The sequence below is a fragment of the Fukomys damarensis genome, unplaced genomic scaffold (genome assembly GCF_012274545.1).
Source record: "Fukomys damarensis isolate Sample0158 unplaced genomic scaffold, DMR_v1.0_HiC HiC_scaffold_29, whole genome shotgun sequence".
NCBI lineage: Eukaryota > Metazoa > Chordata > Mammalia > Rodentia > Bathyergidae > Fukomys > Fukomys damarensis.
The window spans coordinates 5,921,862-5,993,950 of record NW_022900941.1 but is presented as its reverse complement, the minus strand read 5'-3'; positions in this window follow the sequence as shown (position 1 = coordinate 5,993,950).

Sequence of the window (72,089 nt, the reverse complement as noted above, 5' to 3'; positions counted from 1 at the left end):
CCAGGTCATCCATTCTAGTTTCTCTCTCACTTGTTCAAGGGTGGCTTTGAATGTGCTGTCTATTTAGGAGACGTCCCCCATGCACCCTCCCTAAAGTTTCTGCTATTTCCGCTTTCCAACCTCAGTGTCACACTCATTTGTAAATTTTACAGCTTTAGATTTTCTCTTAGAATTTATTGTTATCCCTGAATCCTGCAAACACTCTACTTACCTTGGCTATTTTCTTTCCTCTGCATTTGTTATCTGTTCTCCAAGACAGCAAAGGTTTATACTGTCTCATTCATTTCTACTTCCCCATGGATAAGAATAGAGCTGGCACATAGGATGAACACAAAAATCATCTGTTGAATAAATGTAAATAGAGCACATGAAAGCTATATGCTTTTGAGTGAGGTTATGCAAAATAGTGCAAGTGACATTTACAGCTAAGGAAATTAGGTTTGTCTCCAAGTGTCAATGATCCTACATTCCTAAAGTAATATACAACAGTTATATATAATTATTTGAATAAATCCAGTTTTCCACATCTGTTTTAATTTACAAAATTTTAAAATGCAATGTGATATATCCTTTATGTCATGTGAAATGCATATCAAATAGCATTAACCATTTTAAAAAGTAATTTAGTGACCAGGTCAGTCATTTTAGTTTTAGTGTGTACACTTCAGTGGCATTTAGGACATTCATAATGCTTTAAAACTAATGCAGTGCTCTAATTCCAAAATATTTTCACCAGTCCTAATAAAGCCCCTTATCCATTAGTCTAGTTCAGTCCACTCTACCGACCCCAACCCTTTAAGCTCTTGAATACTTGAGTCTACTTTTTATTTCTTTAGATTTGTTTATTCTTAATATTTTATCTAAACAGAATTATAGGTTAAGTGATCTGGTGCATCTGACTTTTTTTTTTTTGTACTGGGGATCAAACTTGGGACCTTGCCTTAGCAAGGCACATGGTGGAACCACTGAGCTAAATCCCTGGCCCCTGACTATTTGTTTTTAATGTTTTAAAAGTACATCCATACTGGAGCACTAATCAGAATGCCAATTCATTCAGCAATAACATTGTAGTTTGTATATATATCATTATTTGTTTGTCCATTCATTCATAAATGGATGCTTTACTTTTATTTGTCTACCTTGTGACTATAACGGGTAGTGCTCCTCTGAATAAATGTATACATTTACTTTTTGATTACATGCCTTTAATTTTGATGGTTGTTTTCTAGGGGTGCAACTGTGGAGTCATGGGGATAATGTTAGGTTTAACTTTCTAGGGCTGCCAAATTCTTCCCCACAACAGCTGTAAATACTTTCTTCTTCATATTAATAATTTATGGTGGTTCCGATTTCTTCACATCTGTACTAAAACATGCTATTTTCTAATTTTTTAAAAAAATTGATTATATCCTCAGAGTAAAATCATATCTTATTATTTTTATTTGCTTTTCCCTAATGATAAATGCTACTGAGCATCATTTTTGGTTTGTTTGTTTGTTTGTTTGTTTTTTGGCTTCTGTATGTATATTTTGAAAAAAAAATCAATCTTTTAAGATTTTTCAACAGAGATGTCTTTTCCTGTTAAGTTGCCAAAAGTAAGATTTGCAAGGTATTTCAAAATACTACAGAATGTCTTTTTATTTTCTTCATAACTTCCAGTGATGGATAGAAGTCTTAACTTTGATGTTCACTGTATCTAAACATTTTATTTGATTGTCCATTCTTTTGGTGTTGAATGTAAGAATTCACTGCCAAATCAAAGCTCATGAAATTTACCTAAGAGCCAGAGGGCCACCCAGAGACCATCATTAAGTGACACAGACCCCCGCCAGGAGCCCATCTGGACAACAACAGTGGTAGACCACAGTGCCCAGGGCCCTGCCCAGATACCAGCATCTCTGGTGTGCAGGCTCCAACCCTAGAAAATAGCTGTGCAGATGTGCAGGCCCCAACCAGGTGCCTACCCAGAAACCATTGGTAAATATAGGAGCAGTTTGTCAGAAGCCAGCCAGAAGCTAGCCCAGACAGCAGTGGCAAAGGTGCACAGGCCTGAGCCAGAGCCCTGCCCAGACACCAGAGGCTTGGGCATGCATGTCCAAAGGCGAACAGCTGTGTAGGTGTGCAGGCCCCAGCCAGATTCTTGCCCAATACAAGCAGTAAGTGTGTGCAGACAACAGCCAGAATGCCACCACACAGCAGCCCAGCTCAGGGACCTAGAAGGCCATGATTCTGAACCCATGTATCGACGCAGTGGTGAGGAGCAGAGAAAAGCCTCTGTGATGTTTCTTGAGAATTGAAGCAAGAATTGAAACAGTCACCCCAGTAAACATGTAGCACACTGCATTGGTTGAAATAAGAAGACACCTAAAAAAGACTGAAAAGCAGACTTCCAGAACAGCAAAGGCAACTTCAAGGGGCAACGAGATGAAACAATCTGAAACTCAACCACCTGGACCCTCTCAATTGGCAATTAAGGAGGATCTGAAAAAATGAAATCAGAAATAATTTATCAGATATCAACAGATTGTGTCAATAATGAAACAAGATTAATGAGTCAAGAGCAGACACAGATAAAACAATAGAGGAGCTGAGGAACATGATAGAGTCCCAGAATAGGAAATGAATGAAACCTGTAAAAGAGATGCAAACAAATATCCAGGAGATTTAAAAAAAAAAATTCACTGAAAGTTTATGCAGCAGAATGAGCCTATGTGAGGAGAGAATATCAGATATAGACTACAAAGATTGCAATTAGTGACCAGGAAAGGATAGATTTCTTAAAAATAACAAGGGACCAGAAGAAATCAATCCAGAAGCAGGATTCAAAGAAGAGTAACATAAAACTGATGAGTAATGTATAAACAGGAAATAGTGCAAATAACATAGAGAAACTGAACATAAAAACCAACACCAATTAAGAGAGACAAAGAAGAATACTACATCCTTGTGAAGAAGAAAATCGAAGACTAAGAGATGACAATTATAAGTAAATATATAACAAATACTAATGGATATGAAAAATCAAATAAGCATTAATACAATAGTACTGAAGGACCTCAATACCACACTGTCACAAAAAGATAGATCAACTAGACAAAAAATAAACAATGAAATAGTAGAAATCAAACTCTTGAACAAATGGAATAAACAGATTTTACAGAGTGTTCCACCCCACAAAATCAGAATACACAGTCTTGTCAGATGCACATAGGTCATTCTCCAAAATAGACCACATACTTGCTCACTGAACATGTTTAAGTAAATACAAATAAACTGAAGTTATCCCCTGTATATTATTATAAGACCATAGTGTGATGAAATTAGAGATCAATAGCAAAAGAAACTGCAAGAATTTCTTAAGTACATGGAAATTGAACAAAACACTTCTAAATAACCAATGGGTCACAGAGGAAATTAAAGAAATCAGTCTCTACTCTTAAATGAAAATGAGAATTTATGAGATACAATGAAAGTAGTCTTATGAGGGAAATTCATAGCAGTGAATTCTGATGCTGAACCTCAAGCTACAAGAAAAAGAAGAGTACAACAAGCCTAAAGCTAACACAAGGAAAGAAATTATAAAGATCTGAGGGGAAATGAATTCAATGGAGACTAAGAGAATAATACAAAAAAAAATCATTGAAGCAAAGAGTTGGTTCTCCAAAACAATAAACAAAACTGTCAAACCTTTAGATAAAAAAATTGTGAAACCTCTATCAAAAAAAGGAAAGAAGAGGCCCAAATTCATTCAAGTAGCAATGAAAAATGTGAAATCATGAGAGACCCAGTAGACATCTAGAGGATCATCAATACCTATTTCAAGAGCCTAAATGCCAGTAAAATAGAAAACACAGAAAAAATGGACAGATTTCTAGACACATACGAATTACCAAAGTTGAATAAAGAAGACTTAAAAATTCTAAACAACACAATATCAAACAACACAATTGAAAACATAATTAAAACCCTGCCAACAAAGAGAAGCCCAGGTCCTGATGGCTTCATTGTTGAATTCTACAAGACATTTGGAGAAAAACTATTTAAATTATTCAATGAAATGTAAAGGAAGCAATACTCCCAAATTCATTCCTGGAAGTAAGCATCACATTGATTCTAAAAGCAGAGAAATGCCCAACCAAAAAACAGAACTATAGACCAATCTCCCTCATAAGCATAGATGCAAAATTCCTCAATAAGGTACTGGCAAACAGAGGATAGAAAATCATTAAGAAGATCATACACACTGAGCAAGTGTGATTCATTCCAGGGATGCAGGGATGGTTCAACATACACAAATTAATAAATGTAATACACTATATTAACAGAGCCAAGGACAAAATCCATATGATCATCTATAGATACAGAAAAGTGTTTGACAAAAATCCAACTCACATTCATGATAAAAATCCTACAGAAAATTAGAATAGACAGTCTATCTCAACCTGGTAAAAAACCATCTATGAAAAACAAATAGCCAATATTATACTAAATGGTCAACAAGTAAAATCCTTCATGCTAAAATCAAAAACAAGCAAAGATGTACACTATCACCACTCCTGTTCAATATAGTTCTGGAAACATTATCCACAGAAATTACAGAAGAGAAAATAAAAGGAATAAAGATAGGAAAGAAATAATTTAAATTGTCATTATTTGAAAATGACATATTATTCTATATAGAAGACTCCAATAACCTCACCAAAAATCCTCTAGACTTAATAACCAAATTCAGTAGAGTAGCTAGATACAAGACCAATGCACAAAAATCAAGAGTTTTCCTATACACGATCAACAGACTCACTGAAACATACTCTTAAGTGAAATTAAAACTGGACAAACAAGCCTCTTAAAAATTTTCCTGATTGATATTCTTTTTGAGTTTTGAATAATTCTTCATGATTTCCTAATCATGAAGCACATTTGTGTATCTGACATGCATCCACTTGGTTCCAGTGTGTAATTCTTTCATTATTTCATTTTCTTCTATTTTTTAGAGGATTTTTGAAAAAGTCTGATTTTATTTTTTGGTGATTTGTTAGAATTTACCCATGAAAGCATTTGGCCCTGGTGCTTTTTTATTTTTAGAGTTTTGAAAATTTTACTACTATTATCACTATTATTTGTTCTACCTTTTTGCTTTTTACATATATATTGAGATTTTCTGTTTTTTATTTTTTGGTTACTTTTGTTAATAACCATGTGTCTTGGAATTTATATTCCAAAAAGTTTATCTGATATATTATCATGAAATTTTCCAATGTAATCTATTTTTATTTTTGAAATTTCGATATCCTTCTTTCTTCCTTTGATTCTATTTATTTGTATGTTTTCTATTTTTGTCATTTCCAGCTAAGGATTTCTCAATTTTGTTGATATTAATGAAATAATTTTGATTTGTATTGTTTTTACTTGTTGTTTTAATACTATTTCATGAGTTTCTGCCTTAGTCTTTATTATTCTCTTTGTTTTGCTAGCTTTGGATGTATTTTGCAATTTTAACTCGTTATTTAATGCTTTCAGAAAGCCACCAATTTATAATTTTCATTTTCCAAAGTTTATACTAGGCATTTGCTTCTATAAATTTCCCTCTGAATACTGCTTTTACTGCATCCCATGAATTTTAATAAGTGGTGGGTATTTTTATTGATGGCATGTACTGTTTTTCTCTAATTTCCCTGATATTCTTTTTGAGTTTTGAGTGATTCTGCATTGTTCAAATTCCAAATATTTGTGTATTTTCTACTTTTCTTTCAATTATTCATTTTAGTTTTTTCCATTATGACTGGAAAATACATAGTGAATGTTTTTTAAGAATTGGTTTATGCAAACTTGGTGTTTAGCCCAATACCTGTTCTAACATGGAGTATATATTCCTTATTCACTTGATGAGAATGTGAAATCTTTCTGCGATTGTTAGGTGGAATGTTCTATTTATTTCTGTTATGCCAAACTACTTTATGTTACTCTCCAATTACATTGCAGTTCATCTCTAGGTTATATATTGTATTCATTATTACGATCAGAGAGTGGCATAGCAAGGGAAAATAAAAGTGGCACAAAACTTTTTCAATGTTTTAAAATTGACTTTTCTTGTTTCAGTGTTTTATTGCTGTGAACTTTGTGGTCTCTTTCTAGTTGAGTTTTTTTTCTATTTATTTTGCTAAGTTTTTATGCTTCTGTGAAAGAATAGGCATTTGGAGCTGAATACAGCATAATTTTGGTGATTAATCTTTCTAATGTATTTTTAAAGTATTTCTGCTGTTTAAAGCACTTCAGAAGAAAATACTTTTCCCAATGTGGGTAGAAAGTTTTTCTTTTTTTCCTGTCTTTGCTTTTACCATTTTATAAATGCAGATGTACCAGTAAAAATAAATATGAATATTTTAATATATTTTATATCTAAAGCATAAGCCACTAAATTCTAATCAACCAAAGTCATCTTGATGATTTTTAACACTCACTGCATCTGTTTATTTTCTTAGCAGAAGTGTTTGCTTCATGTGAGAACAGATGTATTTGTGATTATTTTCACTGAAAAACTCAAACACTGGGGCACAAACACAATTTACAACTGCTGCCCGAGAATTCTCTCAAGTACACAATTAGTGAACAACGAAGAGCTCATTACCTCTTATATTTGTGGAGTTAAGGAAACAATTAAAATTGGTGGTGTGAAAACACACAGATAAAATCACAGAAACATAAGCACTATTTTTAATTTTCTCAAATGGAAAAACATCTGCTATCTTATTAGACATGCTCCTGTGGATGAAAGTTTTGCACAGAAATTGGCATTGTCTTGATAGCCTTTCAATTTTCAATATTTACTTTAATTATTATTAGTAGTATTAATATTATTTTAAATGAAAGAGGGAAAAATCAATGAAAAGGGTACAGACCATGTGGATAAAACTAGTTTTATTTATGATCTAGTGAATTGCTGTCCTATTAAACTCTACTTAGTTTCCCTCCCCTTAATGATAATGGCCATTATTCATGGGAAATTTCTGCAAATCTTGAGTTGACCGTTCAATGGCTTCATTCATTTCTTGAAAATGGAAGATGCAGATGGTGATGGCGCTCATCTGTGTCATTTGTGTTCCACTTTTAATATAGGAAGTAGAAGCATAAGTCAGCCCGTTATTGATTTCCTGAGAATCGATTGCACCACCTCTGTTCATCAATGACATATTATTTTAGGAAAATTTTGATACCACAAAGTTAAAATATTTTGATAATAGAGTTTGCCTTGTGTCAAACTTTACATACACGGAGTAATGCAGTGTACACTCTTTTGGCTGCTATGTCTTTTGTCCTTTGTCATTTTGGGGATGCATTTATAGTGTTGCAAACAGTTAACTGCTGTATAATGTTCTGTTGCATGAATAGACCATAATTTATTACTCATGCTATTCAGTCTTCCTCTGGGTTCTGGGCATTATAAGTAGTAATGCTGGAAGATGTGCTGTAAATATCTTCTGGTAGAATTTGTATACAGCTATTTTGATCTTCTGAGTAGAATTCTTACTTAAGTATATGTTTTATATTAGTATATGTATATACATTAGTATGTATTTTATGGTAGAAGCTAAAGCTAGGCAGCTTTTCAATGTGGCAACAATTTATACACTTGTCACATTTTTTTCACTAACTTTATTGGTACATTTCAGGTACACAATACAATTAACATTCTCATTGGGATCTTGTACCTTTATACGATGTGTCTTGGTTCTTCTTTTTTTTTTTCCCATACCCCTGCCTTCCTTTCAAACCCTCCACACCTCCTTATGTACAAAATCTTTGTTTCCATTTTCTCATAACATTTCCTTTCCTTTCCTTTACTGTACCTCTCCCAGTACCCCTACCTCATTTATGGGCCACTCTCAAATGTAATATATCTAAAACCAAACTTCTTTTGTGTCTCAAAATCCCATTGCTTTGAATCATCTGCCATTTAAGTAGGTGAAAATTTTGTCTTTATGTTTACCATAACTGCAATCTTTATAATCTTTCACAATTCATTTTTCTCACTCTAATTCCAATCAATAAGCAATATTTTAAATATATTTTCTTAAAAAATAATAAAACAAAGAAACAAGAATAAATAGTATATAAATAAAGGCCAAAATATCAATCTATATATTTATATACATATATAGGTTGACATATTGTATGATATCCATAAAACAGTCATTTCTATCTGGTCTAATTTTCAGACATTTTAGCTACCTGAGGTAATGTATGGCCTAAAAATGTTAGTATTTATCTTAACTCAAGAGAGAAATGTCACATTGACATAATTTTATTACCATATATTCTCATGATAGCTTATTACTTGTTAATATCTTACTGTATCAAATTTGTAAATAAACTTTGCCTTAAATATGTAGTCATGGATTTCTGTTTATGAAATCCATAAATTCAAACAACTATGGATCAAAGATACTGAAAAAAATTTATAGTTGTTCTAAACATTTACAGACTTTTTTCTTCAGGTTATTTCCTAAACTATAGAGTATAACAACTATTTACATAGCATTTGCATTGGATTAGTTATTAAAAGTAACCTAGACGTGATTTAAAGTATATGGCAGGATCTGTGTAGGATATATGCAAATTCCACACCATTTTACAGAGGAGAGTTGAGTATTTCTGCATTGGGGCATCGACAGGGATATCATGAAATGCATGCCTTGAAGATGCCAAAGGATGACTCCATGTATAGGAAAATGCACACACAACCCCTCCCTAACAAGCACAGAGTTGGTCGGCACTATTCACACTTCACACTGCTGTGGAGGAATGGAAAAATATATATATATATATACACACACACAGGTAGGGCCTCTACATCCAAGCCACAGTGACCTTACCTGGATTTTAATTACCTCTGTGCTTCCATTCCGCCCTTCACAGTGGACTCTGTACTGATCAGTCAGTGTAATTTCTGCAAAGGGGAAGGCAGGAGATGTCTTCATTGGTCTTGAGCACATTCAGCGCAAACAGCTCCTGCAGTGATCAATAGGTTCACCGTGTCTGACTCCTTATACTCTCATCTTTCCACATTTCCTTAGTCAGCGCTGCCCATGCGTACAGATTCATTGCTACTTCTCACATATCCCACGCATGCTCTCACTTACTTCTGATTCTCTTCTTAAGGCATCATTTCCACTGGATGTGCTATCCCGAGTGATCACAATGACCTTGCAAATGTTTCATTAAACAGTGACTGTGACAACTCCTTGGTGTTCTTCTTTTACCTTTATTTTTCCGGGTAGCCTTTATTTAAATGGTTATTATCTATCAAAATCCTGGAAGTACAAAATATATAGGGCCAGAATATGATTTTGTTTCATATCACCTATTTCCCTGACACCAGTACGTAGTAAAAATCAGGTGCTACAATGTAGTAGGTCTGTTGAGTTAACAAATGAATTTTTTCATTAAAAAGTTAATTTCAAAAGATAGGAATAACTGAAAATATCTCTAAGAATTGGTAAATACTTAAGTGATTCTTAGTGGAAATTCTCTACTTCAAACTAAAATTCATAGGCTAGATATTAAAAATTATTAAGCATTATAGATGCATTTATTTGTGTAGACTAGCTAAAAGATTTTAGAGAGACCTAAAACATTTGTGTGTCTAAAAGAGTAATTATTTGCACAAATTAGCTAAAACATTGACAATATTAATTTCTTGATCAACTACAATTAGCACAATTTAATATGTCGGAATATTCTTTGATTATCCAGTATTTGCCTCATACATAAGAATGATTGTTCCAAACGATTATGATGCTGTGAATTCTAAGAGTTTTTACTTATGTATGGATTAGTGCCAAATTATAGTGACCAGGGATTTTTTTAAAGTATGAATATGGCAGTTTATAATCTTACAAATTCCTCATTATGACCCATACTTGCACAATTCAGTTGTGAAATATTCTGTTTAACTGTGGAATCATTAGGCAAAAATAATTAGATATTAAAATATAATTTCTAAAGTTTTATTATTAATACCTATCCATGTCAAGGGCTCATCCACTAAAAGTTGGAATTAAATGATTTCAAGTAAGCAATAAAATATTTCCCCAAAAATTCCTCCTTCACCAATTTTCTAGTCTAGGGAATTGCTTATTAGAAATGAAAGGAAATCAGGGAAAAGAAAAAAATGTGAGAAACAAAAAAATGGAAACAAAGTCTTTATAAATAGGGGAGGGGAGGGGTTGAAGGGAGGGCAGGAGTAAGGGAAAAAATGAGATCCAAGACCTGTCATGTAGATGTGCAAGATCCCAATGATGAATGTAACTGTACTGTATACCTAAAATGGACCAATAAACTCAATGAGAAAAAAATAAATGAATTTTGCTCCTTCTCAGATAGATACACAATTAAGTTGTGATGATGATAACATAAATTTCTATTCTGAGCTCAAGTTTCAATCAGAGAAGTAGGGCAGGGTCCTGGGCTTTTATTGTAAGAATAAGATACTGAGGGAAAGGATAGGATGTCATGGAGAAAAGAATATTTCAAAGAAAACAGACACAAAAGTCAAGCTTTCATATCTTGTTTGCAGGTATTGCAATGACAGGAGGAGTGTGATATAATTCACGGTGGCCATTCGGTGCACGGAAATGACTCATACTTAACCTCCTTCTGGCATTTCCCAACACTCTGACTTTGAGCAAGTTACATCATCTCCATAGCCTCAGATTCTCCATCTTTAGACCAAGAATAGTGATTCATGTTTTTGCTAACAATAACTAGGCAATGGACTCAAGCTTATCTACATGGTTTTAGTTAAAGAGGTGCTTATAAATGCCTTAACAATAGATGTTTTGGGCAACAAGGCCCATGGTGTGCTTCATGCTTGGATTTTTTTTTATATTTTTGGTACTAAACTCAGGCTGTTCTATATGAAGGAGACAGAGCTGTCATGTGTCATTCATTATCACCCTGACATTTCATGGACTAGTGAAGGACATGGGAGTGACACTTAATGAATTTGCACATGAAAGTTACTCTGGACTCTGAAGATGAAAGATTTGGTTGAGATTCCAGGTGCGGCTCACCAGTGGGGTAGAAATGGACAGATCTGAATGCATTAGCCAACTCCAGCTGAATTTCAAAACAGAGGACATCATTGAACTGCAAGTACTTTTGCAAATGCATTTTCACTTAACTTTTTTGGAGTCATAGGTAAAGAAAAAATTTAGCTAAGTAGTTTAAGTTCATTTACACTTATGTCATCAAAATGCTATTTTCTAAGCACTTTAAGCCATTTCAACTTCTTCCAATGTGTTTAAAAGTATCGTGAAAAAGGTATGCTGTATATTTATACGAAAGAGGCCACCACATATTTAAAAAGATAACTACCAAAAGACATTCCATTGTTACAATACCTTTTCTATGATGAATTCTCAAAGCCATTGCAGGTGAAATCTGCCTCTGCTCTAAAATTAAATGCACCTTTCTTCTTTCTGGCTACAAAACAGAAAGGATCCCCTCTTCTTTTATTCAACCTTAAGTAGGAAAGAAATTTGATCAGGAAACAAGGTTCTTTAAGAGAAGAATGCTAGCAAAGGTAAAATTTTGTAAGTTAAAAAGAATGACGGGAAGACTTGGAAATTGTTCTTTGTATTCTGTTCATATTTATAAACTTCTCTATACTTCTCAGGGACACAGCCCTCGTGCCCGGGCTACAGAATTCCACCCAGTTGTAAAATGGGTCTGTGGCCCAAGCTCCTTTTCTCCTTCCTTTATTACCTGCTTTTCGCTGTGAGAGATTTTTCTTTCTTTCATAAACAGGAGGAGATGAGATAAAGAAATAAATGGCCCCCAGAAATTTTGCCCTTATTGGATTCATCCAACATGGAGCCTCTCTCTTTGGTCATTATGGTGACCTTGGAAAAGAGACTCAGTGGTGGTAGGCTCAAAGGTACAAATGTGCTGAATCTGTGTAACATGTGATATGTCACAAGGTGAGGGCTTTGTTGCTAATGGCTTTGGGAAAGTGATCAGATCATGAAGGTTCTAACTTGGTAATTTGTTAGTTTACCAGGAGGTGACAGAGACAGAGGCAATAAATTGGCCTAGTTGAAAGGAGCGGGTCATGGGAGCCTGGTCTGGGAAACTCTGGTTCTGGCCTTTCTCTTTAGGATTCTCTCTCTCTCTCCCTCCCCCCACCCCCACTTCTTCCTGACTGCCATGAGGTGAGCAGTTTACCTCTTCCTTCCATGCCCTGCATAATGCTCTTCCTCATACCATGCCAGAAGAAATGGTTCCAGGTGACCATGGACTGAAAGCCCTAAAACGGAGAGCAAAAACGGGCCTTTCCTGCTCTCAGCTGTTTTCCTCTGGTATTGATTACAATGAGGACCAGCTGACTAAAACTTACCTCACTACCCAGTCCACAGTATCCTTGAAACCTTTGAAGTAGAAAGAACACGTTTATAATAAAATAAAATTTCCAGGCATGTCTGTCAACAAGACTGTTGCCCCTTAGCTATTCTGAAACAAAATCTGTGCTGGCAGGGCTAGAAGCCCTAGTACATGGACAGAAAAAGACTAATTGTAACCCAAGGAGAAGTTAAATGGGTTAGAGGAGCTCTAAAGGGCTGTGGCATCTCTGTCCACCTGAGTGAATATGGCCTTCCAGAGGTCAGTTCTCACCCAGCCGTGTTCTAGTGGTTATCTTTCCAAAGCAACTGTAATATAGAAGTTTTGATAGCAAGGCATGTTGATTACACTCTTTATATCAATTTAATTCTGACTCCTGATTCTGGTTGTGGCTATGTGCTGAGTAAAGAAAGGAATCCATCCAACAGATAGAGATGCTGTCGTGAATACAGCATCTCAGTAAGGAAACCCTTCTACCTGCTCTGTGAGAATCTGGGCTTGGAACTCTTAGGTTAACTCTGAACCAATATTTACTTAGATAGAAGTTTCTTCATAATGCTAAATTTGAGTATCTTCTGATATAATTAAATGTGGATTCCCTCTGCACTTTCTGTCTTTAGGTAGAGTATATTTATTTGCCTTTTGCAAAGGTATATTTTCTATGTTTGTGCATGTGTACATGAATATAGACTATATGTGTATATATTTATATCTATATAATATGACCATATAGTCAGAGGTAAAATTTATTACAGATGGAGTGATGCCCCTCCAAAAACGTCTGCATTCCTATTCTTATAACTTGGGAATGTATTATGTTACATGGGAAAGGGATAAAAAATACCAATGAAATTAAAATTGTTAATCTGTTGACTCCAACATACAAAACGTACCTAGGATTATTCAGCTAGGTCCAATGGAATCATGAAGACTTTTAAATGTGGAAAAAGCAGAAAGAAACGATCACTGTCAAGGTGATGCTGAGAGGAGAAGAGAGACAGCAGCTACTCCTGGTTTTGTGGCAATGGACGGAGACCTTGAGCCCCGGGACGTGAGCAGCCAAAGGAGCAGGCAAAGCCAAGGAATGCATTTTTCTTCAGAGGAACACAGCTATGTTGAAAAATTGATTTTAGCCCGGTATAGCTCATTTTGGACTGCACTGTATATTTATAAGAAAATATGTGTCATTCTTTTAAGCCCGTGAATTTGTGATAATTTGTTGCAGCAGCAATAAAAATGAACCTAAGAGCTAGGTAATGAAATATGCTCATAGTTGACTGTGGATAAAACTAAATGCACTAGGGAAAGAATGCTACCACAGCTCTCCTTCGGGGAAGGAGGTGTAATCAGAATTATCGAGCACGGTCTGAAGGACACGTGGAAGGAAGTACACAAATTGCTCCCTAAGTCAAATTAGGGTGCAGGCCCCCAGAAAGAAGGGATATAAATAATATACCACATCCCGGAGCTCTTCTCACAGACGGCGTGGGGAACTACCACTCATCTGCATTTCAAGTGTCCTTGAATTTTATTCTAGATGGTCTCAGTCTTGTTTTTATATTTTCCTTGATTATTATTAGTCTTCACCTTTGTGAATGTTAGGCCAAGGCTTTTGTTTCAGCTTCTGAAATTTTCGTAAGCCTTTATTTCAGAAATAGACCCCGGAGGTTCTGTGTCTGCTCTATTTTAACATGGTTGTCATTGTGTGGATGAGGTTGGCCTGAGCCACTGCATGTGACACTCTTAATCCTAACAGAAAACGTCTGTACTGTCAACCACACACCTCGAATTGTGTGTCTTTTCACACCTTCAGTGTCTAGTGCACTACAGGTGACATCGCAATGTCCAAAGGCCTTTGCCTTTGATCTCTGGCTCTTCCTTGTCTGGATCTTGTTCTCTGCTTGCCCACTATCTCCCACAATGCTCTGAACTCACCAATGGGCCTGCTTTTCAATCTTTTCACCCCTGCCTGTTGCTAGTCTCTTGTCACTATATCATTAACTTTTTCCTCATCTCCCATTCTGAGAGAGGTATTATTTTTAACCTATTTTCTTCTGATTACTCAACACAAACTAGTAAACTTGGACAGCTTTCCAACAGAAACTTGACCTACTTAAAAAAAAAAAAAAGAAAGAAAGAAGGGCAGTACAAACCACAAAAACTTTTCCTACCAACAATTCCTAAAACTGATTTCCTCAGATTTGCTTCATTAATAGGAAATCTATTGCAAGCCTTTTCTTTTGAAGATTAACATCCGGGCTGGATCGGGTGGCAAACACAGGCAAAATAATGAAATAACATACTTGGACATCAGAAAATAGATACAAGTATTTATGAGATGGATTTGTAGTAGGTTTATTTTGACAAGAAGAGAGTAGATAACAGCCTGGAGAAATTTCTGTCTAACATGCAAAATAACCTCAGCAGAGAGTGATGCGTGAGCTCTCTGTTACTATAACAAATACCTGAGACAACTTTTAAAGAGAAAAGGTTTGTTGTAGTTCACACTTCGGGATACTCCAGTCAATGACCTGTCTATTACCCTCTTACTTGATAGATACATAGACATAATCCATCGCAATGGGACATGCACGTCTGAGCAAAGCCATTCGCTTCATGACCAGAGAGTGGAAACAAAAATAATTGAGGTCCACCATTCCCCTCAAGGGCATCCAACGACCTGGAGACCTCCTGCTAGGCCAGGTCCTTAAATGTTCCATCCCCTCCCCTGGGGACATCCTAGATCAGGTCTTTATCACTGGTGTCCTCCAGGGTATTAGTATACAAACTATAGCAGGTAGCAGAGGTAATGATGCACTAATTGCCCGAGGCTGGAAGACATGTTAACCAGTGGGATAAGAAGAAATAACAAAAAACAAATACGGGGATAAAAAGAGGTGAAAAACACTTGGGATCATCAGGAAATTTTTTGCCACAGGTTTATCTGTGACTCATGTGTAGGGAAGTAGGTGAAGCTGATAAATAACAAAAACATGTTAATAGTTTCCACTCAACAAGAGGAAGCTTATTTCTTCTGTATCTCTGGGTTAGACACTTGCTATGAATAAATAAATAATTGTGACTCAGGTGATATATATTATGTTGTGATTCTGTCTGATGTCGTCAGACACACAGGACTGCTTTTTTTATTCTCTTACTTTTATTTTCTTTATTGTAGTTTAAACCATTTCATTTTAAAGCATTTTCTTCAAAGGTGAGTTTTTCAGCTAGTGTCTCTACTCAGATCACTGTGTTCTGTGAAGAAGATTTAAGATTTTTAAATCAGACATGGTTACACATGGCTGTAATCTCAGCATTTGAGAGTGTGAGGCAGAAGGATCACAATGAGTTTGGGGTCAGGCTGGGCTACATAGTGAGTTCAAGGCCAACCTAAACTACATAGTGATGCCCTGTATCAAAAAACCAAAAACCAAATATTTTAACTAGCCAAAATCTTAAGTCTGGTAATTATTTTGCATCTGAACAAATGCACACACACAAAAAACTGACTTTTTTTCTCAAAATAGAATTATTTAATATTTGCAAATTCCAAGATGTTTGAAATAATTTTATATCGTATGACTACCTCATAATCAAATGTTGAGCACCCCAATTACACTGGACATTGTCTTGAGCCTTTTCACTTTCATAGGTAAACTTTCCCTAATTTCCTGTCTTCCACTATCTCATGAGCTTCAATTGTATTTCATTATTATAGTTTCTAACACTGTACTCAGTTTCTGAATCTAGTGGCATTTTGGTTCTTACACTGCCTTCTGAATAAGGGAGAGGCAAAGAGTCAACCTATTAATGGAAAACAATCAAATCACAGTAAAATTGCTAAATGGAAAAACATACCAAAACATAAAGGGCTCATTGCTATGCAAATTTATATAATTCATAATGTAGCTGAATATTTAATCTATCTAAAATATACTTCCATGTCTATGAAGCACGATTCCCCTGTATGTTCTCCTTCCCTTTTGAACACTCTCAAAACATCACTATTATAATGCATCTACTGGATGAGAGAGAAGCCGCCACTCAGAGATTAGATGTTTGACTCTGCAATTTTAAGTCAATTTTATTTGTATATTAATATATTTAGTGCCATTTATGATGACCCTGGAAAATTCATAGAACACTGGAATAAGCATGCCTACAGTTTCAGGGCTTACCTCTAAAAGGCTGAGTCCTCATTTTCAGTTTCTATTCTAATTTTTTTTTTTTTTTTTTTTTGTACTGGGAATTGAACTAGGGTTCTTGCACTTGCGAGGCAGGCACCTGCTCTAAATTCTTATATGAGCTTTTATGTGAAGTCTGGGTCTAGTCCCCACTGCAATTCAAGCATTTATAGTCCCTAAGTACGAGACTGCAGAATATCACCAGTAGGTCACTAAGGCTCTGTTTTGAGGTCTGATGAGTGAGCTCATGCAGTTGTGTCAGAAAAGCTTCATAGGTGCAACCAATACTGTGTTGAAATGATCAGGGAAGGTGGCATTGCTACCTTCTATATGTGGAGCCATGCTATCAGTAGTAGATTAAAAGCTGTTTCTAGGACCCTATACAAATATTTCATTTTCCTCTCCTTGATGTGAAGACCCTCGAACACCTTGCCTCTCTTTCATTTTTTTTTCTTTCTTATGTCTGGATTTTTTAGAGCTAAAACTCCTATCAAAACAAAGACATATTTCTCTATTTCTGGGAAATTATATTTTCTTTTTTATATGTGTCCTCTTGTACCTCTACCAAAAACTAATTTCTTTATAAGTTCAGCATAAAGCATGGGCCATTGACATCCTGAGTCAGAGTAGCAAGAGCCCAAATGAAAGCAAACAGTTGTTGAAAATACGACTATTCACAAGTGTCCAGTGCTACTCAAATTCACTAGAACTTGTAACAGTTGATGTGCAAACCATCAAATTTCAAGTAGTTTTCTCTAACCACACAGAGCATCAATTTTCACAGGGTATCTCAGTAGTTAAGTTGTTAAAATGAGGTGCTTTTATATAACAGGATTTGCTCTAATATGGAAAACTGCTGACCAGCTTGCCTGCTGCTGCAATTCTCACAGGGTAAGAGGCTTCATAGAGGGTGGACGCTTCTTCTCCCTCTTTGGGTTTTTTTTGCTAGGGCACATGATGTACGTATGAGCTGGAGACTCTATCATGGGAAGACAGAATAATGGAAGATGACTAATGAGATAAATATTTTATTGCTTTCATCTACTTTTACTTTGTCTTTTAAAAATTTGACTTAAATAAATAAAAAGCTATCTTATGTTATACATTTGAACTCTTAAAATGTTGATCTTATAAACTTTCACTTTATTGTGCTTTTCTCTGCCTTCCTCTTCCTCATAGACGGATTGGATTAGACAGATAACTTCATAAGTACATGTAAATACATTTATAGGTGATAGAAATACTTGGATCAATATTATCTGTGTTGTATTCAAGTTTTGAAAGGGTAAGTTGCAAATACAATGCTGATTTATTCTTCATTTTTTTCTCTAAACCAGGGTATTCATTCTCTTACATAAAATTAGAACATTAAGAAAATCCAGAAATTAGCATTGTCAGCTCATTATCTAATTTCTAGCCTTTATGTGGATTGCACAAAGTATCCCATTATTGTATGCTATAATCAAAGGCCATCACAATTAGTGAGTTGTATTTAGTTAATTTTTGAGTACCTTCCCCATTTCTTAATCTGGATGGTTCCTCACTCTGTCTTTGGATATATTGACGTGGATATTTTTGAAAAATACAGGTCATTTTTATTTGTTTTAAATAGTCACTGCAGTTGTTTATTTTTCTTATAGTTCCTTGCTATTACATTTTGAATTTAGGCAGGGATAATAGTAAACTTCTCATGGGCTCTTCTCATGGCATCCCACACACACAGTGTCGAAGGGAACCGGTCAGCAGTGGTGATGTTTGTTTCTTCCTCCAAATTTAACTTCTGTATCTCTTTTTACAAGTAAAAAGTTATTTGTATGGATATTTTATGGGATGAACCAAGACTTTTTATTCATAAAATTTTACTTCCTATTTTTGATTTTTAAAAAGTTTGTATTCATCTACATTTAAAAAATATTTATGAGACACTGTGAAAATTATGAGTTTAGGTACTATGTAAATCAGGCGATGCAGCTCTGTAATGGGAGGGTTAGACGTTGTTGTTTAGAACTGAAATATTCCTGAGTCTTGCAGTTTCAGTGACAGGGGTTTGGGAAGGTGATTGGATTGGGTCTGCTATATTCATCAGTGGATTACTCTACTGATGAGTCTAGATGAATGTCCTAGCAGGAGCTGGGTCCTCAGTGAAGGAGGTGTACCACTGGCTGTCCCTTAGGAGGTATATCGCTTTGCCTGTGTCTTCCCCTCTCTCTTCTTCCTGGACGCCATGGATTGAGCAATCTTGTCTGCTATGCCCTTCAAAGTCCCATGCCATTTCCCTCCTGGAGCCAGATGTCTGTAAGTGAAACCCTCTGGAATCATGAGCCTAGCACTTTTTGGCCTTTTGACTAAGGTCAAGTGTGGAACCACGAGCCAAACTAAACTTCCTCAAGTTGTGGGTGTCAGGCATTTTGGTTCAGTGATGGGCAAGTGAGTAAAAAAGTTGCTTCTTTTCTTTCTCTCTTTTAATGGCCAAACCTTCTGGACTACATCTGGCAGTATCCTCTGTTTGAAGTTGCAGATATGTTCTCTTTTTTTGAATGCTACTCTGCCTCATGTAAGTACACATTCACAAAATTTCATTCACTCATTCTATTCTGTCATGTGACAGATTTCAAAATAATTGTAAAGTAGAACACAGGGTTCTGACGTAGTCTCCAGTAAAATGGAAGTTAGGCAATACATGAACTCATATTTCTACCTACTAAGCAGTATTTTTTTTTAATTTTTCAGAACAACCAATCATTTCATGTATTGCATGTATATCCTTTATAAACAGTATAGTAGGTACACAGAACTTAATAAACATTGCCATTCTGCCCATTTTTAAGTGTATAGTTCGGTGGAGTTAAATACGTTCATAATGTTGACCTCTCGCATACATCTCCAAAATTCTTTTCAGATTATAAAGTTAAATATCTGCATAATTAAACAGTGACATCTCATTTCCTTTCCCTTCAGCTGGTGATTCACCTGGTAGTCACCATTCTCTTTTCTATGTTTGTGAATTTTAGCTCTCCAGGTACCCTTACAGTTTTGTCTTTGCGTGGCTGGTTTATTTCACTAAGCACAGTACCCTCAAATTACAACCATGTTGTACCATGTGTCAGAATGCTGTTCCTAATTTGTAGGGCTGCATAATATTCGTACCATATTTTTAAAAATATTCATTTACTTTGGCTAGCTTCATGTAAAAAAGATACTTAAAGCTATCCTGGAAACCTGGGTATACAAAGAGCCTGCATTAGGCCGATTTCAATGTTTTGAATATATGCCCAGCAGTGAAATTTCTGCATCATATAATAATTCTAATTTTTTCATTTTTGAAGTAATTTAAAAATTATTCTCTGTCAATCTTCATTTTGTAGATTATAGAAATAGCTATAAAATATTTTATTTATTCATTCAATACCATGAAAACTGTTTATAGTAGGTCCTAGGGAAGCATATATAAATTATCTTCACACTTTTGAGATCAATTAAATAGTACCTACTTAAGTCACACTAAATATGTACAACAGTGATACCTCAGCTCACAAATATGATTCTTCTCATACTTATGTTCACAAACTCAGTTGAAGCAAAGTAAATAAAATTCAGTGGTTAGGTTTAATGTTGACTATGTGGGGAAATTTGATTTGGTTTTCATCCTGTTCAGTTCACAACCAGAACCATTGTGAGAATTGAGTTTATGAACTGAGGCACCACTGATACCTTTTGACATGAGAATTCAACTTACAGAATTTATCCAGTCTTTCAAGGTAATGGTGGAAAGTTGCCAACACAGTATTACTTAAAATAGAAATACATGAAGTAAAAGTAGCTTAGTGTTGCTTCATCTATGATCCAATATTCTATAGCTTTAAAATGAGTTATACTTCATTGAAGAACAACAAAAAAGTATATATTATTTTCTTATAACAAAATATGTGTAAATATCTGTTTACTATGAGTGCCTTCTTTTATCCAAAGGTCTTATGAGACTACTAATAATTCTGAAAATTAGATACATGGTCCAAATAGGAAAAGGAAATTTTATTTATTTACCATAAGATTTTTTGTTAATTTTTTTTTTTTTTTTTGAGACAGGGTCTCATTATGTAGTTGAGACTGACCTGGAACTCACTATGCAGCCGATGCTGGTCTAGAACTCCCAGCAATCCTCCTGCCTCAGCCTCCCAAGTGCTGGGATTACAGGTGTGTGCCACCACACCTGGCTTTTGCTATACTTTTAAACATCTGAATGTGCTAGTATTATTTTTGTGAAAGTAAGTGAACTGCAAAATGAAATCTATTGTTCTGTACGGCAACCTTAGGTAAGTAATAGTCTGCTGTATTCTTGAAAATTATTATGATAATATATTTTAAGTACAAAATTATAACAATGTGAGAAAGTATACCTATAAATTAGCTTGATTTAGTCATACATATATATATATAGCCTATAAATATATGTATCTATATATGTCTTGTAAAAATCAAATTTAATAATTTTATGAGGGTATTTGTAAACTTCTTAAAAGATTACCGAATCAAACTCAGCATGTCATGATCAATTACAATGTCATAAAGGAATGTAGTTTCTTTCTAAAAACACAAAATTTATTAATGTAGCCAATAATACCAACACATTAAAGAATAAAAATCCAAATGGTCTGAGGAGCTTTTATAATATCAAAGACCCTCTCAATTATTTGTTTTTCTTTTTCATTTTAAAATATTAATATACCGGGTAGAGTTAAGTTTGTCTGTCTAAAAATATCAACAAATGTTATTGTTGGAAATAAAAGGGTGAAATCCACTGCATAAAGTCAGAGAGAAAAACAAAGAGCCACATTTCAACCCTCTTAGTCACCATCGTTGGAGGATCATTGCAGCTCAGCATGAATACTGGGAAAAGAGACACAGGCAGAAGGATAGGTGGCAGCAGATATGACATGCAAACAATAAGAATAATTTCAAGTGGGCAAGCATGTGTGTGATCGAAGACAAGGTATTCAATAAAATACAAATTATAAAAGTTGTCTAGACATCAATAGTAAATAAAATGGAGGCTGAAGCAGGAGGATCGCTGGGAGTTTGAGGCAAGCTTGGACTACACAGTGAGTTCAAGATCTGAATAACAGAAAGAGATCCTGTCTCAAAAAACCACAATAAGTAAATTGAATAAATAAATAGAATGCAAGAACAAGGAAAATATCAATTGTAATAGCAAATTACTTTTAATATAGGTAAGGAAATAATAATTCTTAAAACTGTAAAGTAAATATCACACTTGATTCATGGAATTAGAAACAAGGAAATAAATTGAACATTATAGAGTTTTAGATTCCCTACTTATTCAACAATTTTAGGCGAAACTACTCTGGATAAGGACTCAGCATATGGGAAAAATAACATTTAATTTCAATAATGATAGCATATATGTCACGTCAAACATTCTATGGAATTTATGTGTTTATACTTTGGAAAATACAATTCTTAATTTTATCAGGAATTACAAATTTTGAAATGTAAATAAAGTGATTTTAGAAGAAGAAAAGGCTGTTTATGTGCTTAAATATGCTCCTATATGCGATAGAAAATGTATTGTTGCAGCATGCAACTGATAGAGAGGAAAAGATAGATTATAATTTCAAAAATAGATATAATTAAAATATATTTAAATATGAGTAATATGCCATGAGAGATTAGTAGCAAAAGAATATGTTGTTCTAAAATAGACTTAGGTTAATATGTTGAAGGAAACAGAAGTAGCTATAGTATAATTTTAACAAAAATAAATTGTAGGGATCGGGATTTAGCTCAGTGGTTTCACTGCCTGCCTCGCAAGTGCAAGGACCCGAGTTTGATTCCCGGTACCGAAATAAATAAATAAATAATTGTAACACATACTTAAATAATTAAATAACATTCTAAACCTACTGGAGTAAACTGAATGTACAAACACAAATACACACGCATCTATATATTTATAACATTACAGAAGTGTTTTTTAAGAGGACCATAAATCAGAAAGGAAAAGGCTGATAGATGTAGCTACTTAAAAATATAGTGTTTCTTCATAGTAAATATAGAGAACAAATCAAAGGACAAGATGAAATGACCAAAACAATAGAAAATCAATACATATATAACTGCAAAAATCAATATATGTAATCTTAGAGCATTTAAATATCAATAAATGTAGAAAATAACACTATTAAAATGGATGAAGGGTGTGAATGACCTAATCACAGAAGGCAAATACTTTTTCAATTAATTAATTTTCTTGCTACATTTAAGGTATACAGTGTAGTGGCATTCAGCACTGGAAATCTGCACCTTTACCTAATCCATCTTGGTTCTTATTTCTCCCCATTCCCCTGCCCTCCCTCCAACCCCTCCACCCTCCCTATCTACAAAGACTTTGCTTCCATTTTTTCTTTTTCTTGTGTTAATTGCATTCCAATCTTTCTTTTCCCCTACCTCTACCATTTCCCCTTCTGCTTTTCACCTTTTCTTCCTATTTCAAATTAGGCAAATATGTTTTGAAAAAAAATTTTTTTTCAGCTTTAATTGAGTTTATTGGTACATTTTAGGGATACAGTGCAGTTACATTCATTGTTGGGATCTTGTACCTTGAAAATATTTTTGAAAAGAAATTCATTGCGACGAGTAAAGAAATGCAAGTAAAGAAAGAAATGCCACAGCCACTCTTTCTGAAGTGAGGTGGAATCTCATCTTCTTTTTCATTTGCATCTCAAATGACCAGTGATGTTGAACTTTTTTTTTTCATGTTTATTTGCTGTTTCTACTTCTTTGTCTGACAAAAGCCTGTTTATTTCAGATGGCCATTCATGTATTGGGCCTTTACATTTGGGAGGTCTAATTCTTTTAAGTTCTCTATATATTCTAAATAATAGACTTTTGGGGGAAAAATAAGAACCAAAGTATATCATATAAATGTACAAATTGCCAAAGACGAGTGTCATCATATTACATACCTCAAATGTACCAATAAATTTAATGAATTAAAAAAAATCACAGCACTTCTATGTGCTTATCAGAGTGGACAAAAATATGTGCTTACAAATATATTTTCTAGTATTGTTGGTATGGACGAAACTACTGAAAACAAACTTTTATATGCCCCATTCTTTTTATTGCAGTGCTAAATAATTTATTTGTGTCCACTTGTCCACAATGTAATGTATATAATGTAATGTAATGTAATGTTAGATAGTCCAGTGGACTATCTAAGGAACTACTGAGAGTAATCCAGAAGGTGTAAATATATAGGTACTTCCTACAGCACTGTCTAAAACAGAAAAGAAAAAGATAATGAGAAAAGCAATTGTGCATTTTTGTCACAATTTTTCTCTGTACAAACACACAATATCCTATCAAAAAGCTATGCCATCATAAAAATAATAGCTAGATATCTTTATATATTGATATTATAAAATTTGCACAACATACTGTTACAAGCAAGAACTTACTGGAAATAAAACTGCACCCGATTTTTATACCTATGGGAAATTTTTGGAAACACGGCATAGAGCTCATATTATCTCTGGTTTTTATTATGGATTTTTGAAATTTTCTTTTCAATAGTAATCTGTATTTTTAATCTTTGAAATAGTAATGAAAATGCATTGTTTTATGATTATTAAATAGTAAATTATCAATAATTATAACTATTTTAAATTAAGAAAAAAATAATAAAACCCTTTCCCTGTACCTCTAAAATATGTAATGTGCTAATCTTACATTTTTTCATGCTCTTTTCATTTATACGAGTTACATTTTCATTTTGTGTTCAAGGTGACAAACTCAGATCTTTGCCATTTTTCAACTAAATGAATGTTTTAAACTTCATGCTTTACTTTCTTGTCTTTATTTGATCATTTTTGATTTTTGTTTGTGATCTTATAATGCATACTATTCTTATCACTTTCTTTTTATAGCTCTTATTGTAAGATACTTCAAGTTGTCCTTGAAATGAATTAGAATGGATTAGGAAATTATTTGCAAATTACATTGTTCTGCAAATATTGTTTCACAATGGAGTTTCACTATCTTTGTATGTTCCTCAAAATGAGGGCAATACAGTCATTTTAGCCAGAAAGCTAAAAGACAAAAATTCATTGTTGACCACCAAGTTTACCTGATTGTGAGCAATGTACAGTTAACTTTTCAGGAATGAAGTGTCCCAAAAGTGATATGATATGAGAAAAACCAAAGGTAAAATACTGTACCTTTGATGCTCAAGTTTTTCAAGTTGTATAAAGATGGTACTCTTTACATCCTTATATTTCTCTTAACATTTTCTAATAGTGCCTTTTGTGTTCATAGTCAATCTGTGTATTGTACAGTGTCATGATGTTTAAGTTGTTTTCACTCAGGTTCTATTTTAATCTTCAATTGTCTGTAAGGTAGGCATTGTTACTTTTCTTTCCTGTCTGAGGGACAAGAGACTCTGTCAAGAGAGTTCCTCAAGATCAAACACTAAAGTTAACACAACTCTGATTTGATCTCATTTGTCTTAAACATTTTAGCTATAGTCTTCTTGTCATTTATCAAGATGAAGCAGTATCGTTGTTCCTGAGAAAGATTTAAGAATTTAAAGTACTCCTTACACTGCATGTTTCCTACTCTATTTTAAGCTCCTAAAATAACAGAGGTGGCCGTACTGTTAGCTCTTCTTCGGTAGCTAATTTGACTTACAACTGCAGAAGCCTTGAGGTAGAGATACTTTTAAAAGAAGAAAAACTTTGTCTTTTAGAAAAAAAAAGTTTTTCCTGTTAGAATTTTATTTTTTCTTTAATACTGAATAATTTTAAAATCAGTTAATTCTCACCAATGTTCTTATTTGCATTTGCAATATGTCAAAAGTCATTTAAAGATCTTATTTTAAATACGTGGAGCAAAGTTCTTCCCCAAAATATATTTACAAGGTATGTGGGCTCTGTGGATATAAATGTCTAGGCTCAAATTCTCTTTTCAGTAATTTCTGACTTTATTACTATGGGCAAATTCTGTATTCCCTTCAAATCTCAGTTAGCATGAATTAAATGGAGAAAATTCCAACTTTATATAGCTGTTGTCTGGATGTAATTAAACAATGTAGCGAGAGAATTTAATTCATGATCTACCACATGATAGTTACTTGCAAAAAAAAAATAGAGTAAAAGTCATGAGCATGATGGTGATATGTTTACCTCCATCCAGTTCCTCATTGTGTACATCATAAGTTGGCCCTCCTACGGAATGTGATGAGAAAAAGTCATGATCCTATAGGTAGGGTCCATGCTAGAAACTGATGACTCATTAAAAGGTGCCCTCAATGAAAGTTTAATGAAGGGACAATATATAAAGTTCACAAGAAAAACCACACGGAAATGTAAAATATCTCCTGACTGCACAAATTTCTATTACCTTAGGTGAGAAATGACAAGACGTAGCTAGAGGGGAGGACTGTTCAAGAGAGCACCACAAGACCCTCTCTCAACTTGGAGACAAAAATCACCATGTCCCTCTCTTCTTCAATACGGATGAACCCCATAAGAAGTGAGATGGTAGACATCTAGGTTGTTTGGACAATTGGAGGTGAAGCCCTTGGACACTGAAAAAGGAATAGGCTGAACCGTAAGAGTCAAATAAAAAGTATATGACATGCTGGACTTGGGAACACTTAACCGAAAGCACAGAGCATATTAGAGTTAGGGGGAAGAATGCTGATAATGTGACCTTCTCCATGCGCAATTAGGCAGAAGCTTTGAGAAAATAAGCAGATGCTTTCAATTACAGCAAACTGAAAAAAATTAAAAATGAAACCATGCAGTATTAAAATATGAGAGTAAGTTCTACCAGTAAGGATGAAGAACCAGTTAAAAGAATCATTCAAGAATGGACTATATAGAAGGATGCAAAAGAAGGGAAAAATTATGACTGTGACCTCTGGGTAAAATGAAATAAAATATACATTTGAGGGGTTTTCAGTCTTGTAGAAGGATTCACTGCAAACATAATTCTGGGTCTGTGTTCCTGTAGCATATCCATTATCTTCCGGTACTATATCCAGTTCACACCTTTAGAAACCTTGAAGAACATTTTGATGATTTTCAACCTAATGAACCCACCTGTCTCTTCTGTTTAAAATTGCACTTCTGTTCTCCATGCTCCACTGTAGTTTTTCATAATCTCCTAGCATACCATATAATTCACATCTTTATGATATATATTATCGAATCTGTCAAGTTATCCGAAAGTGGACCCTAAAGGGCCATAGATTTTATTTTGTTCATTCATACAACTTAAGGGCTAAAACAGTGCCTAGTGCATGTTAGATGCTTGCTAAGTGTTTTAAGTAAATAAAAGAATGTTGCAGAGTATTTGCAAAGCAGCATATGAACTTGGATTCTCCTGATGCTCAGACACGAACACCCTGGGGTAAGTCACATGGTATATCTGAATACTTAGAAAAGGAAAGAGTTAATTTTTTACTTATGAGGTTGAGAAAGACAAGTAAAAATAAAGACAAGTTAAATAAGTACTGAATAAGTCACTATGATTAACTTTTATTTGCTTTCCACTTACCTCTGTGCTCTTGCTTCAAAATGGAAAACAGCTCCAAAGAACAACAAAATCCCTCTTGCTTTAAATGAGCCAAACATCAAAAACATCCCAGGAGATAACCTGTAACTGAAAAATTTTCCTTTCAGCTTTGCAACCGTGGAACATGAGAGCTTTAGCAAAAGATCAGACATACAGCCATGGCTTTAGGTACTTATCCAAAATTACCTCCTGAACATTCCGAAATTCTCTAATTGCTAATTGCCAATCAAGGGCTGTCTTGTAAGGATTGATTTTGCCTGGCTCCGTCAAATGTTAGTAGACTTTTAATTTAAGGCCAGAAATGCAAAACAGTCACATTTGGTCTCAGATCAGTCTTAACCAGTTTTCATTTTATGTTTTTAGAAAATATATTTTGGAAGCAAGGAAAATCTGGCCAAGGGTTATAGCACTCTTTCATTAATATTCATTCTGTTATAGATGCCAACCTTCGAAATTCATGTTCATTTTACACTCTTTTTTATGTAAAACAACGAAGCAAAAAAATTGAAGTTTTAGGTCAGAAGAAATTCAAATTTATAAGCTCAAGCAAAATTATGAACAACTACATTATGTATTAATCTGATGAAATAAGGATGTATCAACTTTAAATATATAACCCAAATGATAAGCTTCCTCAGTGTTAAGAAAGATATAGCTTCTTGTTTATATTCTGGACTTAAATTTTTAAGCTCCTCTCTTACAAGTGACTGTATCCAAGAAAAAGACAGTTCAACCAAAACTTTACTGAAAAATATATTTTTATGATGTCAAAGGCATATTAGCATGGATAATTGCTTTTTCTGTATCACGGCCTCCAATTCTGTTTTTTAGCACTTAGACATTATATGTATTTTGTTTCTTCTCCACAGGATTCGCTTTGAGCAACATAAAATAAAACAAAACTACTGATTTGAGTGCTTTTACTGCCAAGCACTATTTCAGATAGTACAGCACGTGAGGAAGTGGGACCAAAAGAAAGTGTCAAACTTTTAAATATTTAGTCTGCAATGATTAATTTTGTTTACATCATATAAAGGATGTGGCAGGTAAGCAAATGAAGTTGTTTAAGCGCGAATGATCTGAACACATAAGAGGTACATACTTGTTTTAGTGCTCCTTCTTCCCCCAAATCAGCACCCTACTCCCAAGCAGCAAGAGCAATGCTTAGAATACTCAAATGCCAGGATTTGTCTAAGATGTATGAATGGGTGAAGATAAAACATGACTATCGCAGACCCCACCTCCATCTGATTCCTACTCATCTCTTATGACCATTAGCTGATGGAAAAAATATTTAGGCCCTGGATCTATTTATCTAAGCTTTCAGTTTGGAGGGCTAGAGATCAGCTCTGATTATTAAAGACAGTGTCACATAGGGAAGCGTTCATGTCAAGTTTCTTTTCCTGAAGAATCATTCAGATAATCAGCTGGAGATTCAATGATGTCCCACATGCGTTTTGGTGGCACTTGTATTATAAATACACTTTCATATCGAATGCTAAGAAATGTTAGGAAATTTCAGTTCATATTGTGTGAAGGCACTATTACATGATAGTTTGTTGGGAAGAGTCATCCTTCAGATAAATGTAAGAAACAGGGTTCTTCTAATCTCTTCCAGTAATATTGTTATGTGTTATTTCAGCTTATGTAGTACAAAGAGAGCTGTAGTCTGATTGAGATTCCTGTTTTCAAGGCACAAAATTTATCAAATTTTGCCAACCTTAAATATTGGCATTTATTAGAGTAATACAGCCAAAATGCATTTTATTGAATGTTACAGATATTGTACCTTTTTATAAATTGAAGACTTGTGGCAACCTTGAACCTAGCATGTTTCTAGCTACCATTTTTTACATATCAACAGTATATGCTCATATGATATCTCAGTGTTATATTCTGGTAATATCCAAAATATTTCAAAGTTTTTCATGATTAGTAATGTCCATTATGGCACTCTATGATTGGTGATATTTTACGTCACGGTTGTAATTATCTTCAATGCCATGTGTTTTGTTTATATAAGACTATGAACTTAATTGATAATTTTTTGTATGTTCTGACCGCACTACTGCTCAGTCATTCCTGTATCTCCTCTTCTCTTTCTTCCTAAGCTTTTCTATTCCCTGAAACATATTTATATTTGGGGAATTATTAAGGTTACAATCGTTTCTAGGTAGTTAAGTGACACAAAGTTGGAAGTCTCTCACTTTGTCAAAGTTAGAAATGATTAACTTTTGTGATGAAGGCATGAAAGAGCTGAGACTGAAAGCTGGACCTCTTACACCAGTTAGCCAGACTGTGAATGTAAAGGGGGTGCTTCTGAAGAAAGTTACAATTTCTGTATCTCTGAACACATAAATGATAAGAAAGCAAGGCAGCCTTAACCTTTAGTGATCTGTATAGAAGACCAAGCAAGCCAAGGTCCTGTCCAGTGCAAGTCCCTCAATCTCTTTGCTTCTATGAAAGCTGCTAGAGGTAAGTGTTGGAAGAGAAATTTGAAGCTTCAAGATATGATAAAAAATATGGCTCGCAGTTATATTTTTGAAATGTATTACAATAACAGACACATTGCCATTGATCCCTCTCAGAAGAAAGCCTCTTCTTTCCAACACACTTATCAAATTATTCTTGTCGCTTTCTGAAGCAGTTTTGTGGGCTTTTTAAAATGTGTTTTCAGGGGTGCATTCATGGCCGCCTAAGTATCTTGAATCAACTCCAAATGTTTACCGTTCAAGGTCATTTTGGCTTTGGGGAAGAGCCAAAAGTAGGATACAGCCAGATCTGGGGAATTAGGAGGACGAGCACACTGAGGTTTCGTGAGCCTGCCTTTCTGGTGGATGACACTTAAAAGCAGCATCTGTGGTACTATCATTCACACCTGCTAAAAGCAGGAACCAGGGTTGCAGAATTGCTTAAAATAATGACAAAAAGGTTAGGCTAAGTGTGTTTGAAGCAAGGGGATAATATTTCAAAGGAGGTTAAAAGCAGTATACATATAATGATTTTGAAAAATTGCTGGGCATTCACCATATTTTTAATAATACCTTTTAGAAGAGGTTGGCTCATGAAGCTTAAATAGTGAAACTGCTTCATAACAGCAAAGTGAAGCAACAAGTGTTTATGTGGAAGCTGCACAAAATTATCCAGATCTGAGTAAGGTAACTGGAGAAGGGGACCACATTGCGCAACAGCTATCCAGTGTGCGTGAAGTAGTGTTAAATTGGAAGACACCATGTAGGCCTTTCATATGGAGAGGGAACAAGTCATTGCCTGATTTCAAAGGACAGGCTGCACTCTGGAAGGGGTTGATTTAGATGGTGACTTTTACATTAAAGCCAGTATCTACTTACCACTTCGAATACCTTAGAACCCTTAAGAATGATAATAAATTTACTCTGATAATCCTTTATGCCTAAACAAGGCAGACTTCATGACCACCATCTGTTTACAACATGGTTAAATGGATATTTCCAACCCACTGTTGATAGTTACTTCTCAGATAAAAGGCTGCCTTTCAAAATAGTATTCCTCAATGGCAATTTACCTGGTCACTTAAGAGCTCTGATGTAGATGTGCAATAATTTTAAAGCCGCTTTCACACCTACTAACACAATATCCATTTCCAGCTCATAGATCAAACAGTAGTTTTGACTTTCAAGTGTCATTATTCAAGAAATCCATTTTATAAGACTCTAGCTGCTTAGGGCCAGGGATTAGCTCAGTGGTTCTGCCATCTGCCTCTCAAGCACAAGGACCCGAGTTCGATCCCTGGTACAAAAAAAAAAAAAATAAATAAATAAAAACTTAAAAAAATACCTGGCTGCACATTTGGGGCTGGGGATTTAGCTCAGCAGTTCGGTGGCCTGCCTTACAAGCGCAAGGACCCGAGTTCAATCCCGGGTACCAAAAGATGGTGATTCCTATGATAGATCAGGATAAAGCAAATAGAAAACCTCTGGGAAGGATTCATCATCGGACACAACATAATAACTTTGATATAAAAAGTTATGATTCCTGGACAGTAAAACCTACAATCAGGAGTTTGGAAGCATTGATTCCAGCTGTGCTGGACGACACTATAGAGTGCAGGGTTGCAGTGGAGAAAGTAAGTGCTGAAGTGTTAGAAAGAACAAAAGAACTACCATTCATGACAAAGCCTCGAGAGGCGACTGAACTGCTTGCGCACTGGGATAAAAGCATCACAAATGCTTTCTTATGCTTCAGTACAGAATGTGGTTTCTTTAGATAGAATTTATGCCTGGGGAAGGGGCCCTGAACATCTTCAAAATGAAAACAAAGGGTCTAGAATATTACATATATTTTGTTGACAAAACATCAGCAGGATTTGACTCCAGATGCTATCACATCTCGTTACATGCTACAGAACATTCTTTCATAATAACTGTATTTATCTCACTGTTCAAACTATTTTCCTCTACTTTTTCCATGCATTGATAGATAATATTCTCATGTAGAATCCTACTTCAAAACGTGTCTGGAAAGAAGGGAAGACTAAATTTGTCAATCAACATAGAAAACTTCCTTATTGTCGTATTTTAAGAAATTTCCACCACCACCCCAACCTTCAGCAATTTCCACCTTGATTAATCAGCAGACCTCCACTGAGGCAAAAATCCTTGCTAACGAAAAGAATATGAGACTAGTTTCATGTAGAATGAGATAATTGTCAGTAATTTTTAAAGTAGTGAAGTATTTTAAAATTAAGGCACACACATTTAAGGGATACTACTATTGTAAATTTAATTGATTGCAACAAATTATAAATAGAATTTTATATCCACCTAAGGAATTAAAAAATTCAAGTGACTTCATCCTGATATGAATTTTATTGTGTGGTCACGAGTTAAATATGAAATAACTTTATGGTGTTCCTGTATCAGTTAGGGAACCTCTAGGTACACTGTGCAGCCATGATTTCTCCAGACTAAGAAGTAACTCTGCCTTTTGTGATTTAGATCTGAAAACAATAGTTCCCAGCAGACCATTTCTGAAACATGTAATGAAATTAGAATATTTTTAAAATGCTCCCTCACACACATCCCAGACTGCCTTTTATGCTATCTTTTACAGAATGCTGACTTAGTGGTATCTCCCTCAGTACTGTGAAGAGAATTGTATGTTCTACAAATGAAGATGCTTTGTCTTGTACAGTGGTCTTTCTGCAACAGTCAAAAGTATTCCTTGCATATAATGCAGGCTGTCTATTGAATGATTGATTGAAATAACCGGAACACAAATTGAAAAACAAAATATTTTGAACTCAAGCATCTGTGTCTCAGTTCACCTTTAATTACTTCTTTACTTTTTCTCATTCCTCTTTCTTACCCTTTTCTCACTTGGGTAGTGTTTCTTCAGCATTCTTTATTTATGACTGATTCTCACTGCAAATAACCTCTTGCCTGTGTAGTATTCATTTTGAATATGTCAACTGTACTTATCTTCCTGTTTAAGTTGGTTTTCTCTGCTTTTCCCATGCATTGATTGAAAATACTCTCATACAGGATTCTGATTCAAAACCTCTCCAGAGAGAAGGGTAGACTAAATTAGACTCTCTATGTTTCAATTACCAACTTGAGTCAGCAAATTTTGATACAGCCAGCTTGTTACTTTCTTTTCTATCAAATTCAAAGTAGCCAATAATGTTATGTAAGACAAAGTCAGTACCTGTACATTTTCCCAGTATGGACAGGTGAGGACTCTCACACTGAGCAAGTGATTGCAAGCAGAACAGACAAGTCCAAACAATATCTAGCATATGAAGAAAACCAATGCCTTATAAAACTAGCTACACATGTAGTACATTATGAGAATAGTTAGTATGCACCAAAGGTGATTTTTGAAGCCAGGATATTTTACTCAATCTACTCTCCACCATCGCATCATCCAATTACTCTCCTAGATGGCCCACAAAGCATGGATAATCTTGTGACTACAAAGGCTTTTCCCCTCTTGATTTGTTGTTTCCCTTCACAAAATAATTTTTGCAATCGCAAATTAAGATCTTCAATCAGTTGCCTTGGAAGTAATCAAAAAGATGATATCTTACGTGGGCTTGGCCTAGACCTAATCAAATGATCTTTGAAAAAAAATGCATCTACAAGTCTGTAAGAATCTCTGTCTATCTTGGAAGAAATGAGCCGCCATCGTTTCCATGGAGAGGTGCACCTGATGCAGATAATGTGAACTTGGAAGAGGATCCTGTTTGAAACCAGACACCAGTGCGGGCAGAGGTCTTGATTAGAGCCCTCAGTTCTAGAATAGATGACAAAGACATGCTGAGGCCAGACACAAGAACCACAGAAAGTGTGACATAATGCATGCATGTGTACTTGAGTCACAATTTTGGGGTAATTTGTTTTGCAATAAGAAAATAAATATATACTGAAGTTAATGCAATGACTGGGAGTCATCAATAAAATCATCCTTTCCAATTTATTTCAGTCCTTTGTAGTGGAAGCAGAGTTTTATTAAAAGTAGGAAAACAACTTCTGCAGAGTATGTTTAGACCCAATAAAAGCAGAAAGAGTACGGAATCAGGGTGGGCCATTATGCAAGAGAGAACGTAATTGCAAACACTCCATGTGCACTCTCATTTTTGTATCACCCACTTCTCTTGCTGATATCAGGTCTGGTCCATCCTATTAAAAAACCTGGTCAAGTTCTTGGGAGAAGTCCATGTGCGAAGCTTTGGGAGCTGGTCTTCACATGTATCCTGGGATTTTGTAATTAATAGGTGATGACTACTTGCCCAGGCAGCTTTGTCACACACGGATCTGTCCAGTTTTCCTTGAGAGACGCATATCCCCATAATTCACCATGAGGTGCTGAGGGAATAGAAATCGCTTCTTCATACAGCTACTTCCTGCTAAAGGGACTGTAGACCCTACCGACTTTGGCTCACTGGCTGCTACCCTGGGGTGCTCTGGCTCCCTGGCTGAGTTGGAGGGAAAAAAAACCTGTGAGAAGACAACGAGAAAAGAGATGTTAAATGTCGGGCTGTCTGTGTAAGCGAAAGATGGTAACTTTAATATTATGTTGAGATGCAGAGCCCAAATCTGAAAAGCAGGTTAGATTTCTACTTTTCTTGTGAAGGACAAAGTATGGCCAAGAAAGAGGTTAGATAAATTATTGAGAACCTGAGAGCCATTGCCGTAGCAAGATTATTCACATAATGGATCTAATTAAAAACAGGTGGCTCAATACAGGTGCATTTTAAACTGCAATGATTTAGAGTTATCAGTGCCATTGCTTCTTTACTCATAGAGCAATGCTGGCGTCTTGATTTCTGAAGAGTAGACTTTAGTCTTCCAGAGGTTCTCAAAATAACTTTCTTCTTAGTCCAGTGAAAATTCTAGTGACCATTTCTTATTTATTATTTTTACAGCTTGTCACACCATCTCTTGAGAAAGAACCAGAATGGTTTCTAGTGAACTGGGACTAAGGATATGGTCTTGAGGGACTACAGGGGATTCCTTCTTGGTTCTTTATCAGCCTTTTGATTTCTCAATTCAGTCATATCTCTTCGAGGTCCCTTGCAATGAAAGACACTGACCTACTTGTGAAGACAAACTACTTCAAAGAACTGTGGAATTTCCTGCTTGTGCTTTATAGATGATTGCTTATTAGTCAGTAAGCTCCCTCTTTTCAGATTGCTGCATGGGCATTTAGCACTCAAAAGAGAAATTTGAAGTCTGCGTAGATATTGAACATTGTGCCTTTTCCCAAATAAGAGCTGTGAGCTATGTTAATTGGTCAGAGGTCCCTGGGGAAAGATCTTAGCCTCAATGAACTATTGAAAAGTGATAACTGCATGCTCTGCCTTTTGATCTCCTTCTTGCATAAGGCTACTTCCCTCAGTGAAACATATTTCTACAGGGTGTTGGAGGTGCAGATCACTAATGCCCTGCCTGATGGCATAAGTCTAGGAGATCATTTGTTCACAAGAGTAGCTAATTCCTGGGCCTATAACCTTTAAGAATGTATTTATTGTTGTCTTTTCCCTTTCGTATTTTAGGTAAGTGTAAACCTATTACCTAGTGTGACAGTTATCATCTGGCCTTTCCGTTTTACCTCTCCTCTATATCCTGATTGTTGAACATAGAGAAAAGTGTGTCCAGAAGTTGAGTCATAAGTGTCGGGGGACCCATCTGAAGCTTGCATTATCTATGCCAAGTACTTGGGGCTGATTGGCAGATGAAATGAATATTTCACGAGTGCTTCTCCCTTCCTGGAAGATGGATCTATGTTTACGTACCAGCTTGTTCCACTGAAGAGAGAATACCCTCCCAGTGTGATTTCCTTCTCTTCTTAAAGCACATTGCTCAGTTGCATAGTTCTTAGACTCTTAGGATTTCTTGTCTTTCATCTGGGGAACAGCAAGTGGCCAAGATGAATATCTTGCCATGATAAGTCAAATGCAAGGGTCAAAGTTTGAAAGCCTTCTTCAAACTTACAAAGATTCTCCAAAAGTCAAGCTGGCCGTTCTTCTCTCTCTCTCTCTCTCTCTCTCCCTCTCTCTCTCTCTCTCTCTCTCTCTCTGTCTCTCTCTGTCTCTCTGTCTCTCTCTCTCTCTCTCTCTCTCTATCTATCTATCTCTCTCTCTCTCTCTCTTTCAGAAGCACTACTCTAGTTCATTCTTTGGAGCTTAAAGCTGTCTGTGTGCACCCATGGGACTTAGGGTTATTGAGGAGCATGGTGAAGGGGGTGAGGAATACTGTCTTCCTCTGGGACCTGGAATCTAGCAGAGTTCCTGAGTCACTTGGAGGGGATGGAGTGGATTTTCTGGCCTGAGGAATATTAGGAGGTTGTCAAGGAGACCTCCCAGTGTGGTTGTCTTCCTTAAACAGAAGGGACACAGGGATGAAGATCTGACAGGCTCATCAAAGAATCACTCTCTATCTCTCTGTCTCTCTCTCTTTCGCTCTGTCTCCTCCCTCTCCCCCCTCCCTTTCTGTATCACTCTCTGTCTCCCTCAGGGGCTACTCTAAATACCATTGTTCTTGTGCTTTTCCTGAGATAAGGAAGCATAAAAACCTGAACATAGGGGAGTTCACCCACGATCTGTGTTTTAAATATAATGGTTTAAATGCAAAGCAATATCATAGTTTTTTTTTAATTGAGTTTATTGGTACATTTTAGGGATACAGTACAGTTACATTCATCATTGGGATCTTGTACTTTACATGACAGGTCTTGGTTCTCATTTTTTCCCCTTGTCCCTGCCCTCCCTTCACCCCCTCTTTCAATGTCATTTGGTTTTTGAGCCACTTGCTACTTTTTCCATTTTTAGAACAGCCTGAACTTATGAGAAGTATCTCTACTGTTGCTTGCAGTTTCTCCACAGCATATATATATATATATTTTTTTTTTACTTTTTATAACTTCTTGAAAAGTTTTATTCACCTATACACTGTCAATCACTACTTTTAAAATGCAGAAATCCAGACATACCCTTTTACCACATTCCTACCTTTCAAACACATGTATAGAAAGGATTACTGGAGGTCACTATTTAGATCAGTTGGAGACAATTCAAAATTACGTTATAATATTAAACTTCTTATAAAACCTCATTAGTTTCCCCAACACACAAACATACACACACATATTCACACTATGGTACTTTCTTATTCTCCAAGGGGATGGAATCACTCTCTCTCATTCAACACAATATATTTGGGCATTTCCTTCATTCTGCTTATAGCACTATCATTTCAGTATTATTACTAATAATGTATCTTACGTGTACTCACTGTCTCTAGCCACATTCCAGCCTCATATTTAATCTATTCTGAACTACTTGGCTATGGGACGAAGGTCCTTCTCAAGGCTACTGGTGGATGTCACTTTTATTCAGAGGGTGCTTAGTTTACTGTGGATTCCCGGAAATCTTTGGTCTCTGGTGCTGTATCAGAGCCTGGTCTTACTACTCTGACTGCAGTCTGATTTGGTGAGGTTCTTGTACAGTACCAAGTGGGCTGAAGGAGTGGGACCAACTGCTGTTGATAAATGGAACATGGATTGTGGTGCCAGTTAATTCTTCATGGAGAGTATAGGGTGGGATGGATGTTCAGCCACTGAAAGCATCTTAATCAATGGACTCAAAGTGGAAGAGAAGAATGCATCTAGCGATTTACGGATAATAAAGAAAGATATATGAACATGGTATTATGAGTCTAATATTTAGAAGGCATTTACAAGAATAGTCACAATTTTATAAAGTGACTCAATTCTCAAATTTGCAGTCGAGTAGTTCTGTGCAGTAGGCTAGAAATAGCATTATGTAATGAAAATCCCAGAGGTGAGCCACTTAAAACAACAGATATCAATTCTTTTATTTTGTTTAATTTTTAAAATATTTGTTTTAGTCTTTATTTTTTTCATATAGATGAGAAATAGATGGCAGATCAGATAGTTCAAATGCTTTTTTTCAAATAGATGTGAAAGCAACAATAGCTTTCATAGTTGAAGAATTGTCACAATTACTTACTTGGAGAGGTATTATTGTAACATTGATCGCTTAATTACTTCTATACATTTTTTCTACATAACAATCCTGGATGGAACAAGTTAGAAAAAACAAAAGCTAAATATTTATAATTACTTTTATCCTATGATGTTTACCTGGAGCCCTATCTGGTAGTATGTATTATCTGGTATTATGTATTTTGCTTATCAGATATAGGGTCTTTATTTTGTCATGGACTTCTCAGGCACAAATGAGTTTTTGGTTATCATAAAAAATTAGATGAATAGGATTGGCAGGATATTATATTTTATGTCTAGATGTCCCCCAAAGCCTCATGCAGTCAGAGGTGGCTGGATCTGTGTGACTGATTCCTGGTGTGATGTGATGCTAGGATTAAAGTTGGGTGATTACTAAGTCATTCCATTGATTGGTTTGGCACTGACCTAATCCTGTACCCTGAATAGAATATTATGAACTTTTAAGAAGATCCAACAATATAGAAATGTACAGATGAAAAGAGAAAATCTATTACCTACAGTTTCATCTTACAAAGTAGCAACTTCTCCTGGATCTTCCTTTATGTATGTATATTTCCATTTTTAAAAGCCCTTTTAAGAGATAATATATTATCATAATTAAATGTTCGCAAGAAATTATGAACACAGTGTCTCCCATATCTGTCTCTTTGTGACCAGATGCTTCTCACCTTCATTAATCCACTTTTTGCTACAGTAAGAAAATGTCCAAAGGAGTAGGGGAAGTAGGAGGAGTAGGGGAAAGGAAAGAAGGGAAAGAAAAATACATGAGAGAAGGAAAAACATGGAAACAAACTCTTTGTAAATAGGGAAGGGTGGAGGGGGTGAAGGGAGGGCTGGGGAACGGGGAAAAATAATCAAGATATACCATGTAAAGATACAAAATCCTATTGATGACTGTAACTGTATCGTTTACCTGAAATGTGCCAATACACAATGAAGAAAAAAAAAAAGAAAGAAAATACCCGTGACTGAGTTACTTATGTATTTGAAAAAAATCAGGTTTATTTTGACTCATGGTTTCTGAGCTCCAAGATGGAGGATCTGCTTCTAGGGATGGGGTCCTTCCTGGGCAAGTCCTGAAATGGCACAGAGCAACACTTGGCAGCAGTAGAGAGCATGGACTGCAGTGACCTAGGCAGTCAGGTTAGATTTCCACCCCCTTAATGCTAAACAATGGGAATTAGAATGGGGCGCAGTAATCCTTAGGGGGCACTAAAGCGATACAAAACAGCACCACCACAAGCGGGTAATTAAATATTCAATCCTAATCTTTCTAGAGGTTTTTGCAATCTGTAAGTAAATACTAATATGTATTTACCTTCTTATGTTTTACTCAATTGCTCACACACTGTGCACATCTGTACTTCCCTTTTTAAAATATTTAAAATATATATTTCAGAAAGTTTCCATATTATTACATGACGTTTCTAATCCAAGCAACATTATTGAATGTATATATTCAGAATACTTTCTGGCTATGTGGAAGGTTACAAGTTAATCCAAATATGGCTCTTTTAATCAGTAGTCACCTCATCTGGTAAATAGAACTACAGTATAACAGAGTTCTTAATAAGCCCCACAAAGGAAATATAGTCACCAAGTAGAGTAGAATTCGTTGGGTGTGGGAGCTTATGTGCACATAATAGTTTTTTGTGTAAATGCACAGCAGAAACAAAATTTCCTGAGGGTGAGGAAAATGTATGGAATCTCGGAGCTACACCAAACTTTCCGTGTCTCTTCGGAATTCAAACATAAAACTCCCAAGTCCCAATTGGAAATGGGGCCTTTGTCGAAGGCCATAATGGTAGAGGTCTACAATGAAGTTACCGTTGTGATGATGAGATGAAACCTGATATTTCCCTCCCTGCCCCTGCCTCTCTCTCCCTGCTTCTGCTTCCCTCCTGCGTTTTTTGTTACTGGGGATTGAACTGCGGTCCTTGAGCTTGCGAAGCAGGAGGAGGAACACCTGAACTAAATCCCTGGCCTCTCCCCACTCTCTTTTTCCCTTCCTCTCTTTCTTTTGTTTCTGTCTCTCTCCCACTCTCCCTCTCCCCCTCTCTCTCCTTTTCTCCCTGTGAGGACCAAATAAAAGCAGCATCCGCAAACCCAGACAGAGTGTTCACATGAGGAACCCAATCTGCTTCCTGTAGATAACTTGACCTTGGACGTGGAGACCTGTGAGAAGTAAATATACTTTAAGCACCCCAGTCTGTGGTATTTTGTCATAACACCTTAGCTGACAATCACAACCTAGACTATTTCAGGTGGGCTGTGGCAAATGAACAGGAAAGAGGGGATACAAAGGTCATTGTGTAGGGAGCAGAAAGACAGGGAGGAGAGTGAAGGAGGTAAGAGTTGAGAGAAGGAGCCAGTTCATGGGGCTGTGTCCTCCCGAGTAAGGAATGTTTCTTTTGAAATACACGAAATAAAAGTTCAAGAATCATCTTAGTGTAAATATAATGCATATAAAGTAGTTGTCATTGGATCTGCTTCATGGTTGGTGTCAAAAATGACGACAATTATTATTGATCACAAATAGTAAGGCTGACATTGAGTCTTTCCAGTGGATTATTTCTGCAAGACCTTGATAAAAAGGGTTGATTATGCAAAGTTCTCTGGTAGATGAGACCTAAATGAACTCTGGTATCTGCTTAGTTCACAGCTTATAGTTCTTTATTTTAAATTTCCAAGCTCTGATGATGAACTGTCTCAGTCATCTGTATATAACGTACAGGAAAAATGACAGTAGCCACATCCCATATTGGGATGATGTAGTCGTACTGGAAGAGATATTATATTGATAAGGAAACAAAGTATCTTTAAATAATGCCATGGTTTCTATAAGTATTTCTCAAAGGTCCTTATTTTAAAGGCTTGGTCCCCAGGACACAAGGCCTTGGGGATTTGGTGGAATCTTTGAGACATGAAACCTAGTTAGATGTCTTCTAATTACATGGAAGTGTGCTCTTGAGGAAACCAATGGGTCCCTAGCTCTCCCTTCTTGCATAACTTTCTATCCACCTTGAACTGAGCAGCTTCCCCTGCCACATGATACTCGTAATACCTCCCCCAAGACTGAAAGCAATTGTGGGCTGAAATCTCTGAAGCCAGGAGCCAAAATAAACCTTTCTTCTTCATAATTTAATTACTTCAAGTACTTTGACACAGCAATGAAAAGCTGACCAACACAGAAAATGAAAAGAATCCTATGGTTTGGATGAATGGGGCCCAAAAGCTCATATGTTAAACAAAGGTTTAATCCTCAGCCCATGGTGCTATTGGGAGTTGCTGGAACTCTTAGGACCTGGGGCCTAGAGAGAAAGCAAGTGAGGTCTGACAGTATGCCCAGGATGGGTATATGGAGGCCCTGTCCTGCTCCTGTTTGCTTGTGAATCACCATTAGGTGAACAGCTTTACTTTACCATGTATTCCATACCATAATGTACTGCAGGCCCTGAGTAGTTGTGCCAGTAGATTATAGACTGAAATGTTCAAAACTGCGAACTGAAGTAAACTTTTTATCCTTATAATTTTATCAGCTCAAGTATTTTGTCAGAAACACAGAAAGCTGGATGGCATGTGGAAGTTGATAGAGAAGAAGAGGTGGGTTGTAGGTGCAAACTGTTAGGGGATACAATTGGACAAAGGACTGGGGCTGGTTGTCCATGTAGTGTCCTATAGGAAACTGTAAAGAAACCGGGCTTTTACTTTGACTAAGATGAGATTCCCATGAAAGTTTTGAGTTCATCAGGGAAATCAACTGACTTAAAGAGCTCAGTCTTGTTTCTCTGTGGGAGGACTGGAGGGCAGCAAGAGGGCAGTTAAGAAGCTGCTGTTATCACCCAGGAAAAAGATGACAAAGTGGTGAACATGGCACACTGCTACTTGATGAGGTTTGGAACCATGCCAGAGAAAAATTCAAAAGCATTTGCTAACAGATGATCTGTACTGTGAGAACAAAAATTAGCTCCAGAAAAAGATCAATGTCCTTCTCTTCAAAATCCATGACCACAATCTAATCATGAAAAATGCTCTCTCACACCCACACACCCACACACACAAGTGGCAATTTTCTGTGAAGTGACATTTCAGAAAATATCTCACCATTATTCCTCAAATGTGTCAAGGTCATCAAAACAAAGTGAAAATCATACTCAGGAAGAATATAAAGATATATCACAATTAAAATGTCTCAGTCCTGGTTGCTATAACAGTATAGTAAACTGGGGGACTTAAAAAACAAACATTTATTTCTCATGGCTGTAATCAGACATGTACAAGGTCAGGTGGCATAGATTCGATGTCTGGTAGTGGCCCATTTTCTGGTTCATAAATGACATCTTGTTCTTGTATTTTCACACGGTGCAGACAGTGACCTCTGATTCCTTCATCCTCTGATGGGGTACTAATCTTAGTGCAGGGGCTCCATCCTCATGAACTTATTCAACCCTTACAAAGGCCTCTCATTAAAATTCTACTGCATTTGGGGCTCAACATATGAATCCTTGGGAAGCAAACATCTGATTCATATTATAAATTCAATAATATATAATGTACAAAATCCTAGATGAAAACTTAGTTAAAAACTAATTCATTCTGAAATACAGGCACCAATTTATAAAAAATATTAAAGATTAGCTCATTTATTATTACAATTTATTGAACTAATATAAAGTATTGATAAAATGAGGAGAGTGGGTACTAGGTACATGGAGACTCTCTGTACTGCCTTCCCATTTTATTTGGTATAACTGAGAACTAAAACCTATACGTAAAGGTGAGAGCATAGGCAAGAATGTCTTAACTTTTATGTTTTGAGCAAGTGGGAAAGTGAAATTGACACTGACTTAAAGTGAGTTTGGGTTTCCCAGGAAGACTTGGTAGACGTGGTACCTGAGGAAGACTGTGAAGAGGGAGAAAAGAATAGCAGGAGAAACATATTTCACCTCAGGGGACTCAATTCTTTCCTTTGAAATTGCACACTGTTATTTCACATAGTCCTTTGCCTGTTTAGTTGATGTCTGTTGCCATTCTGCAGAGTTGTTTTGATTAACTTTTGCCCTTTACTCGCATTCATTTGTTTTCATTTTTCTCTAAGCATGTATATTATTAAGCAGCAGATAGCCCCTTGGGGACGCATTCATTTTCTTAGGAATCCTTTCCCATGCTGCTCTGGTGTCCTTTATCTCCTCGTTCCATTTGACTGCAGTCAGCACTTTCTCCTGTCTCATGAAACCTCTCTGATGAATTGCATCGCTCTCATTGTTATTATTACAAATAGGAGATGTAGCTCCCTGCCATCTGCAATAACTGTGCTTCCAGACACACATTAGCAGCATTTAAAATGATAACCCCTTCACAAGACTCTGAATACTTCCTTTAAATCACTGAAGAAGAAACAGATTTTAAGGTCATTGATTCTCAACCAGGCTTTCTTCAGGTAGCATGGAAATAAATACTTTATACACAGGGGTGTATACACATGTAACATATGTTTGCACCAGTTTTGACTCACATTTAGGAATTAGTCAGGTTTTTTAATAGTAACTGTTTTGAAATAGCAGGAAAAGTAAGAGATTAAAAATTGTCCTTTTTATAGGATTTAAGTATCCCTTTTCACCATCTCCATATTTTTATCCTATTGCTAATACAAATAAAAAATAATATAGTTTTCCTATTTTATATACACCCATATGTGTGTATTTATTATTTCTTTTTGTTACTGTACAGAAATAAATGAGAGAAGACACTTTAGTAAAGAGAGGTTAATGAGAGTCATTTTTTTGACCCAAAGTTGAAAGCTTGCACCCAGTGAGGGCCTTTATGGAGGCATCCCCAAGGCAGCACAGGTGTCACATGGCAGGGGAAAGGCAGGCACGTGTGTCTGCTCTGCTCTCCTTTTGAAGCTACTAGTACTCAGTTATAGGTTTCACCCTGAAAGCCTTGTCAATGCTCACCTCCTAAAGAACTGTCAAACATAGTAGCTGGATTAATTTTGCACTCTCTCCATACCTCACCACAAGGATGAAATTTCAACATGTGACACTGCAGGGACACACATGATATCCAAATGCAGTTGTGTCATTCACAAAATTCTGTTTTCTCTTCCTGCTGAGTGATGTTACCTAACAAATAGGGCCAATGATCCAAGGACAAGAGAAAGAGAATACAGTAAGAATGGTTAACATGTGGTTGTTGTTTATACTTAACTAGTTTCTTGCTTTTTCCTAAATTTCAACCAATGTTTATCAAGGCTACAGAATACTAATCAGTTCAAGATTTTATCTTTTGGTTATGTGTAACAACACAAAACTGGTAACATTTATAAGTATACATGTTATGATTACCTTCTGACTTAGCCAGGCTAAAATATAATAGGAAAATACTATAAGCAGCTGAGGGACCTCCCCCATCTCATCCCACCTGTTGCTGTGGATGGTGCTAGAAGATGGGGAGGAACCAGAAGGGCTGCAGCTGCCACTGATACAGAGCACTGTCCACCCTGTCCCCTGAGTCAGAGGCAAAAATGCAATTAAGTAGCAAGCCAAAGAAGCAAGGCCTCAGAGCTTGGTCTTTTTTAATCCACTTGTGTGAAAAGGAAGCTGGAAGGACATTTGTTTATAATGAGCTAGGCAGGTATGTTTGAGCTTTTCCCCAGTGGAACCCAAGCAGCTCCAGATATTAATGTAACATCCACTTCACCTCAATGAAGGCGTTCAATTCGGATCTCAAACCAAATGAGGCGTAGCTAACAGGCCTATTTGAGAAACTAAGTGCATTTGCTAGTCCATAACCCAAAAGGGTAGAGAGAATATTCTCTTTTTGAAAAGTAACACGGCTCATCGAAGCACAAAAGGAGAATCCACGCCACAAGCCGAAAATAGTGACAGAAACATGGTACAGAACCATAAGCCTAAGTATCAACATGGGAAGGGATTTCAGGACAGAGACCAAACAGCTATTTCTGGAAAGAGGAGAGAAGAATATTTGGTCATCCTTAAAAACACTTGATGTCCAACTGTGGCCTTCATGAAATTTGAATCCAAGGTTTTGCAGAGTGCTTTGTTTGATACTGAGAGCTAAACCAGGGAAATTATATCTTATTGCCAATGTTATAGTTCTGTTTTGCACCACAGATTGCTGTGAGTAGAGAAACATGGATTATTTAAAATATTGAGAAAGTCCAAGTGGTCACCCCTCAGGTCATCATAATTGAAAATTGAAAATAAAGCCAAAGGCTTGGTCATTCCCATCCCTTATGTACTTGCTCTTAGGTAGTTGAGTCATGAGGTGTGTGTGGTAACCTAATCTTGTTCTGAATTCTACTAAGGCTTCCTAATAGCTTTGTCCTCTTGTAAAGCTACTTAGCCTTATAAATTTCATACTTCCAAAGTAGGGAAATTATTTCATGATATTCATTAATATTTAATGAGTGTTTGTGTCCCCCTAAATTTTGAACATTGAAATCTTATGCCCCAAGGTCAGAACATCAGGGGCATGAAGAGGTGATTAGACCATGAGCTCCCTCATAGTGGAGCTCCATTCCCTTTTAAAAGAGATTTCATTAAGACAACTGGACCTCTTTGTAGTTGTATAGAGCAAATGGCATTCAGAACACATTAGACTTTGGCCTACCAACTGAGAGTTGAGATTCCATGCCTCTTGAACACAGACTGAAATACCAAAGCCCAGTCTTCATGTGTATTTTAATGTTATACACCTTTCTAATTATAGACCATAACTGAGAGGTTAATTCCATGCTTTATCAGGTACATATTTATTCTTGCTCATTCTTCTGCTCTTGTAGGATTCCTCTGCTTCTGGTCAGCCTGAAAGTACCAATTTAGTTTCTCACTGCATGTCTTCGGAGCATGTCTATATTGTGCTTTCCTATCAAGGAGTTTCTCCATATATTCCCTTAGGGGCACATGAATAATGAAACTTATTCATAGTTATTTAGCCTTGAGAGCACATATATTTAATGTAAGCCATGTTTGTGTTTCAACATATGCACACAAACACATTCAAGAAATATGACACAGAGTGAAGATGAAGAGATTGATAGTTATTTTTATTCTTTTATGTTTCTCTTTTCATATTACTAGTGTAACATGGTGACAGGTGGTGATGGACAGTGATTGGGTAATAACAGAAAGCAAAAGGAACATGAACGCAGAATGAGTGAAGGACTATTAACTGCCAAATAAAAACACCTCTAGATACCCTTGTAATTCTGTATTAGAGGAAGGGAAAAGATAGATGGAGGTTTAATTTAAATGCAGGAAAGCCAGGAGAAATATACATGAAAACTATGCCCTCCAATAGAATCTGAAAAAAGTAAAATGTAAAGGATCCATGCACATAACTTGGTTATCATTGCGCAGATGTTCTGCAGAAAAGTGAAGAAACAAAAAGTTGAAAAGGAAGCATATCATTTGGTTATTTTTTCCACCTAATATTCTTTTGTTTTCTAGCAATATTTTACTTATTTGGGAACCTGAATCATCTTTCTGTTCACTAATAGATACAAAAGTGAATTATAGTGTTATACATAATTACTAAAGTGCATGCAATTTTATCTCATTTATACCTTTCTGTGACCTGAATTATGTGATATCAAAAATGATTTCATAAAAATTGCACTGCATGTAAAGAAAACATCTATTATTACTGTATATATGTGATGAAATTGAAAAAATAGATTAGAAAACTATATTTGACACAGCCAAATTCAGGAAGCTGGATGAGTCATAACTTAGGAAAACATGTTAGTCAGTTCATGCAAAATCTGAACGCACAACCCTGCAATTGAATGACTATTTCTCCTGTGTTCATGATAGCCTTTTTGTCACGCCCACTAGTGTCTAAAAAAAATTAAAAATGAGGACAAAGGTCAATGAAAAGAAATGGTATCCAATATACCACATTTTCTAGGTTGTCAAGAGAGCAAGAATGAGAAACAAGTGAGTTACGTCTAAGCTCTGTGTGAGCACACCTAGGATCCTTAACAGCATACTCATTACCTGCAATGTAGACAACCTGCTCCAAGATTGGTGAGAACTTTACAGCCAAGATTGGGGAGCTACCCTTTTTCCCCATCCCCCAGAACCCTGGGACTTCATCTGAGCAGACCAGGGAGGACTGCTCAGCGATGTGGGAAACCCTGCAGCACCCACTTCATGCTCCTGGGCCTTCTGGTTGTGCCAGTACCTGGATGCACACTGCAGAGGCACAGGTGATCATAAAGGCCATTGCACTGAGCTCCAGATTAGAACAGAATGGAACAACTGCAATAAAGAAACACCAGACCTCCATAGTTTGTAAGTTGAAGGGATCACCACCTTCCATCAGAACCTGGACTATTTTCAGGGGAAGGGCATCTAGAACCTGCCATAGAACACTGCAGAATTTAATCCTGCAGGAGGTCAGGGAGCTCAACCTAGGCCTTGAAGCCAGAATTCAGCCTGAATCTCAGGGGTCTGCCCTTGGCTTGCTGAGACTAATTGACTTATCTCTGCTCATTGCTGCCCACATTGTCTATTATGAAAACAGAGATATACCCTGAAGGAGGCCCTTCAAATGTTTTCTTTCTTTGCCTCTTATTTTTAATTTTTAATTTTAATTTAAAAATTTTATTTTTTCCAATCTTCTAATTCTTCCTTTTTACTTTCTTGTTTTTCCCACTCAATCACTTGCACACCCACACTGTTTTTTATCTCCCTTTTGGTTCCTTTTCCTGACCTAGTTCAGATTTCTTCTTTCGTTTTCTTTCTTCTCTCTTTTTCATTCTCTCAATTGTCATTAGTTTGAAAGGAAAGTGAATACAATTTACAGCTTCCCTATTACTGTGAAGTTGTTCTATTCTTGTCTTTGTTTCTTTCACACTGTCTTTCCCTTTTGTCTTCAACAGTTCCCTAGAGTTTGCATGATCATAATATGTATGTCCTCTGGCTTCACTTGAAACCTTCTCCTATCCTTCTGGCTATCTTTTCCTCTCCTCTCAACTCCTTCTATGTCCCCGTCCTGAAGGGTAAAGTTGATATATTGAAGAGTTTATTCACTTTAAACATATCGTGGGTTGGCCATTGCTTTTGATTTAATTCATGTGGTTAAAGGTGATACATTAATAACTACATAAATTATCAATTTCTAAGCTGTGCTTAATGCTATTGTGCTGCTGATTGTATCAATTGGGCTATATGGTTGTGACTGATTTAATCAGTTGTTCTACCCAATATTATGAAAATAAGAATGTCTCTGAGTCATTAGAGACTCAAGACCTAAAGAGCAGCTATGTCAGGAAGGTCAAAGTACTAACCCAGGAATTAAACCAAGGACAGTACCAACAACAAAAATAAAAATGAGAAAACACTTAAGCAAGGCACAAATACAGACTTCCAGCTCACCAATGGCAAATTCTAGGGGAAATGAAGTGGAAAAGTCTGATAAACAACCAGTCACAGCACAGGAAGTAACAAAATAGATCAATCAGGCTTTAGAAAAGTTTGAAACAAAAAGAATTTCCCAGATAACTGCAGAGTTGGTGAGCACGATGAAAGTCATGATTAGAGATTCTAGAACAGAAATAGACAAAAAAACCAGATGAGCTCAGAACTATGATAGAAGTCATGAATGCCAAGCATAGGAAAGAAATGGAAACCATGAATGCCCAACATAGTAGAAAAATGGAATCTATAAAACAGATTCAAACAGATATCCAGGAGATTAAAAAAAATCTACAGAAAGTTTTTGGAGCAGAATGATCGAATATGAACATAGAATATCAGATATAGAACATAAAATTGTAGTCAGAAGCCATGAAAATAGAGATCTCTTAAAAAGAGTGAGGGATCATGAGAAATAATCCAACAACTCCTAGATGATGCAAAGAATATGAGTGATAGGAATCCACGAAGCACCAGAAGAAAGTACAAATGACAAAAAAAAAAACTGTTCACAGAATTAATGACAGAAAACTTCTAAAAACAGAGCAGAAAAATTTGACACACAGGTAAGTGAGGCATTTAGGATTCCAACTAGCCATGATTAAAAAAAAGTCTACACCTAGACATATAATGTCAAGATCCCAGAAGCCCAAGAGAAGAACAAACACTTCAAGCAGTTACAGAAAATAAACAAATAACATGCAAAGGAAAGACCATCAGAATCACAGCAGACTTTTCAACACAAACCCTAGGGTCAAGGAGAGCCTACAGTGAGGTATTCCAAGCCCTAAAAGAAAACAACCTCCAACCTAGACTGATGTATCCTGCAAAACTTTATTTTAAAATGGATGGGGAAATAAGATACTTCCATGACAAAGAACACCTGAGAAACTTCATGAATACCAAACCAGTGCTCCAAATAATTCTAAACAATATCCTAGAAAAAGACAATGGGGGTCACAACTCCATGAGGCCCAACACAGCAAATCAATTAGGCAAGGCAAGAAACTAAAGAGAGAGGAGGGAAAATTCTAATGAACCAAAACCAGGACAATAACATGACAATGATAAGTCAATATGCATCAGTTATAACCATCACTGTCAATGACCTCAATGAACCAATCAAGAGAAATACACTGGCAAAAAGGATTAAGAAGCAAAATCCCACAAATTTTTTATACAAGAAGCACACTTTATTCAAAAAGAAACTCATAGACTGAAAGTAAAAGGATAGAAAACAGTTCTCCATGCAACAGGAGGCCAGAAAAAAAGCAGGGATAGTTAACTTATTCTCAGACAAAATAAATTTCAATCCAAAACTGATTAAGAGAAAAAGAAGGTGACGCCATCCTTGTAAAGGGAACAATCCAAGAGGAAGAGCTGACAGTCATAAACATATATGCACCAAATATTAATGCTCCCAGTTATACAAAACAAATATTAAGGGACATGAAAAACCAAATAATCACTAATGCAATTGTAGTGGGAGACCTAAATACTCTGCTGTCACAAATAGAGAGATCATCTAGACAAAAACATCAGCAACAAAATACTAGAAATGACCCAAGCTTTAGAACAAAGGGACTTAATAAATGGACTTAACAAATGGACGTCTACAGAGTGTTCCACCCCACGAAACAGAATATATGTTCTTTTCAGCTGCATGTGGGTCATTCTCCAAAACACACCACATACTAGCTGATAGGAAATGTTTAAATAAATTGAAAGAAACTGAAGATACCCCATGCATATTATCAAACCATAGTGAAATTAAGCTGCAGATCAATAACATAAGAAATTGCAAGGAAATCACAAACATGTGGAAATTGTACAACACTCTCTGTAACAATCACTGGGTCACAGAGGAAATTATGGAAGAAATTAGTGAGTTTTACAAATAAATGATAGTGCCAATAAAACATACAGGAATCTAAGGGACACAGTGAAAGCAGTTCCACATGGGAATTTCATAGCACACACTAGGAAAACAGAGTGAGCTCAAATAAACAACCTAATGATAAATCATAAGCCCTTAGAAAAAGAAAAGCAAGAAAAATGCAAAGCTCCAACAAGGGATGGGATTATAAATATCAGAGCAGATATCAATGCAATGGAAAATAAGATACAAAACTAATGATACAAAAACATCAATGAATGGAAGAGTCAGTTTTTCAAAAGAATAAATAAAATTGATAAATCCTTAGCCAAACTTGTCAACAAAGAGAAAGAAAAGTCTCAGATCCATGCAATTAGGGGCAAAAAGGTGAAGTCACAAGAGATCCAGCAGAAATCCAGAGGATCATCAATATCTACTTCAAGAACCTGTACTCTAATAAAATGGAAAACACAGAAGAAATGGACAGACTTCTAGGTAAGTATGAATTGCTAAAGTTGAACAAAGTAGATAAAAAAATTCTAAACATCCCAATTACAATCAGTGAAATTGAAAATGTAATTAAAAATTTATCACCAAAGAAAAGCCCAGGTTCTAGTGGCTTGAGTACTGAATTGTACAAGACATTTAGAGAAGAACTATTGTCACTACTCTTTAAATTTTTCAGTGACATTGAAAGGGAAGCTATACCTCCAAATTCATTCCTGGAGGAAAGTGTTACCTTGATTCCAAAACCAGGGAAAGACGCCCCACCCAAAAAAAAGAACTACAGGCCAATTGCCCTAATGAACAATAGATGCAAAAATCCTCCACAAGATACTGGCAAACAGAATACAGAGGGTCATCAAGAAGATCATACACCCTGACCAAGTTGGATTTATCCTAGGGCTGAAAGGATTATTCAAAATACATAAATCAATAAATGAAATACACTATATTAAAGGAGACAAGGAAAAAAAACATACAAGCATCTCAATAGATGCAGAAAAAGGATTCGACAAAATTCAACATCCATTTACGATAAAAACCCTTCAGAAAATTGGAATAGATGGTTTTATCTGAACCTGATAAAGGCTATCTATGACAAACCAAAAGCCAACATCATATTAAATGGCCAAAAACTGAAAACCTTCATTCTAAAATCAGTAACAAGACAAGGATGTCCACTATCACGACTCGTGTTCAATATAATTCTGGAAACATTAGCCACAGCAATTAGACATGAGAAAGAAATTAAGGCAATAAAGGTAGGAAACGAAGAAGTTAAACTGTTATTATTTGCTGACGATACGGCACTCTACAAACAAGACCCAAAAAAGTCTTCCAAATGTCTTCTAGACTTAATTGACACTTTCAGCAGAGTAGATGGAAATAAGACCAACACTCAAAAATCAATAGCCTTCTTGTACACAAATAACAGACTCACTGAGAGAGAAATTAGGGAAACAATTTCTTTCACAATAGCATCCAAAAAGTGAAGTATCTAGGAATCAAGCTAACAAAGGAAGCAAAAGACCTCTATACTAAAAACTACAGCACACTGAAAAAAGAGATTGAAGAGCATATAACAAAATGGAAAGATATCCTTTGCTCCTGGGTAGGAAGAATCAACACAGTGAAAATGCCCATACTACCAGGACTGCCATACAGATTTAATGCAATCCTGATTGATTGAAATTCCAACCGTATATTTCACAGAACTACAGAAAACAGTCCAAAAACTCATTCGGAACCAGAAGAGACCTAGAATACCAAAAGCAGTTCTAGGCAACAGAGACATGACAGGGTTATCACAATCCCCAACTTGAAACTATACTACAAAGATACTGTGATAATAACAGTGTGGTATTGAAAAGTAAAAAGTCCCAAGGATCAGCAGAATAGATTGAAAGGTACAGAAACAACTCCAGAGGTACTCAGCTACCTCGTCTTTGACAAAGGAGCCAACCATCCCTACTGGAGGAATGATGGCCTCTTTAATAAATTATGTTGGAAAGAGTGGATTTCAACCTGCCAAAGATGAAAACTAGACCTTTATCTTTCACCATGCACTAAACAAAACCCCAAGTGGATTAAAATCCAAACATTAAAACAGAAACACTAAACTTGCTGAAAGATAATGTGGGTAGAACTCTCAAAGACCTTGAGGAGAGGAGAAATCCTCAGTAGCATTGGAACTAGCATAAAGAATCAACAACTGGGATCTCATCTTATTAAAAAGCTTCTCCACTGCAAGAGAAACCACCAACAGAGCTAAGAGAAACCTACAATGTGGGAAACACTTTTATCAGCTGCTCCTCACACAAAGGACTATTATCTAGCATATATAAAGAACTAAAAAAAAAAAAAAACAACAAAAAAAAACAAAATCATGACTCCCAAATATAAAGACACAACTAAAAAATGGGCATCTGAAGTGAACAGACCTGCTCCATAAGGAACCTCTGGGAAGTAGTGTGAATTCTTAGGATCTCTTGTAAGTACCAAAAACAATTCTACCCTGAAATGGCTTCTATATGATACCCAAGGTAAAAAATACTCCCTATCAGAATGGACAAGTTTGCCAACACTTTGAATTAAGTGACTTCTAGTAGTGCAAATAACCTCTGCAGAAAAAAGAGATCTCAAAATAGAGTAAAGTAGAAGTCTATTTCTCTCATATGGGCATCTATCTCATCAGTGACAGCAGTTCAGTTGGGGGCCATGGTATCTTTAGTGTCAAGCTCCTTCCTTCTTTCTGCTGAAATAACCTTTTTTGCTGAATGGTGGCTACCTCTGGATAACAGACCTGTAGCAGAAGAGAACACAACAAAGTCCAAGGAGAGCAACTTTCCATTAAATTGATGGTTCAAGAAATCGCTCATGTCCTTGTCACTAACTTTTGCTCATCTATATTTATATTATCCTACCTGAATGTAGAGAGGCACAAATAAATCCATATGCCTTAAAAAATAAGAAAACATCTTCTGAGGTATACCAGACTGCTCTCATCAGACTGAATCTGTACATTCAGTTCCCCCAAAACCATTCATCTCATCCACACGTCTGTCCTGAACCACAAACTGAGTGCTAAGAGCCTAACTCAATGGACTGACTTCCAAGCTAAGTGGGGGTCAAACATTTCCTCCCTGCCTTTCTGTGCCAGTGCCTGGAATGAGTATGAATAGATCTCTGTCTTCCTTTTTTCATCAAAGCAAGTAATTATATAAAACAATTACACAAACTTGTAGCTGCAGGTAGGCTACCTTCTGAATGATGTGAGATTTTGTCTTCCTATCCAACAGTGAGCAAGACTGCCAGATCCATGAAGGTTTTGAGTTCAAAGACCAATAGCAGATGTCCAGTCTGTTGACATTGACCTGTATTATAAAAGTCATGGCATAATTGACTTAAAAATCACAACTCAGGAGTAAAATAATAAACTAAGAGTTTAAAAAGATTAATGACAAATGTAATCTTTAAAACCACTCATGCAGCAAGCCAGCTAGCTCAATCTGTAGAAAAAAATGTTGTCAGAGATGATGGTGTCATCATTTTTACCAAATATGTCTCTGTAAATTGCCATGTGATTAAAGCAGAATCATTTATTTACAAATTCTAATTTGCGAGACATGTAGCATATGTTTTCCAGTCTATTTAATTTCCCTAAGCACTCTCTTGGACATTTTGGTATTAACAAGATATTTCTTTCATTACATTGTATAGGCTTGAATAATTTGTCCATAATAAAAGTGATTAATGAGTCTAACTGGAGATTGTGTGTGTCTGTTCTGTGTGAGCACTGTATGACCCAAACAGATAAAGGTTTCCCTGAAGAGCAGAGAGATTTCTTGCTGAGGTTACCTCCAAACTCAGAACTGCAATAGTGTGCCTCCACCCAGCTCCGTGTAAAAATATAAAATACATTAAGTGTCCTGCACAGAATACCTCTGCCAATCTCTCCATACTTGCGTATGTCTTCTGAGCTGTCAGAAAAATCTGTTGATTTCTTGCCAGTCGTTTTTGTATAGTCCCTGAATAACAGAACAAATAATGATAAAATACCTGGGTCAGACACCTAAGCCAGCAGTGACAAAGAGCCTTGTAGTCATGTCAAGCCTGTAAATCCACCTTCATAAACATCACTGGCTTGACCTCCTCCGGCATGGGTCCAATGTCTCACCTGACTGATGAGTCCATGTGCTATTCAGGGAAATGATACTTGAAGGGATGTGCAGGAGAGCCCTGAAGTTCGTCCCTCATGTGGTCTCACTTTGCCAGGTGCCTTATGGATGCTGACTGGTCCCGAGGAAACTCAAGGCAGACTAGACCTAGGGAAACATGTTTATGGGTCTGGAGAGCAAGTCGGGTAGTCATCACCTTATCTGTCTCTCTAGGTTTCATTTGTCTGTGAAGGACACTCAGTTTGCAGTTGGATTGCTTACCGAACTTAGTTGGCAATAGATCAAGCAAAGTGACAGTAAAAAAAATTCCTTATAATGAATCATATTTATTTTAGCTAATGGTAAGATATCTCTAGTGCTGTCTGTCACATCAAGTACTTTCATATTTTTTTTTTCTCTTGGACACGTGATAGCACTTCACCCCTTACGACCTTATCAGCTAGCCTAGCATGAGCTTCTTTGTCAAGGAGACAGGAAACGCCAAGACAAAGAATATCCCTGTACCGAACAATCCACTTTTCCATCCTGAGAGGAGCATATTCCTTCCCTATTCAATTTCTATAAAAAGTCCCAGCCCTCACATAGCCCTGTGAAGCAGAGCTCCAACATGAGTGATTTGCTCCTGGTGCCAGTGGCCAGACCATTCCCTCCAGTCCCCACTTCCAAGGTTGGAGACTCAGTGACTCTGAGGGCAGTGAAGTTCGCTTTACACCAAGCGTAACTAATAAAGATAAAAAGGTGCCCACTTCAGCCAAAGTTTCAAAATGGTTCACATCCCACAGCAGCAATGTCTGAAATTTAGGACTGGATTGCAGTGAAGGGAAGAGGATACCTGTTGGAGATATCAGGGCCATTTTGAAGAGAAAGAAACAAAGCTGCTGAGTGGGATCCAGAGAAAAATACAGGTTTCTGATTGCCAAGAGAGTAAATTGGATTGAAAAGCATGCAAATTCACAAAATAATTTATAACAGTCAGAACAAATGGCAAGCGCCAAACAACTTCAAAAAGTCAGGAAAGAAGGGGGATTTAAATACGAAGCAAGGTGTAAATGAATAAACAGATCATCATATTTGAATGTGAAGGTCATTGTGCAGAATTTCAGTGTACCTTGTAGCAATGCCCCTAACAGGAGGGCCATTTTGTTCATTTTAACTCTGTATCAGGACGGACTCTAAGAACGTTTATTAATCCAACACCAAGATTTAATACAGATGATGGGGCCGGAGAGATCAAGCGTATCTTTTTCTTTGTTTTACATGCTCTCTGAAGGATAGAAAGGCTGATTCGGGCAGAATCAAGTCATAGCAGGACAAAGATCTTTGATCTTGGAAAGCACAAAAGGTTTTTGTGATAAAAATGATAATACTAGCATCAAGAGTGCTTACTACACATGACCACAAAAGGGAGCATTTTTCATGGATTAAATCATTAAAGAGTCTCAATTGAGCAAAATCGATTATTCACCCTCCTTTTATAGATGCAAGAAAGGAGAGGAAATAAAGTTAAGTAGCTTACCTGAAGGTGGAGTTGCAGCTGGAAGCCCCTGCTTACCTGTGTGTCCCTTTACAAACTGGCAATAAAGGGCAAATGCTTAGAAGAAACCCTGATAGTGAGAAGAGGAAACTGTGGCAAGGTCAGCTGAAGAAGGATCTGGAAGTGCCAGGCCAGAGTTGGGCCGGATTGAAAGGACTACTTTTCAGAATTCCTGGAGTCTTGCTGATGGTGGGAGCGCAATGAAGATATATTTATTTCCGACGTGAGAAAGCGTATCGCAACGGGTGCATTGCTCACAGACACCACAGGCAACAAGAAGTCATTCACCTTGAAGTTGACTTTAAAAATAGAGAAAGGAAAAAATACGAGATAATGAAAACACGGAAACAAAGTCTTTGTAAATGGAAAGGTGTGGAAAGGTTGAAGAGAGGGCAGGGGAATGGGGAAAAATTAAAAACCAAGATATACCTTGTAAAGGTACAGATCCCAATGATGAATGTCATCATATTGTACACCTAAAATATAGCAATAAATTTAATGAAAAAAAATACAGAAAGCTACCTTACTCAGTGCTTAAAGAACTTATATTTTAAAGGGAATTATTGTATATTTTAAACTGGTTACAAAGACACAGGGGAGACTGTTTTCTGAATGTAAAAAGGCTGTACAGATTTAATTTTAGCAGCATTTTATGTTATTTTCTCATTATCTTTGGATGTGAGTGCTGGTCTGGCTAGAATACATTAAAAAAATTTTTTTAACCCTAACTAGAGAACCTCCTTTCTGTCCTGAGATGTATCAGTCAACTATTTTTTTTTTTAGAACAACTGAGATTTATATCTTGCTATGGAAGAGAGATAATTTTACACTGTGACTTCTCTTGTGGTCGGGCAACCTTTCTGAGCTTAAATGTAAGTAAACTCTGGGTTTGGTATAGAAAATTTTCCTCCATGTTAAGAGCATGCCATACACACTGAGGAAAACCTTTAATTGTATTTCTCACAAAGAGGGTAGCAGGAGGGTGAACATCTTGCCCTTCATGCGTTGCATCCATACAGATGCAAGAGGAAGCTGTGCAGCCTTTGATTCCTTTCGGTTGTCATTTGGGGCACACTCCCTTCACATCTGCTCGCAGCTGCAGAGGTAAGGTATTCTCATCTTCCCCTGCAGTTTCTGCCAGTAGTTCTCAAACTTGGCCGGAAAGGGTGAATGGATCCTCTCTGTAGGATTACTCTCTAACAGTCCTTTGTAATGGGGTTGTGGTTATTTTTCCCCTTTGCATGTTTTTTTTTTTTTTCCTTTGTTGATTGTTTTTCTGTCTTTGCTGCAGTGACATTTGGAAAAAAAAAAAAAAACAACACTGAGCCTCCAACTTATTGAATTTTGCAAACTCAAAATAGTACGGTGAGAAGATTCATAATTATACCTATCTCTCAGGGCATAATGACTTAATTAATACACCCTTCATGAGACTTTGCTCTGTGGGGAGCACACAGCTGCACAAGCTGATGGAAATTAGGGTGTCGTAAAGTACGGAACCCTGGGTGTTTTGATTATGTGTGTGTTTTACATGTATAATATAAAGACTTTTTTCTTCCTTTTGCTTTAATTTGTGCATAGAAGTTGGTCCTCCCTTTCCTGAGCCCGTAGATGATAAACAAGGAGGAGAAAGGACAAACATATGTAAAGTTGAAGCTGCTAAAGCTCAAGGCTTTTCTTTCAGACATGCATGTTATTACATTTTGTCTCTTTTGGAAAATTATTTAACCTAAGAAAATTCTAAAATGGCTCAGAGGTAGATATTTGTGTCCACCCTCACACCTGCCTCCCAGCTAAAAGTCGATATATTGCATTATTTTCAATTCCTTCAGAGACACTTGAGTCTATTCCTCCCACCATTGTAAAAAGGGAAGTAATCACATTTTATGTGCATGTGAGGGTTGGGATTAAGAGAGAGATGGCTTAAAGAGATGGAGGTAGGATGAAGTTGGAGCAGTGCTTTCAGCATACTTTCCCTCAGGTCCTTTGGGCACTTAATTAATTACTTACCTTATTATTAGAAGGGAGAGCTGTTCCTCTTGGTCCATCTGAACTACCCATAGGAGAATCAGCATTCAGTGAAGGTCACCCAGATTATCAAGTGTTTTCCATGGCTAGAAACTGAGCTGAGGCACACAGTGGAGGCTCAGGTAGGTGCTATGTTCAAGAACGCCATGTACTCAAATGCTTTTCTTTCTGTATTCCTCATTCTTTAACTTTTCCTTTTTATGCAAACCTTGTTAGAGAGGAAATCTCTGTATATCTGAAGAATTTTATCCATTAGAATTTGTGAGATGAAGATTTTGTGGGTGAGAAAAAGAAAAACAGGAAATTCCCAATTGAGTAATTGAGTAAAATTGGAAGTAGCATCAAAACATAGGCAAGAAGCTAAAAGGAAAAAAAATATGAGAAAAGGGAAAAATGGAAACAAAGTCTTTGTAAACAGGGAAGGGTGGAGGGGGTGAAGGGAGAGCAGGGACAAGGGGAAAAAATGAGAAGCAAGATCTGTCAGGTAAAGGTACAAGATCCTAACGATGAATGTAACTGTACTGTATGCCTAAAATTACTAATAAACTCAATGAAAAAGAACAAAAGGATCTCTTCAAACAAAGATTAAATCAATGAAGATAAAGAGGAGGAGGCTCAAAAACAAATCTTGTGCATTTTTTGTTACATTTTTATTTTGTTTTGTTTTTCAGGTGAATAAACAGTTCAGTTACTTCCAAGTTTCAGGCCAAAGACAAAGGAAGTGTTGAATAAAACAGGTAAGAATGACATACAACCCAGATTCCCAAGAAAAAGTTAGAAGCATTTTTAGTGATCTCAACAGCATCATATCAAAAAAACCATTGAAATAATACTGAAAATCCCATTACAAAAATCATGGTTACACCTGAGGTTTTCTGAAACATCCTGTGCTACTAGAGAGGCTCCAAACATCTGAAGGTGCTTCAGTTGGGTCATAAATGTCTCAAGGAAATAGATGTAAACTGGGTAAGAAAACACAGTAAGCTCGATATTGAAAGGCTGGATGGACTCACAAGCCAGAACACTGAAGTCCAAACTCTGCAGATGACCAGCTATGCTAAACATGGACTTCTTGGTGCCCAGAGGACTTACAAGAAAATTCCACTAAAAAGATGACAGAACTTCACCCTACCTCCCCATCACTAACCGCTATCTCTCATTGTCCCTGCTTCAACAGAGAATGTTGGTTCACTCAAACTGAACATTCTCAACCAGAAAACATACACATTCCATTTATTTAGCCAAAACAACTTCAGGGAATTTGTTTTGTATTTTTTTTTACTGTAGTAAAATATGTCTAATATAAATTTTACTATGAACAGGTTTTGTTTCTGTTAATTAGCGTGCGTGTGTAGTATGTAATGTTCCATCCCATGTATGGCGTTGCTGTGTGCATGTAACACATGTTCGCTCTTCTTCTCACTCCCTTCCGGGGTGTAATTTCCCATTTCTCCTTTGCCCTTCGGTTAGCTCCCTACAGCAGCCTGAACCTGTTTTAGTTCACCCATTGTTACTTCTTCCGAGTTTGTTTCATTCTTTGTTTGTTATTCCTTTAAAAGCCCAGGAGCATTTGTCCTACCTGGAAGTGAGCTAAATTTATGCCAGAGCCCCTCCCTGCAGCATTCGGAATACAACCTCTTGTGCTGTTTCCTGACAGGTTTCTTTTCTGTTTGTTTCCTACCTCAAAAATGATAATGCTTGCAAAAATCTTTCTCCCAGGGTTATCCTAAGTATTAAATGAATAAATATATGTGAAGTGCCATAAAAGTGTTTATTACAATAAATCTATTTTTCATAAAATCCGTAAAGACCCCATCAATCTAGGAATTTAAACTTTGATAGGATTTTCCCCTCAAGGTTCCACGTTGTTTTCTGGCCCCAGTCCACTTCCAATATCACCATTCACCGTCAAGTACATCAGTCCTTCCTCTCCATTACTCTGACTTAGGTCTGAAATACTCCTTCTGCCTCGCGTCTGAGCCACGTGCAACTGATACAATATTGTTCTGTGCACCTTTCCTATAGGAGCTCACGTTCACTTTCGCTGGGATGTCAAGCATCTTGATCATACCTGTGTCATAAAACTCAGTGCAGTGTCTATGTACCTCTTCCTTTGATGTCCTTGAAGTCCGAGGATATTTAAGATTTTACTTTGCAGTTTACAGGGCTGCTAGTGCATCTATACATGCGGATTTATTCCTTTCTCACATTAATCCTATGAAATGTATTCTTATTTTATTTTTTAGTTGATAAGAAAAAGAGAACGTGGTCACTTAACTTAGAATTAATGAGGCCAGTTTTACTGCCTGGTAGAAATCTAGGTTTGCTACTTGCCAGATGAGTTCTCTTTGTGAAATTACTTAAATGTTTGGAACTTATACAAAATGCAGGCCTAATACAAACTTCAGAGAGCTATTACTGAGCTTTCTTTACCATGACATATACTAACAACGAGTGATGAGTGGTTGTTTTAGAAAGTACCTGCATAGAAATTCTGTGAGCAACTCAAGAAGAGACGTGATGAATCACTAAAGAATCAAAGAATGTGCGCATGTGCAAACTCCCCACTTTCACGTAGAAATTGCCCATAAATTTAGAAAAAATAAATAGAGAATGGCTTCTAATTGAGACCTGTAAACTCTGACACATACAATCCAGCCTCAGCCCAGCTAAGGAACAAAAAGCAAAAGCACAACAGCATAGTAACTCAAACATCAAAATATTGGGATCCCCATGCTCAGAGAGGACGACATATTACTGGACATCACTTGGTAATTCGTATGGTTTCCACTAAAGCTATATCTTCTGCTTTCAATTCCAAATGTTTGTACTTTATACACAGCATACAATGCTAACTTCTGTTCAAAGACATTGTAAATAGCATGATAAACTAAAAGAAAAACAAAAAACAAAACAAGAAACCACAAAAAAATGGGATTTTGTCATTCTGGTACATCGAAGATAGGTTTTCTTGAATAAGAGAAGCAAATATTTATAGTACTGGCTGTAGCTATACTGATGTCTCTATTACTTTTGCAGCCAATACATATGTCAAACAAAAAAGTTGTTAAGGAAGGCATAATTTTATTTACTAAATTCAAGAGGCAGAATAACGCAGTGTCTTTAAACATAGCTTTTACAGTTACACTGACCTTAATTTGAAGACTCTTTAAGTACTCTTGGAATATACTTGAGCACATCACTTTGTCTCTACCACTGAAGCATCTTCATCTGAATACTTGAGTTGATGGCAGACGGATCACCAGAGGAACTCTGTAAGTATTAAATTACCCAACACCGTTGTGACGTGTAATATTCACTACATGCTATATTTTTTATAATGGCTATATGCATAAAGTATAAAACATAATATTCAAATAAAAAACACTAGTTGATAAGTACTAACAATCCAGCTTTAACTACAGATCAGTGTTTTTCCGAAAGAAGTTTGGAACATATTTTAAAAGAGAAAAATTTTATACTTAAAAATAGCCTTTCTTATTTTAAAATTCATGTAGGCAATGATGATCAACTTGTCACATATCTACAACTACTGTTCTTGTTGTGTTATAGTACCAAATGTATTGGGAAGTTTCCAGACTTCTGTAATAAGAAGGAAATTTATTTGATATCAAAATGACCCACAGTGTTTGGAATCCAAGAAACTGGAGAATTCATCCAGCTCTGCAGATAAAATGAGAAGCCAGGATGCTGTTTTCCACCAGAGAGGATGCCCTAGGTTTCAGTAGACTATGATGGAGTATCAGAAGAGAGAGTTCACAAATTGAAATGTGTTTTTTTGGCAAATAGACTTGCAGATATAGCCTGGTTGGAGGCAGTGACTGGGTGAGGACCAAGACAGCCTGTGAGGGTGGCAGTTCCCATAGTGAAATTCACCATCTGCTGAACTGCAGCCCTACAGGCTCTGGAGCTCAGCTCATCCACACTTCTGTGTGATGGGACTTAGGGCTGCCAGCTTGTACTAACAAAACTCGTGAGAGTAATGTTTAGGAGCAGAGTGCCGAACAAATAATTCATAATAAATGGGTACAGAAACACAGAACATGTTGGAATATTCTGTGAAAAAAAGCAAATCATTCTCCCCCTAGTGAAAACTTACATTATTAAAAAAAATTTATATTCTTCCTTTACTATCCAATTCCCTACTTTTTATGTACTCAGGACCCTACCTTCCAGCTGAGCATATCACCATCCAGCTAAGGACATAGGTGCAGATGCAGTAGGCTATGTGTTCAAATTCATATTACTGGTCCTAGGCATGGACCTGATGAGGATTTCTGGAAAATAATTCTATAAGATGTAATGTGAGGGGGACTGAACATAGGGCAGCAGAAACTAGATAGCCACTTTCTGTCCAATGTTTAAACTCATATGCTGATACTTTCAGGGAGACAAATCTGTATCCTACAATCCTGACATGTGATGTCTCATTATCGGCTCTCATTGCTTTGGTTTTCATTGCTTTGATTGAGAAATAAGCACCCATCTTTCAGCTATCGATACTGTGCCCGTTGTACAAATCGCCATATGGTTCCCTAATCCATAATATTGACACCAACTAAGTGTAGTAGAAGCTGAGAGCAGTGACAACAGTTAACGGCCAACAACCCAGTGATTTCAGGACGGATACATGGATGTGGCAAGAGAGACCCAGTGCTGAGTGAAAGCCAAAGAGGATGGGTGCTTGGCCTCTGAAGAAAAGTGTGAAGCCTGTTGTGTGAAGAAATGTGAGTAATTCAGAAGATAAAATCAGACTAATGAAGGAGGAGCGTGGACAGTATTAGCTAGATGATTTGATATATTATTCTAGATTTTTTTTATTTTTTGCAATTTTGAGACACATTCAGACAATAGGTGCAATAAAGAAATCAAGAAAGCTGTCATAGATCCTCAAGTCCTGATGTGACATTTCACTTGTCTATTGCTCTATTAGACTATTTTGATGCTTCTGAGAAAAAACAATAAGTACAAAGAGAGCGTCTGGAAGAGTTAGGTACAGAGTCCTAGGGACATGACTGAGGTGCGTTATACAATGGCAGTTCCTTTAAATTCACAAGAGGAAAGTTGTTATATAAAAAAGCACCCCCCCGAAAAGAGCATGCATTTGTAAGTTTCGTGCTCAAAGTCTCAAAGTTTGAAGGTGATTCATAAATTCAGTGAGCTTCAACCTAAAATAAAATTTTGTTCCCCACCGATGATAAACCTTATTAGAAAATTGGAGAACTTAAAGCCATGGATAAAAATAGAAAGAAGAAACAAAGACTATAAGGATAAAAGATGAAAATGGAATTTTTGTCAATGAATTAAATACTTCCATGTTGGCCTTTTCAAAGCTGTTCTCTAAAGTGACTCCATCTGAGGTAGAAGCATTTAGCTTTTCCCTGTCTCTGTCTTTTTAAAACCAGTACCTCGTGATATGGTTAGTTTATGCCCACTCAGGTCTCTACTTAATCCACTTGTACCAAACAGCAAAAGATAAGCTCAGAATTGAATTTATTCTGCTGTCTCTTTTTTTCTGTAGCTCATTGCTTCAGGACGTTTCCACATCACCTCCCAGTGGAAATATTGTGGCTCTTTTATCAATGGAGGAATTTATACATTTGACAGCTATTCAAAAGTGGTTAGTGGGGACCAAACACATATCGTACTACCATATATGTTAGAAATAGGCATTTGCTTTAATTACATGACATCCTCTAGAGTCACTTAATCCTTAAAAGATATTATTTGCCTACTAATTCATGTCCCCCAGTGTCTCTCAGCTGCTTTGAGATAAGATGGACACACTGAACTTGTCCTTCCTCTCTGCCTGTGTCTCCCACCTTTGTTCAGTCTAGGGGTCAAATACTGTGCCTTCGCATTCCCTAGGAAGAAGATTACCTACAGATTAGGATGTGTATACATAATTCGTCATTGTTCACCTACAGAAATACCCAATTCTTTCTTGAGAAGTTAGAGAGAGCTGTAGGAAATTGGCAACCACTGGAAGATTTTGAGTTTGAACAATATCATCGCATCTTTATTTTAAAAAGCTCACTGTGGCTGTTGTTTTAATAATTGAGCTGAGGGAAGGAAGCACAGAAACAGGAAGATGTGTTACACTGCTACTTCAGTATAAATGAAGGGAAGCGATGAAAAATAATAAGATATGGATATATTTTACTGCAAACAGAATTTTCTAATGAATTCAGTTTGCTGGATTTGAGGTAAGAGAGTGGAATTACCTTTAGGCCTAAGTGGAAGGCTGTCTATGAAGAAAGGCAGAGACCCAGAGACTGTTGGGTTTTTGGGAACCAGTGTAGATAAGGGTCTCAGAGTACATTAGGACTAAGTAGGGTTTGCACACGCCAATGGCTATACCGCACAGAGACAAGATATGTGGTCTGAAATTCAGGAAAGTGATCTCAGCAGACATATAACTGGGAGGCCAAGTTCAAAAATAGCATTCAAAGTAAGGGGGGAAATGCAAACATATTTTGGCACGTGAACATAGCTCAAATGAGGACAATCAATGATCAAAATTTTACACACTTTTATATTAGGGTGTTGCAGAGACAGGAGGAAGCATCAAAGGATGAAATTATAGAATCTACTCTATAGGAACTTGAATCCAGTGAAGTTTCAATTTACAGGCTTTTGCATTTGCTTTTAGCAAATATTTGTAGACATTTTGTCAGAGGAACAAAAACCTTATCCTGTACTATATATTATTTCAAGCAACAAATAATAATTCAATACCCCTTTAGTGTTAATTACTGTCTTACAAGTAGAAAATTAAGATAAATTTTCAAAAATTCCTATCAAATAAAATTCAATAAAATATCAAGAAATTCAGTCAATATAAGCAAAATATTCTATTTACAATGTGCAGGAAGTACTGTTTTTCAAGATCTACACCTATTTTCTCTTCCAACTTTCAGCACCTCCAAGGAGAGAAGTTGTATTTGAACCTAGGAAGACAGACTTTGTAACCAGATCTTTAAACCACTCCTCCTTTCTTCTTCATCATTTTAATTTTTGGTTCTCATTGACTTTATTGGTACATTCTAGGTATACAGTACAGTTACATTTATCATTGGGATATTGCACCTTTACATGACAGGTCTTGGTTCTCAATTTTTCCCCCTTGTCCCTGCCCTCCCTTCACTCCCTCCTCCCCTCCCACTTACAAACACTTCATTTCCATTTTTTCATTTTCTCATATATTTTTTCCTTATTACCTTTCCCCTACCCAACCCACTTCCCCAACACTTTAGCCATTTTCTTCCTGTTTCACATTGTCAATCATATCATTAGGATGTTATGTACCATTATAGTTTGTTCATCATTTTAAATACCTCCTGGTCATCTTTGATGGCCCTGCAGCATTTGGATTTCTTATGTAGGAATTCGATTTACAAGAGACATTTAGGTACTATGACCGTCCAAGAGGGTAGCTATTGTCTGTTTCAATATCAAGCAACCTTCAACCCCATCCACCCAATCCCTCAGAGAGGACTGGTAACATCTTAAATAATACAAAAAAGCTTCATAAAATTAAACATTCTTGAAAACACTGTTGAAATCACTGTATGTATATATCATAAATAACTTTTGACTTATAAAATTATTGAACATTAAGCTGCAGTCTTCATAATGAGAACGCTTACTCTGGTACACCCAGCAACATTCCTGTGTTAGTTTAAACACCTCACTCTGTGGGAGGGGCCATAACCAAATATCCAGCAAACTCAAACACAACTGTGCCATAGAATCACATGTTGAGCCATGGAGACAATTTCATTACCATGGAAGATGAAATGAATGCAGAACTTCTGCAACGTTCAGCACCCCGAGTGCAAGCCTCTCTCATCAGCTCATATCCCCTGCATGATGGTTAAGCTTCATGTCAGCTCGTTGGGCTTTGGGAGTAAATATACACTTTCTGGTATTTTTTTTTAGGGCTAGCAAATAAATTGTGTTACACATTTTGTTTTTAATTTCTGTCTTTTTTCTTCCTTATGGTAAATATGCACTTCTTGATGTGTCTTGGTGGATCACGGAGGGGCGACTTTGGATACTATATGGGGACCCTCACCTCTTCCTCCCTGGCTCTGCTTCCTGGTCACCTAAGAGTGAGTGGCACTGCTCTCCCATGCCCTTTCACCATGGTGTCTTCAGGGCCTGAGTCTTCTGAAACAGAAGTCAAACCTCCCCTCTTTTCTGGAGCACGTACTGAGCATTTTGTAGCAGTAACAGGAAGGGGAACACGCCTATTTCTTTCCTGAAGAATTTTTCATAAAAGAGCCATGCTAAAAGCACACTTTATTTAAAGATAAGTGAGAATCAGAATAAAGTTTATGAACAAATTATAGGAAAAATAGAAGCATAACAAGCTCAATGCATAAAATAACTATACATCAAAAGAAAAATCATCACATAAAATTGATGTCAAACAAATGTTTCTATCTACTAAATAAATTATGAATAATAAAAAACAGATCAACACATTGTATTGAAATGTTACTCTATAGCCATAAATATGAATAACTACTCTGTGTCAATTAAAAATATATTCAAAAACAGTCCAGTAATAGAACAGAAAGATATAAATAGGGGTTGATACAGTCCAGAAAAGAATTAAGTAGAAAATCAATACAGTGATGTGAATATCCATCTTACACACAAACTGAAAAATTACAAGAAGTGACTCCTTAAAGTAGAATGAGAGATATAAACAAAAGTCTTGACAATAACAAGCAGAATATTGTCAAACAGAAGAAAAATAAGGCCAAAGCTTGCCAGTGTACATCTGTAATCCCAGCAGTAGAGAGGCTGAGTTAGGAGGCTTATGAGTTCAGGGTCAGCCAGGGTGGCATAGAGAGTTCAAACTTGGCCCACACTCGATGGTGTGACCTTGCTTCCAAAGAAGAAAGTAAGGAAGGAAGGGAAGGAGGGAAGGAGGGAGGGAGGGAGGGAAGAAGGTATATATAAGGCCAGGGATTTAGCTCAGAGGTTCCACTGCCTGCCGCACAGGTTCAAGGTCCTGAGCTTGATGAAAAAAAAAAAAAAAAAAAAAAAAAAAAAAAAAAGTTTAAAAAGATATAATCCATTTGTTATCCTTAAAAAACTATCAAGAAATAATTAAAAAGTCTTCAAAAATGAATGTTTGAATTTGTACGAAGTTTGATAGGATAGGGTGAATGTTTACATTTAGAATTATTATCATTACAGTAAGACTCATTGCCATCGATCCACCTAAAAACACTGTCCCTCCTTAGACAGCCTTACCCCATTGTTCCTTTCACTTTCTGAAGCAGTTCTACAAGTCTTCTTCTGGGAGTGACTTCAACCGTGCTGTCCTAGCAAACTTGATGTCCAAAATCAATTCAAAATATGTCCCTTTCATGGTCATTTTGACCTTGGGGAACACCCGAAAGTCACATTGTTTCTGTGAATAGCTGCATAAGGACACACTATAATGTTTTACTTGACAGAATTATGATAAACATTTTGAATCAATTCAGGATACTGAGGCAGCCATGAAAAGAAACATAACCAACAATTCTTTGTGGAAAATGAGTCGCATTTGAAATCTAAACAGTTATGTTTTATCTAGAGAAGTATGTGTTGAGACGACTATATTTAGATATGACCAATACAAAATAATTGTGGAGAATATGTTGATAGAATACAGCATATTGGTTTATATAGGAGCCAAAGCCAGAAATGAAAAAAAAAAAAAAGAAGGTAGAGCTAGTGTAAGTTTGCTTATTCCCTCATTTTTCATGCCAAAGTCAATAATGCTATTTAAAATATAAAGATCAAGGAGACATTTAAGGGTCAGGGATTTAGCTCAGTGGTTCTGCCACCTGCCTTGCAAGCACAAGGACCCGAGTATCAAAAAAAAGGAGACATTTAAGCATATACTTTAAATTTATATTAGTTAGCTAATATATTCAAGAAAGATACCATAAATTGTCCAATATATAAAAATACGACAACTTTAAAAAATAAATTAGATAAACAAAAAATAAATCAAGATAATTATGAAAATAATAAAATCAGCCTTTTCTATTAGTGTTGGGGTCTTTCATATGCTAAGCAAGTGTTCTATCACTGAACTACATTCCATACCCCAACTTATTCTTTTTGATACAGGACAGTGGTAGAATTTGTTGCAGATGCCATATGGCACAGAGAGTTAAATAATTTGCTATCATGCCATTTTAAAAAGTTTCTAGCCATTGCTTTATTCTAGTAAAAGTATATTTAAAAGACTGATGCTTTAGGGCCAGGGATTTAGCTCAGTGGTTCCACTGTCTGCCTCGCAACCACAAGGACCTGAGTTCAATCCCCCGCACCAAAAGAAAATAAAAGACTGAAGATTTAAATGACAAAAATCATTATTTTCCACGTACCATTGTATCAAAACGTACAAGTTAAATGCACTGATACAGGAAAAAATAATAAGAAATATAACCTTTTGTTTCAGTTTTGTATCAACCCATGGAGCAATCCACAATGGGTTGTCATTTTACACTTGAACTCCACGCAAACCATGAAGTTATAATCTTAACAAGTATTTAGCTTATCCATCTTCCTCCATGTGGATAAAAAGCAAAGTATAAGAAAGCACATAGCAGATATAAATGGGATAACTAACCAAGTAAATCTAGTACCCCAATATAAACAAAGTATTCACGGATATGTTAGATATTATTAGTGAACATAGATATTGACTCAATGGAAGGCAATCTGATGTTAACAGCAACTATAATTTCACTTTTATTTTATTTTATTTTTATTTATTTGTTTATTTATTTGGGTACTGGGGATCAAACTCAGGACTTTGCGCTTGAGAGGCAGACAGCGGAACCACTGAGCTAAATTCCCAGCCCTAAAATTTCACTTTAAAAAATTTACCATAAGGTCCATTTTCATTTCATGCAAAAATTTGCGTAAGAGGATATCCCTTGAGGCACTATTCAAAAACTCATGAAATAGAACAAAACTGGAAATAATGTAATTGTTAATCAGGAAGAGTAGTTAAGATCTCTTAAATAGGCATAAAAAGGACATTTAAAACAATGATGAGAACTTATATTCCCAGAAAGCACCAATTGAAAAAGTATAAGCAAGACAAAAACTAAAATTGTAAACATATGCAAACGCATACACTCACACATGTACATGTCCAGAAAAATGTGGACGGGTTATCTAAAAACATTAAATGAGCTTGTCTTTCAGAATTAAACTTGAGGATCAGAGTTGGGATTCTTTTTCTAACGTGTATTTAGAACAAATTCATAATGGTAAAACATTAAATTTCAAAAATATAGTTGTCTCAGTAAAACGGTCATGGAAGCAGGCTGAATTTTTGATTTTAGATGAACCCGGGATATAGCAGAGCTGACAGGCTGCCTGCACCTCTCCTGGGCTTCCTGTGTTTACCTATGGGAACGACCACCCGTCTCAACGGCTCTGGTCCTAGAGAGAGACCCCTTGCCGTCATGAAGAAGAGAAATGATGAAATTCACCTTCAGACTCTCCGGAGAAGCTGAGTAGGCACAGCTGAGAGCTTCCATTTCCTGCATTGCTCCTGGGAGCTTATGACCGAGGACCAGAACAACCAGCTTGTATAATTTTGTAATATCTGAGCAATTCGTGTCCGAGACAGCTGGCTGCCGGCCTTCCCTTCCTTCGGTCTTTAATGAGGTGTCCAATTTGGATATCTCATTTCACACTTGTTTTCTCCCACTGCAGGTGGTGTGGCTCTCATCACATGCTCACATCCCTAAATGTAAACTCATTGGCGACTACTGACTATTCCTATACCACAGCTTCTGGATAATGATTCAAAAAGAGTATTTTTTTAATATGTTGTGGAGGCTTCCTTTCTTTCTTAGCTATTCCCAAGTCTTGTGATTTAGTTACATTATTTTTTTTATCTTAAGGAAACATGTAATTAAAGAAGCAAGGGCTGTACTTAAGAGTCCGATGAAGCAACTGTTTATGTAGTGTTCATTGAAAAACAAAACAGTTAGAATGCTATACCTCTTGATGTCATAGAAACAAACGATATAGTGATAATGATTCTGATAGACTTCTTGTCTTTTTGCACAGCAAACTTACAATACTAAAAGATGTGTAAGTCACTGGGGAGTGATTTGAACCTGAGCAAGAAGGCACTCGAGATAGCAGTGCTCATGAATAGTATAACAGGCAGCGGAATGGCAACTGCTTTCACAGCTGCATATGGAGTTTTTCTTCCCTGGCCCCAGTGAAACTATGTGAGTGTCAGTGTTGATGCTTAGGAAGGGGGGTTTACTGGGACTCCACAGTTTACAACACCAGGTTGGAGTTCTGAGGTCCTTATGCTTATTGTCCTGGTTCCGATGTGTTTGTCTCCTCTGATAGTCATGTTAAAATTTGACTGCCACTACGGTGTTGGGAGGTGGGCATTTTAAGAGGCAATGGATCAAGAGGGACCGACGCCTTTCCCGTTGTAATGGGGCAGTTGTCTCAGAGTGGGTTATTAAAAAGTAAGTCTGCCCTTTGTGTCTCAGCGTTCTGCATGTTCTTATTTGCCCATCCATTTTCCCACCACATCTTGGTGCAGCGTGAAGCTACTTACAGATGTAGCTGCCTGATACTGAACTACCCAGCCACCAAAACACGGAGCTAGACACACTCTGTTCTTTATAAATCACCCAGGCTCAGACGTGCAACAGAACACCAAGTATCAACACCTGCTTAGCTTTGGATGTGGCACAGTTGGAGTTGACTCTGAGGTTTGAGGCAATTGATTACTCCTTTGGGGAGAAGTAAAATTCCACAATTCTAGAACAGAGAAGGCCATTTTTCAAGATGTGCATGAGAAAGGCAAATTACATAGCATTAAAGAGCAGAATGGAGTAACCATGCATAAAGAGAAAGAAAAGAAGTAATTATGCATTCTTGTGGTGGTGCAAGAGAAAGGAGACCTTCTAGTCCATGAGTAGTTGTCTATGAATTGTTATTCATACAGGACAGAAAACCTAACTTTCAGTTCCTCAAAGCGAAATGGAAATATCTTATCCATGGGATTACTGAAGTAAATTATCAGTAAAAGTTTGATACAGAATTCAAATATTTTTCCAACACCAAGTTTTAAATTCTTTATTCATTGCCTAATTCTACCTTGTTAAAGTCTCCTCCATTCAGAGGCAATTTTATGTAGTTCCATTACGCCGTCAATATTTCTTGATATTAAATTCAGGCTACAGTACAGAAGTGAGAACTTCGATGGAATTCTAGCAAAGAGGTTTTCTCACTGCAACTGGGTTCTTATGTCCTGAACCACGTTTCCCCAGAATTCATAAGTTGAAATCTTTAACCCCAAATGTGACTATTGGGAGACAGGGACTTAAGGGGAGTAGTCAAGTCCAGCTGAGGCTATAAATGACGTAGGATCCTAGCATGATGAAGAGGAAAGTAGCAGAAGGCACACCTCGTGCTCCCCCTTTCTTTTCTTGGCTCTCCTGTCTCTCCTGCCTCTTGCCTCCTGATCCTCACACACATAAGAAGGTGCTGACAGAAGAGGGCATCCAATGGGATAGTTTGCTCTGGCAGCCTGAGCCACCTGGTAAAAGGGGATCTGATGGAAAAAAAAGTTTCAAAGAGCGTATCACAAAGAATAAGGGAACTCCTTGAGATTGAGCGTAAAATGTTCACTTCCTGAAAGAGCCTAGCCTTGCAAGAAAGTATTTAAGTTTCGTCAAATACTTAAAATGTCTTTGTTCTCCCTCCCCAAACAAATTTTAAGTTGGTCGTTGTCACCAGTGAGTGTTATATCAGTCACCTGGAAAACATACTAAAGTGTAGGTCACCGGGCTGCAAGGCAGGCTCTGATCCAACTGGCTGGGGCGGGGCCAAGTGTTTCCATTTCTACTGAGTCACTAGGTGCTGCTGCTGCTACTGCAGGGCCACCCGCTACAGTGTGAGAGGCCTTAGCTTATGTGATTTCCACTCACCCTGATGGGATCGTCTCTCATGATCTCTGATTTAGCAGTCTCCTGACTCACGAGTATAGCTATTCTATCCTTAGAATCTGATCTGGCTTCTTAACAACTGTGCTTAGATATCCCAAAGGAACCACCACCATCATGTTGCCATGGTTGAAATCAGCTTTTCTCTAAAAAATAAAATAAAAAGCAGAACCTTTTTTTACGTGTTCTTGACTCTTGCTGCTCTTCTGCTTCCTGTCTTCCATTTAAGCCTGGAATCTGGTAAAGCGTCCTCAAACACCTTTGAAGTCACATCTCTCTTCCTCTGCAG